We start from the raw sequence: 70,630 nt of genomic DNA on the forward strand, positions 1-70,630 counted from the left end.
TGCTACACGTTGTAGCAGGATTTTATTGGGACACGTATTCATGTGGTGTTCAAACACGGACATATGAGAACCTGAAATACTCTGCAACTTCACCAGGCTTGAGAGAACAGACACAGCATCCCCATTTGCTGGCTCTGGAACTGGCTGATAGTAAATCACAAGTCTGTTGCCTGAAAACACACCACAAATGAGAAGAGACTTCCTCTGCGCAGAATTTGCAGCCCATGTAGAAAGTGTCTGTGATATCTTTGCAATACAGGGAGAGGGGGCATCATGTTGTTGTTTTCAGCTATAAAAGTGCTCTCGCACTGTTTGTTCCAGTGGGTGAATTAGCAAATTGGATTTGCTCCCAGGAGTAAAATATTCATTTATCATTTCATGGAAAACATGACTGCTGTATAAGATGCGCTGTTCCCTGTTCCACATCTGTTTGCAGTGAGCTACAACGTGTACCTCAGGAAGCTTTTATCTCTGAAATAATGATGGACATACAAAAGCCACTGACCACGCAGACTGGCTCTTAGCTGGCCTTTGTAATCTGAGTGCCTTGGCATAGCTTCTGCCTTCTGTGAAATCTTGAACGTATACAAGTGCAAACCACAGTCAGAAAGGGACTTGTGGAGATACTGTTCTCCTGTGCAATTGTATAACAAACAACAAAGAATATTGTGGGCTGCCAGGTTTTTGGACAAGGAATGAAATATAAATAACAACCCGCTATTTTGCCTCCTGCAGCAAGCTGACAAGTGCCCTGCACTCCAGTGCGAGCTCAGGGTGCTTGGTGTCTTCTCAGATGAGACCTGTGTTGATAATGATGCTTAGTGATGACTGTAGTGGGATATGCCAATATGTTTCTTGCATGCTTTATCTGTCCTCTTACATACGTCCATGCTAAAATCCACACTTGTGATGTGCAAGTATTATAGCTGCATTCACCTCATTAGTGCTGGCAATGCAGGAGTGCAAACCAGAGGAAAGCCTGCAAAGGCAGCGGAGGCAAGCCATGCAGGAACTGCATCTCTGCGACGGACTGATTCTACCTCGAAATACTGTTGGTCTCAGCTACTAAATGTGTTGTTCTTGTGCGTTTGGGGCGAACTGTGATCTTGAGGCACCAGAGGGGAGAGTGGAGCCGCGCTGCCGCAGGGGAGCTTCAGCAGGGCGGTGCGTGCAGCGCTTGGCTGCCCGAGATTCATCAGCTGCACATGTTGCTGCTCTCTCTTCATGCAGGAGTAGAAAGGCTATCTGCCAGCTGCGTACATTATATCACGGCCTGCCCGTGTTTAAAAGCAGTTCCTGTATGTGATTTTTGTTAGCCAGGCACTAGGCTAGCTAAGCTGGAGCATTTCTCTGCTTCTGCTGGCACTGGGTTATACCCAGTGCTTTGTTTGCTGCTCTTTGCAAATATGGGCAATGCCAAACAATGCCAAAATCCCCAGGTACTGATCGTACTGCTTCCTTGTGTGCTCTTCTGCACTGTCTGAGCTGCTTGGCCCCTCTCTCTTCATTATTCAGCCTCCATATAACTAGTTAACCTGCTTCCCCTACTCCCCTCAGAGCTGGGATGTCCGCAGCTCAGCCACGGGCGAGGGGGGCATGGAGCCCAGCCCGTGCTGGTCCTTCCTCTCCCAGCGCAGTGCTGGGGCGGGGAGGACCAGCCTCTCACCTACGTTGGGTGAGCCCTTCGGGGTCACGGAGGCTGCGTGGCTGGGGCTGGGGTCCCCAACAGCTGTGGAGCGGGTGACTGTCCGGAGGCAGAAGGTTTCCAGCTTTGCCAGGGCTACTTTGCACTTCAGCTCTCACTAGGCAGGAGAGTTGTCCTCAGCCTGATCCTGGTGCCCTGAAAAATGCTGCAGAATTAATGAAGGACAGCAAGCTAATAACGCATGGCAGAAAGCCTTGACTCTGTTTCCACTCCACTCTTCATGCAGTGGCTTAGGTCCTTAAGTAAAATATTTTGAGAACCATTGCAGCCAAGTGCAAAACAGTAGCTGTTTTCCAACCTATTGACAACCAACAAATCCTATTTAACATCCATTAATATCTCTTCATTTGAATCATGAAAGTTTTTCTCCATCGTAAGGAATCCTGAAGAAAAAGATTTTACTTCAGATGAATGGAAAATATTCTTATTCTTTGGGCATCTTGTAGACTCCTCAGAATTTTTTTTCAGCTACATCTTCATTTGCTCAGCTCCTGTCCCTCCTGCCTTGGCCTCACACTGCAAATGTCACCACTTAACTACCTGGAGAGCTGGAGCTACACAATATGTGAACGATACAAAGATTGGGATCCTCAGCGGTGTCTCTCTGGAGTAGAGATGTTTAGCGAAGGTGTGGAATTTATTATGTAAATGAAGATGTCTAGAGCTTGTAAATCTGTATCACCCTGATCACTTTTCCTTTTAAAAAACATGCCAATGTGTGCATTGGTTTGCTTTCTCATTCTGCTGTTCTTTGGAGTTGGGGGATTTCCAGTCTCCGCCTGCTATTTGCTTTACTGTACAGAACTAGGCTTAACTTGGCCGGGAATGAAAAAAACCAGTTACAGTTACCTGACCGGCACAGCAGCAAGGTCCACAGTAAATCATCTTAAAAAGGCCATGCAAAACGCATGGACTCCTGGCAGAAACTTCTAGAGCACGGCTGGTTATGTGGGAATAACTGCGAATAACGAGGTCATGTGGGCTGACCCTTTGTTTTTAGAAGTTCTGAGAGCACACACAAGGTTTTAAGATACTTCACTCGCTTAAAAAACACTCTGCATTTGTCCTGTGAAATATTATGGTTAGTATTTCTTAATCCCTAGTCCTCTGCAAGCCCAGGATTTGCCTGCAGTCCGGTTGCCGCTCAGTGACTTGGGGAGCAAAACAGAAGCTCTGAGGTGCCCAACCCAGAGACTTGCACGCTGGAGGATGCACCGAGAAAAGCCCCCACAGTCGATGTCCTTTCTAACTGGAGCCTCAGCCCACCAGGCAGCCTTGGTGCGGTCCTGCTTTCCACCCTGCTGGGTGCCAGAGCGGCAGGGGGGCTCTGAGGGCCTCAGCGGGCGGCGGGGGCACCTCTGCGGGGCCAGGGGGAGGAGGAGGCTGGGGATGGGTCAGGGGGCGTGGGCTGGGAGCACAGCACGGCTGCCAGGGACCACCGGCAGCGAGGGGCGTGGGGCACGGCGTTGGGGAGTCAAACGTGGCCGTGGCACCGCGCCCCGGCAGCCCGGAGGGGCTGGGACACCCTCCCGCCCGCACCCGCCCAAGATGGCGGGGCTGAGGGCTCGCGGCAGACGCCCCGCCCCGCGCGGCGCTGCCCCGCCTCCGCCCCGCCCTCCGGCCGCCGGCGGTCCTCCCCGGGCGCGGCGCGGGCTGCTGCCGGCAGGGGGCGGCGCGGCGCGGCGCGGGGGCCGGCGGCGGCGCGGCCTCTCTTGGTGCGCCGCGCGGGCCCTGCCGAGGCGTCATATGACCGCGGCGCGGGGGCGAGCCGGGCCGTGTGGGAGCGCGCGGGTGCCCGACAGCCGCCGCCGCCGCCGGAGCCAGTCCCCGGGCCGAGCCTGCCAGTGCCCCCGGCCCGCCTGCCCGCCGCCGCCATGCTGGCGCTGCTCTCCCGGCTGCTGGACTGGTTCCGCTCGCTCTTCTGGAAGGAGGAGATGGAGCTCACCCTGGTGGGGCTGCAGTACTCGGGCAAGACCACCTTCGTCAACGTCATCGCGGTGAGCGGGCCGCGCCGGGCCGGGGGCAGGCCGCGGCGGGGGGCGGCGGGCCCTGGCGGGGCCCTGGCGGGGCCCTGGCGGCCGCGCGGTGCCGGGGGAGCGCCGCGGCCTGTGCAGGCCCGGCGGGAGGGGGCTGGCGCCGAGGCAGCGGCCGGGCCGGGCCGGGAGCGGCCTGGTGTCGGGCCTCGCTCCCAGCGGCCCGCGGCTGACGCCTGCCAGGGCTCCCCCCGTTCCAGGGTCGTGTCTCACACGCGTCGTAGGTAGAGCTGAGCTGCTGGGATGAAGCTGTTCTGCTGAGCTGCCTGGGATGGGAAGCAGGCATGTCTGCCCTTGCTGGGGAGGCTCGCAGGGGAGGTGGCTGAGCCGGCCGTGTGTAGCCTTGATAGCGTGCTGTGCCTCCATAAACCTTTGTGTGCTAACGGGACCCGTAAAGACACCGATAGCCGTATCGGAGCACAGCTCTACAGTGTGCTCTGCAGGCTTGTTTCAGTCAAAGTAGTACTATGCCTGGGCTCACGTTAGCGTAATGCGAAGAGTGTCTGCAGCTACTTTCTCCCATTTGACTCTTTTTCAGTGGTCCTCAGTAAGTGATTTATATGTTTCACACTCACGGGTCTTCTCTCAGATTTTTGCTTATCCTGATTGCTGAAACCTGTGTCAAATAATCTACTTTATCTTCAGGTATGCACTAAGAAGTAAAACTTCCAAGCCTGACAGCAGCAGACTGCTGAACTTGGGCCTACTTATCTGATGATCTGCCTGGAGCAGATGAAGGAAGGGTGTGGGAATCCTCCTACGTGAAGCTTTTCCATTGTTGAACAAGATAAAGAGTGGCTTGCTTAAACGGCTTATTCGGCTTCATCAGTATCCTGTTCTGTGGATGCACGTGGCAGAAAACATTCAAAGAGACGAGCTGGAGTTTGGAAGCCCTTGTAGGGAGACTGAAATGGGAAACTGGGTTTTGCAGGCAGCATGACTGACTTGAGTCCAGTACATCTCGAAGGAGAAAGCTGATGTCTTCAACCTTAGATTGAGCAGACCTTCGGCTTTTTTTTTTTGAGGTTGTCCCCTTAATATTACTGATTATTTTTATGACTATTTATTTAAGTGTCAGTTGAATGAGTTACTAGATAGGAAAAGGACTGTCATTCTCTTGCAGTTATACATAATCCTTGTTACACTGACTAGCTGTCAAAACGTAACCAAGCTCTTATGTAGTTGAAGATGTTAGCGTTCAGTGGGCTTCATGATAATCGCGTGAAATGGGTCCACCCTCGTAAAAAGTAACTCCTCCTCTGCCTAGTTATGTTAGGTGAAAGTTGCTGGACTAACCTGAGAATGCCAGAAGCCTTTTCTTTCCCACACAGTAGTGTCTGCCACTACCTCTGGGCTTGTGTTTCTAAAAATGGAACTCTGAAATGGTTGAACAACCTTAATCTGTGGCTGCTGAGCTGATACTGATCGGTGTGTTCATGCAACTTTGGGCACTGAGGTTACTCCGCAGGTCTTTTTGTCTTCTAGAGTCCTGGATGGTGATGGCACTTGACAAAGTACTGCTTCGCTGTTCTGTCTGTATAGTACCAGCAGCACATCTCCTTCGGGGAGTTATCTCTGAAACTGTGCTGCAGATATGTGGGGTGGTGCAGAATGGTTGTAGTAGTTGCATGTCAGTTTAGTCCATCTAAGTTGTCTCAAATGGTAAAGGTACTCCTAAGTAAAGCTGACATCTGTATCCAGCTTGCTTTGCTAGGGGTTGAATCTTGCAAGGTTTCAACCACATGTTAGGATCACACCCAGACATTTATTTGAGTAAGTGTCATTCAAATAGCCTTGCAAAACTGAGTGAAATAAGGAAGTTGTTATGTGTAATGACACAGCCTAGTTAGCTGGTTGAGGTTTGTAAGCAGCAAGTCACATTTCTGAAGTTTTTAATTAGGAGATCTAGTGACTCTTTACAAAAAACAATGAGGGGACTTGCTCAGGTTGTTATTATTGGTTTTAAAAAAATAATAGCATGAGCTTCGGTTATCGGCGCAATATTGCTTCTTACAGAAGGACTAGTGCTGTCCATGGCATGAAGAGCTAACTTCTTATTAGTTGCTTCCTTGACTGACTTTAATTCAGAGTGTGCATTTGGAAATGAGTGCCAGAAAAGAGTAACTGCTCTCTGCAGGCCAGTTAATGGTTTGCATGGATGTAGCTCTCAGGCATTGGGATTCCTTGAAACTAAAATGAAAGGAATGACACAGCAAGATGCTAGTTCTATAGAATAGCTCTAAAAGCTGGATTGCATACCAGGAACTTGGTATGGCTTATAAGGTTGCATTCTGTTTAAAAAAGGGCTGTTACCAGTCTCTTGACAACAGTGAGTTTAACCTAATATATATCTCTAATGTAATCAATGCCAATCAAATCAGGCATATGTAACTAGAGGGAAAACTCAAGCCAATAACACCGGAGGCTTGATACAAGGCCTGGCTGCCACTGAAGCAGAAAGGCTGTGAAAGGCAGACAATCCAGTTCTAGAATAATCATCTTCTAGGCTGGTAGCTGGTTTGGACCATATTTATTCCTCCAGTGTAAACAGGTACTTAGTTTGTAATCAGACCAAACTTAGTTTGACTAGGAAGTTTAAAAACCAACCTTAGCAGTGAAATCTAGTTATAGCTGGATACAACTAATGCAGCTTCTGCTTTGCTAAGGCTCCGTGTTAGTCACTGTCTCTAATTAGATATTAAGCATAAGTTTTCCGTGTGCGTGAGTAAACTTGCTCACAAGGGAGGATATCATTTCTTCCTGGTCCTGATTTCCATAATGTAGATGGCCTGTGGCTCTTATTCAGAGAAACTGCATGTCATCCCCGTATCACATCTTGAATTGTTAGCTGCTTATCTGAGGGCTTGAAGTGCCCATTATTTACTGGAGTCTGCAGTATCTTCTGTTGTTTGCATCTCTGCAGCGAGTGTCTGAACAGGCTTTCATCAGGCTTGCCATCAAAGCTGCGAGTCGCAGCCACGCTGGTGTGGGGAGGTACGAGAGGCACCCAAGCCCCACAGCCATGTGACGCAACTGAAACGTGACTCAAGTAAACTGACTCTGCTTCCAGGCTGCAGGCAGCGCATGCTGGTGAATAATGGGACACTTGCTCAGTTTCAAAGAAGTACTTCATGGAAGCATGGCGTTTCCTATTGTGAAGTCTTGCTTGAAGCCCGGTAGATTGATCCTTGATCCAGGCGTTTGGCACTGGAACACTGAAGCTCGATAGCCTGATCCTCAGCGGGCAGGAGAGGAGAACTGCAGGGGTGGGAGAGAGTGAGGCTTTCCCAATAACAGTTGTCAGGTTTAAGAGCTAAACTCAACCTGTTCTGTTTGTGGTGATAGGATAAATAAGATCCCTTTATAGGATTTGTGTCAAAGCCTGAATTAGTGTGGTTTGCCTTTTAACTTTGGAATGTCTGACAAACCTTTGAATGAGGCCTTGGTTTCTACAGAGAGGCAATTTTTGGAGCACCTCTCAACAAAAGATGCCTTTGGCTAGTTGGGAGCTGTGACTTCCTTCTGTCCTCACGACTATTATAAGTAACTTTGACTTAAAGAAGCCGCACTGGAGAAGTGTGGAAAAAGATTGCTCTAGAGAGCTTTGCTGCTGCTTTAGTGCCTTGTGAAACACTCAGGTAGGTCCCAAATAGCGTTATGTTGTCACTTCATACGCATGGTAGTTAAGTGAGAAGGTTGATATATTTCTTTAAGTGAAGTGTTTCTTAATCGCAGAGGTCTCTTGAAATGGATTGCCTCACTTCATTAGGTATTAAAGCTAAGATGAAGTGACTCATACTCCAGTTAATAGTCTTTCTTTGAGGTCCTGCTTGGTGTACTCCAGATGGTCTGAAACAGGTGACTGAAATCGGAATCTACTTTTTCCATCATAATCTTAAGTTCCTGCATAGCACTGTTTAAGCAATGGAAGAGCTTCGAGCAGTAACACCTGGAGAAAGATGCTTTCATGACTATCAGAGGCATGAAATGTCCTAAGCTCTTACATGACTGACTTCTAGATAGAAATATGCCTTTTTAGGTCTTGTTTCACTGCTGTGTCGTAGTTACATGATAAGCAGTCCATGTCTTTTTAAGTATTCCATTGAAGTCAGGGTTGGGAAAATAAAAATGCATTTTCTTGTCAGATACCGCTATTTTGCTTTCTGCAGCAATCATTCATAGAAGTGCTGTTGTAAAGCCTTTCAAGGGACTGTTAGAGCACAAGGATTGAAGCTTCTAAACTAGAGTTCAAGCTTCTGAATGTGATCACAACAAGTAGCTGAAACACTGAAGTATTTCAATAGGAAGCTAGATTACAGAAACTAGACTTGATTTGTCCATATACGATGCACTTCTTGGTTGAGGCTATGAATGCTGCAGAGGAGGCTTAGTGTAGGGGTAGCTTTATATAATGGTAAAATGACTCTGCTTTTTTTTAAAAAGAGATTTCTGAGACATGTGGCCTTTTTCTTAGAAAAGACAGAAATTTAGGGCTGAACAGCAGGGCTTAAGGTAGTATGCTAGTTCAGGTGGATTGGGAGTGTCCTGGCTAGAATCCATACTCCAATGATGTTGCCTCCTAGTTGGCTAAGCTTGTTTGTGATTTCTAGATGAATGAAAAGTATTATGACTAAAGATAAAAAAAAAATCTTTGTGTAGCAACAAAGTCTATATGAAGAAATTTGTCCTATAACAGTAATGAATCATGTTAGCTTTATGAGATGCAAGCTAAAGGCTGTCCTGACCTTTTCTGTTGATGTAAAGAATCTCCCTGTGCAAGCTGTGGAATCAAAATCTGGTAGCTGTGAGTTGGTGGTTGAGGACCATGTGGATGGACCATTGTAGGCAGTGTGCTCTGCAGTGCCAGCAGGAGAGAGCTGCTGCTCTAGCTGGAAAGAAAGAAGAGGGAACACTGGTTCTACTGCTGCAGTTTGAGTTCTGCCTTTAATGGTTCCTTTAATGTATTGAAATGAATTTTTAAGGAAGATATAGGAAGCGGGGATTCCAGTCTTACACTCAATTACTTGATCAAGCTGCTTAGGGCTTGGTGCTGACAGTCTGGTAAGCATAATTCCCTGGAAGTTGGCAGTCTTCTGGGTGTGGCTTATGGCTATGGAGAGGCAGATGAAGTATCACAGAATCATTAAGGTTGGAAAAGACCTGCAAGATCATCAAGTCCAACCATCAACCCAACCCCACCATGCCCACTAAACCATGTCCTGCCGTGCCACGTCTACATGTTTTTTGAACACCTCCAGGGATGGTGACTCCACCACCTCCCTGGGCAGCCTCTTCCAGTGCTTCACCACTCTCTCAGGGAAGGAATTTTTCCTGATATCCAGCCTAAACCTCCCCTGGTGCAACTTGAGGCCATTTCTTCTTGTCCTATCACTTGTCACTTGGGAGAAGAGACCAGCACCCACCTCCCCACAAGCCCCTTTCAGGTAATTGTAGAGAGCGATGAGGTCTCCCCTCAACCTCCTCTTCTCCAGACTGAACAACCCCAGCTCCCTCAGCCGCTCCTCATCAGACTTGTGTTCCAGACCCCTCACCAGCTTCATTGCCCTTCTCTGGACACGCCAGTATCTAGAGAAGTAGCCAGAGTGTGGTTTGTTTTAGTTTGGTTTTTTGACTCAAGACAACTGGAAATGGTAGGTTTAGTAAGCAGCTTGTTTTAATATTAACTAAGTATTAAAAAAGACTAAACTTGCATCCTTTGTACACTTCTGGAATGTTAGGTGATGGTAAGTTAAATGCTTGTCCAAAGCCACCTGATCCTACCCTGTGGGGAATGAACTGTACCTGTAACCAGCATGCTGCTGGCTCGTTGCTGATGCAAGACTTCTGTGCGTGCTGGCAGGCAAAGCTGCCCCTGGCCTGTTGGTGGGCTGAGGGAGAGGGTGCAGACCTGGAGAGGCAGTCTGCCAGGGCTACAGGTAAAAAGCAGTGCTCATGGATGTGGCTGTGCTTCGGCATGTACAGTAGTGTTTCAGAGCACACACCAAAGCTAATGTTGGCTGGTGTGTCACAGGTGGGCCAGACTTGGATCTGGTAGTGAGATGGAGAGTGCAATTCATAAATGCTACAGTCTGTGCAAGAGTTAGTGCTGATATTAGATAAAAGGTGAGCTGAACCCAAATGGATTCATGCAGGTAGGTGTCAGCCCTGTACTGGAATACAGTGCAGGGACTTAGTTCAGTCTGGAAACATAAGTATTCAGGCAGGTAAATGAGTTCATGTTGCACTGAAATCACATGCTTGGGTTCTCCAGGAGCTTGGAGTATTGAAAAGGGAGCCTCTCTTAAACCAGGAGGCTTAAAGACTAGTCCTGCAGGTTCTTTCTGCATGTGGTCTCTAAAATTCAGTCTGTTTAGTCTCCCTCTTTCTTATCTTTCACACAGGGGCTAGAGTTACCTTTGTTTTCTGACCTTCAGTGAACAGTTTGTATTAATGCTGCATGGTCTGTATGACCTCAGAGCTAATGGCTTAATTCATAATCACTTCCAGTACACAAGGCTGACCTTCCAGGAGGCCTGGATGAAGTACAGCGTCTGCCTGTTGGAATATTCACAAGTGCTGAAAACAGATGCTATTGCTAGATTTGTAAGCAACTACTCTTGCTGTCCTTGATGAGTGTTTGAGCAATGCTACTGTGTATGACAACAGCCAAGCACTTTCAGACTGGGAATTGAAAATGTTTCTGTGCTTATCAAACTTGTTTTAAAGCTGAGGCCTATTTTAGAAGGAGAAAGCATTGTATTGTGAACACACAGTGATAGGGCTGAGTAATCTGCTCTAGGGGCGACAGAGGGAAGTCTGATTCAAACAGAACTGCGTACTAATAAAAGCATATTCTTCTTGTTCTGCTGTGTGAGTAGCTTTTGCATATGAATACTCTAAGATGCAGCTGAATTCTTGGCTTTTTTCCTCTGTATAGGTAGTAAACAAAAGGTCTCTGAATTCTGGGTTTAGAGAACTGTTTCTGGGCTAAGACAGTTGGATACAATAGCAGAACCTGCCAAAGGAGATCACTGCCTGCTAGCAAAATCCATTACACTTGTTTTAACCATTTTTTGACCTGTCTTAAAAGGTAAGGTGACTGCCAGTAGCTTTCTTTAGGCACACTGACTGTGAACAGAGGAACACCCACACTTACATCAGAGTAAGGTCTTTCAAATGAAGATCTAAGTTGATCAATATGCTCAAAACCTGCAGACAGGTGTGCCCCTCAAAGCTATCAAGTGCCCACCTCACCTCAGAATTCACAGCCTCCAAACTTCCTATAGAGAGAAAGGGCGTGCGTATGTTTTGTAGGCAGCTCAGTGAAGGCACCTGCTACCCTTTCCTTCTGTTTCTGACAGTTCAGAAAGTATGTCAGATAGCGCTGGTTTGTCTCGCCTACAAAGCACAGTACAGAAAGCTGAAACTCAAGTTGTAACTGAGCGACTCCGTAGTGTAGGTTTTAAGCAAGTCAGAACAAGTTTATTTGCAATCTGGATGTGTAGCGTGGGTAGAGAGTACTTGGAAAGTAGAATAAGGTGCAGCAGCTTTTCTGAAGATTCTGTAAAAGCTTCCTTGTGGTGGATCACAGTAATTTCTTCAACATTGCATTAAATGTGTGGCAAATGAGGTGCTGCTCCCACCTGAAGGAATCTGTATCCTAAAAGAGCGGTGAGAGAGCATGGACTATTGATAGGAACAGCTCTCCAGTGAAGAATCTGGAAGCATCTGAGATGGAATAGCTTGACAGCGTATGGGGTAATATGAAGTAGTGCAAAGAGATGGAGGTTCAGGGAGTGCTTGGGAGATGTTTGGTTAGAAGATGTGGATGTAGGGTGTGACTGTAGAGGCAGGAATGCAGTGGTTCTTGAGCAACCATGGCAAACTGACCCTTCAAAGGCAAGATTGGCAGCGAATGCTTTATGAACTGAACTAAACAGCATCAGACATGGAACGCACGGTTAGCCGTCTCCTGCTGAGCTACACATAATCAAACTGGCTGAAATGGACAACTCATACACTGCGCTTTCAGGGCAGGAACAGGAAGCTAATGAACAGGCATTCAGGTTGTGCACCTACCTTGCTAAGTTAGTAGAAAGGTTAGAGTAGTTTCTGAAACGGTGTTGCATGAGATTGATATGTGCTCTTCTGTGTAGCTTAAACAGTTGAAACTTGTTTCAAACGAGAAGGCAGAATACCTGCCTAATGAGGTTTAAGCTGTCCATTTTTCAGGTCATCACTGTTTTTACTGTTGCATTCCTTGGATTCAAGGACTTAATTATTGTTTTACTCCTTTTAAAGACTGTTAGTCTGTATAGCCATGCATCTGGAAAGCAGATCTTAAATGTGAAAAATCACCACCTGTTCAGGGCACTGCTGGCTTCAAATCCAAGCTCTGGATGTATTTCTGTTTTGGAGGTCAACAGCAAGATCAGTGTGCCATTTAACTGAAGGACTTGGCCAAATAAGCCCAGTTGAGACTGCCATCATCTGTATGTTTTCAGCTGACTTCTAATGTTTATCAGCATTATATTGGAGTCTGTATTGTGTGAACCTTGCAGCTTTGGTTTGCTAGTGGAAGATCGCAGGGGATTTTTGGGGGGTGAGGTAGGGGGAACAAGCTGAAGAAAGTGTGGGCTTCTAGGCACAGAAGTGAATGACAAAGCATTGGTATTACAAGCTCATCATCTTCTGATTGCAAACTCTGAACAGCATGTACTCAAAGCATGTCAAGTCAGACTTACTACTTCCAGCTTGTGAGCAGTTGGGCCCTAACTGTATAGGGTGATGTGACATCTGCTTCATAGATCCTAAAAGGCTTTTAACTCAGGCTAGCTTCTCTGTGCAGCATCAGGGGAGAGAAGCAGACTTTCTGCTGCTACGATACTGAACCCTAATTAAACAACTGAATGCATTTGAGTCGACCTTTTTTCCATATCTTGTTGACTGTCTGGTGCTATTACACGTAATGGATGTAGTGAGAAACATAATGACCACTGTGGCTGAGATTCACCTTCTGCCAAATAGCCAAGGGGGCATGGGAGAAATCTGTACTACTGTTGATAACACTTGTTATGGCTCCTGGGTTAGCTACAGGAGATAGCTGTGAACTTGGCTTTCAAGCTGTTGCAGATAAAAGTGTAACAGATAGTAAAACATCTGCCACTAGAGAGCCTCTCTAATACAACACTGTTTTGCAGCAGTTATGTCAGAGCTTAAAGTGATGCTGAACTTCTGGTGGAAACAGGCTGAAATACTCTCCAGTTGCATTTCGATTGCCTCTTCCACTGCTCAACAAGTTGGACACTGTGTGGCCTAGCAGGAAGCAGACCTGTCAGGTCCTTCCACTTTCCAGCCTTTTAAAACTCCTCAGGGGGTTAACCCGTACCTGTGGGTTGGAGGCTTACTCCACAATAGTGATTTATTACTGTAAATGTTGTCCATAGAGTACCTATGGATATTTCTTCTGGATATTTCTAGTTTCTAGGTAAGTAGGAGATCCTGTCGTACAGAACTTGGCTCCAGCAGAAGTAGGTGAATGGCACTCTTCCTATACTTGCCCCATCTGTTAAGCTATGCAGAGCACTTCTCCCCAAGTAACTTTGCTCCCCTGATTGCCTCAACGCTTGAAAAAATTCTTTAAGTGCTTGTAAGAAATTACTTGACTGACTTCACACAAGCCTTAATACACATGAATATAACATCTACAACTTCTTGGCTATAAAGCCTTCAACTGGAAGGCAAATGGTTAGAAGCAGCTTATGGTATTTTACTGTAAAAACTAGCTGCATCAGATAAACACTAACTTCAACTTTCTTTTTTTCCAGTCAGGTCAATTCAGTGAAGATATGATTCCTACTGTGGGCTTCAACATGAGAAAAGTTACGAAGGGTAATGTTACAATAAAGGTATGTTACCATTGTTGACTGTCTCTTTCTAAACCTATGCAAAGTTGTCTTCAGCTTCTAGTTTAAAATTTGTATGTTTGCTCTGTTTTGCTCCTACTGTTGGGACAAATATAGGAAACTGAAGAGGCCCAGCTAAATTTGTCAAATAGCTTAAGAATATGCTTATGTCTGTTTATGGGGTTTCTTAAACAAGAATCTGTGTGTGATTTCCAGGTTCATGGACTAGTTAAAGCAATGTTACGATAATGCTGTCTGGCTTTAATGTGAGTTAATTTTCACATGTTTAGGGCCCAGAGATCCTAGTCTTCTGCTCATCAGTATTGCTTAAGGGAAGGCTTACATCAAAAGCAAAGTTTTAAGTCAATACATCGTATTTTATTTTCCCTGTATTACATGGTGTGAAAACTTGGTACACAGGTGCGTTCTTGCATCTGGTGTAAGATGCTGTAGTTTGCATCTTATGCTATTGGGCCTGCAAGCTTTGAGCAGCTGTACAAGGGATTATTTCTGTTCTAATATGTGAGAGGCCCTGCAGCTGGCCTATGGAGAAAGGAAAAACTATGTTTTGATTTCTTGTCTTATCTTTGCGTGGCATGTTTAAACATAGCACATGGTTAAATTGTCTTTTTCCCCTTGCCTTAAGATTTGGGATATAGGAGGGCAACCACGATTCCGAAGCATGTGGGAGCGATACTGCAGAGGAGTTAATGCTATTGTGTAAGTGTCGTCTTCCTTCAGCTAGTACTGAACTCCAGATTTGCTTCTCTTCTGCGTGTAGCCTTTCTAACAGTGCGTGCTTGACTCGGTAGTACTCATTTTAATTTTTAAACTGTACTGCAACCATATTGACCTTTTCTACCCTTAAGTTCAGGGCTCAGGATGGGTTATTTTCTTATCAGTGTATGGTCTGGAGTACTAACTACTTCCTGTCTGAACTGGGTGTCAGGGCTGTCTAACTGAAAGAATCTTTCATCTACTCTGATCTTAGAGAATTTTTTTGAAAGAACCAAACTCTTTGCTCAGAAGACCTAGCTTTGTTTAAAGCTGTGTTGAATGTGCTCAAAACTGACAGTGTAAGGGAAAGACTGCTGTTTCTGAAGTAGTTCAGTCTCACTGACCTAACCTTAAATTCTCTTTAAAGCTACATGGTAGATGCTGCAGATCGTGAAAAAATAGAAGCCTCTCGAAATGAGCTGCACAATCTTCTAGATAAGCCACAGTTACAAGGAATCCCTGTAAGTAATATTGCCTTTACACAGTATTAAACTTGCTTGAGGAATGTGCGTAACTTCAGCAACTCTGAATTCTGTCTTGAACTCTTAAGTCAAGCGTAAGGCCTAACCTTACTGTTACTATAAGCATGAACAATACCTGCTCCTAGTGCCTTAAATCAAATTGTTGACCTCAGTCAATCCTTCAGTGATCTTATTCTTGTTCAGCACCCACAAAAAAAAAAATCAGAACAGTAGCTTAGAGTAGAATATTCCACAGTATGAGGTTTGTACTCTTTTCTAGAGTCTACTATAGTACAGGGTAACCAGAGTGTAGTACAGAAGTATGGGGTAAGTTTGGGGAATCTCAGCTGAAAGTCTGCTGGGATTGTTCTCAGTTTTATCAGCTGTCATGTTCTCATGCTTGCTTTTTGCACATAACAGTTTATTTGGACCCCGTCTTCCCCTGTGACTAGGTCAATCTTCCTTCTTGATCTGGTTTAATAGTGAATGTCTCGTTCCGTTAGATTTAATAGCTTAGTGCAGACTGCTCGTCGGACTCCCCTGAAGTTGTCTTTTTAAAAAAACCCACAAAACTGCAACCATTTCCTTCTGCTCTGGATTTCAGGTTCTAGTACTTGGAAATAAGAGAGATCTTCCTAATGCTTTGGATGAGAAACAGCTAATTGAAAAGATGTAAGTCTAACCCTTCCTAAAAAAGGCCACTTTAACTCAATAAATGAATTCATGTACATAGGGATGTTAGATCAAGAACCTTGCAGTTTTAAGTAGAAAACCCAGCAACAGGAGGTAGCTGAAACATTGTACAGAAACAAGGTACGTGGAGAAGATGAAGGGGAACAGTTCAGATTCTCAGTTTAAGAGTCCTTGTTATAAGTGAAGTGTGTGTTGAAATGTTCTCTCTTCCATAGGAACCTTGCTGCTATTCAGGACAGAGAAATCTGCTGCTACTCAATTTCTTGCAAAGAGAAAGATAATATAGGTAACTATTAACCTAAAACGCTAAGCATTATGAAGAGCTGTCGGAGGATGGATTGGGGGATTGTAACTTCTTAAACACAAGCTTTCTGGCTTCAGAAAACTGGTAACAAATCAAAGAACAATGTGTAAGGCACTCCTGATGCCTTCTTGTGGCTGCCATGAGATTAACACTGGTTCCTTGGTGGGCTATCATGAGTTTACTGATGAGGGAAACTTCAGGCTGGTGGTCACAGGAACAAGCTATAGAGGATAGCAGAACTGCTTTATATTAAGGACTCAACTTCTTTCCAGGAAAAATGAACAGCCCGTGGAACTCTTCTGGCTTCTTATCCAAGAAGCTCCTGTCACCTTACCTTCAGTTAGAGGTTCAGACATGGTGGACAGGAGAAGCAGATACTCCTTTCTATCATATCTCCCACACAAAGCTCACAGCACAGCTGCGCATCACCGATGCTATAGGGAGGGTGCTGCTGGAAGCATTGGGCTGTTATGATGGTAGTGCATTTCACTTCCTTAGGAGACCCTCTTTCAAGCATGGAGGACCTTGATGCCTTGTACAGTAGGGCTAAACTAACTTTGTTCTCATCAGGTGAGGAGAGGCAGACTGGTTAAACAGAGCGATGTTGATCTAAAACTAACTATGCGAGCCATACCACGGTATCAGATTAAGGGATGTGTTTTTCCTAGAGGTGGAGTTGACTGAGGAACCAGCTTGTCTGGGGCAGTTCCCTTAAATGTTACTTAAAGGATGCTGGGCAGTTATAGGACTAAAGCACAGGCAGCAAGCATTCAAAAAAAGAAATCATTCTGTTGATCTGTCTTGGACCATCCTCTAGAGAAGGGCTGGATATTCCTGTCATGTATTTAAGGACACTGGCATAACAAAGCGATGCCAGTTATACAAATACAGATAGACACTTGAATATGGAACTTCTCTTCTCTTTCCCTTTAGATATCACGCTTCAGTGGCTTATTCAGCATTCAAAATCTAGAAGAAGCTGAAGTCTTCCTGGAATCTCCAGTACCAGTTGGCCATATTCTCAATTGTCCACTTCCCTCCATAATGAGATATTACCCAAAAATCCTGTATCAAGAATCTGCCTTTCACGGTTCATTTCTCATGTGCACTGCTGAAGACTTGTATTCCTATTCTGTCACAAAAAAACTAGAGTTGTCATGATAAAGTCAGCACAAATATTTATTTTACAACCATCTGTGGTGGGAGGGTTTTGGGGGGGGCTTTTTAAAAAAAAAATCTCTCTACCATGTTAACTATGATGGTACACTCTGTTCTGGTTTTTCAGGGCCAGGTTTTTATATGATTTTCAGCAAGTGTTTTATTTCTAGTGTTTAGTGGCTTGAAGATGCTGATGCTTGACAGCATTAAGATTCTGTAAGATGCCACATACAGTAGTTAGAAAACATTTAAGCGTGAGTTGTGGGATACCGATTTATCTCACAAATGCATGTGATGTGTGTATGTAAGCAGAGAAATGGAAACTGTTTGCAGAGGGGAGCACAAGGCATAGATCAGCATCACTAATCTACAGCTGAGATCTTATCCTGTCACTTGAAAAAGAAAACTCTCATGATGAATTAGAAAAGAGTCAACTGTTTAAAATCATTTTGTTGCTTATGTTTAACATTTGTGTGGGGGATGGGAAGGGACTGTTCTGTCAAGCTTTCAAAAATTGGAGTATTCCAGCATGAAAACAAATTGCTAGGAACATCAGACTTTGTTCAAATAAATTTTTCTATCTACAGATACTAGTGGTCTCTATCTGAAACCAGAACACACATTCTGAGCAGCTGCATGACACTTAAATTACTGATGTTTTTGTATAGAGTCAGTTGTTGACCTTTAGCACAGTATCTATGTAATTGTCTAGTGTCTCTCCTGCTCATGAAATGGCTGGGCACAGTTTCACCTGGTGCTATGGCATATCTAGGCTATTGTGACAACTCTAGACCTGCCTGCTTTCTTGATGTAACCATGTGCAAAGTCTGTAAGGTGCAAGATGAAATGTTCTACTGGGTCAAAGCACAAGAGAGCCAATGGATCGATCCTGTTTCTTGACTAGCTCCTGCCGTATAGGGAAGTATGTGTAAACTAAAGATTGTAATGTTTTTGTAGCTTTACTTTCTCAATGACTTCAGTATATTTAAAGGGACAGACTTGTTAAGACTGGTTTGTTCATACAGTAATGTCAGTGTAGCTTACTAGTGTATGCAAATACATGGTACACCTGCTTGTGTTGCCTCACACTGTGTGTGATTCTTCACCTAAATGTAGAGTTTGCATTACGTCGGAGTCTTTGATTGGAAACACTGTTAGTCCATATTGGTTAGGACAAGCCAGTTTTAATTTAGACTGCCATGGCCTTACTGTTCTGTACCAACTATCGCACTGTTGCACAGACACTACATGCTGCCTGCATTCAGTCTGAACTTGCATTTTAACTTTTTGTCCCCTTTCGGTTCTCTGAAGCATGATTTCAATTAATTCATACTCTGGTGCTGTAGAGGAGAGGATATATTAACTTGCTACTGTAGTCCCTAGTTCACCAGGAACTGCTACAGTTACTTTTATTTAGCAAACTTGCTTGTGCCTAAAATAAGGAAACTAAACTAGAATGTGTGAATCTTTGTGGGGGACCAGGTCACTGTTTAGTTAACTGGCCTATAGCTAAACTTGATGTGTTTGGTGTTTATATACTTCACTGCTTTCAGTGTTTATGGCATCCAAACACTACCAATTGTTAACCTGTGCATTACTCTCTGCATGTGAACAACTTATACGATTACTGAACTTTGTAAATACGTGAATTTTTTTTATTTAGGTGGATGCATATGTTGGTTTACTGCTCTTCAGCTTTACTCAATAAACTTATGTTTTGAGGGTTGTATTGACACTTAACTGACTGACTTGAGTTGATGTGGCTTAACTCATGGCAATGGGATGTCTGTCTTCTCTCCCACAAGATTACAGTGGGGGAAGAAGGCTCGGTAAATACCTGAGCTGCTTTACGTTTTGTGGTTCAAATGTTCAAGTGAAATGCTTGTAAAACTACTTTCAGGCCTGGGGCTTTCTCAGTTTACATGAGCAAGCTTAGTTAGTCAGTCTCAGCAGACTTCAGTGCTTTTGTATGTTAATGAAAAGCACCAGTCAGCTGAAGGGTCTTTAAGTAGGGGCAGCCTGTTTTCAGGAGAAAAATGCATGTGTTTACAAGCTTGTTTCTTCTCATCAAGTGTAGAGTAAAAGCTTTGCTTTTCTAGCACAAGTGTCGGATCTAGCAGTGCCTGATCATTCACTGCCAATTAAACCGTAAAGATTCTTATCTCATTGGGAAGTGAGGCTTTCATTGACTGAGGTCTTGAACAAAATCTGTCAGGATTTTAATCTGAAGTTACACTGACTATTCTTCCCAAATACTTCGTTGCATTAATTTCTCTTAGGTCACTGATTAACTTACAGTACCGTATGTCAACATCTTCCAAGTAATGGTAACAAATTGGATGTCTTCTATTCATGGCCTGCTGCCATGTAAGCTTTCAAACTTACTGAGCTGTAACAGGTTAGTTTTTCAGCCTGAGAACTCATCAGTTAGCATCCTTCACGTGTAACTCTGCTGTTGGGAAGGACTAATGAATTCTTGAGTGAAAGATCATGTGCATATTTCTTCAGTTGATGGGAGTTTCCTGCATGCAAAACAAGCTACCTGGAGTTAACATTCAAAGCAAAATGCCTCTAGATGCAAAATCTGAAAACAGTATTACTGCTGTGAGATTTGTCACCATGGTTGGTCTGATACCAGTACGAACCACTTAAATCAGCTGTGGTGTGAACTTGGCCAACAGCTGATTGCTTGAGGTTGTATTGAAGTAATAATTTCTAATTCTAAATGTAAATAGCAAGGAGAGCTACACTGGCCACCTATGATGTGCGTACCCTAAAAAGTACATTTGTTTTACTTCGTGAAATGACTCCACCTAGGTTTTCACAGCTGTTCTTGTACTGTTCTTCCAGATGCCTCTAGTCACTCACGTGGCAGAAACGTAGACCTTGAAGAGACTTTTAGAATCCAGTGCAGAGGATTACACTTTTTCTGTTTCAGGGCTTGATTAACTTGCCAGCTACCTTCATTTTGAAACAGAAGGGAAGTCTAGTAAGTCTTTCCAGAGAAAGTCTGTTCTCACCAGACTTTTCTTTTCCAGAAAAGACTGTTCTCACCACCTTTCAGCCTTGGCCTGAAAAAAAACCTCATCTGGCACAGTTAAGTCCAAGGTTAAACTTTTTCTATTCTAGTAAAGGTGTGGAGCCTAAGATAGGCATTGGCAGTGTTGTCTGCTGAACTTGGATGCTATAGCTGTGCTCTGCTTCTAGAAATCTGTTGGGCCAGTGTAATCTCTCATGATGATTACTTGTCTCAGGCTCTGTAGTGAGCCTGGACAGCAAAAAGTCTGATTAAACTTCCATTCTCTTAACAGAAGTTGCTTTTGGGGATGCATTTTAGTAACAGAAATTATTGTACTTAACATCAACAGCCGTAGACCTGAAACTCTTCTGATGTATCTGCAGTAGGCCTTGACTGTTAGCATATTAAGAAAACTGGGTCTTATGAAAAGGCAAATACTGAGCCAGAGAGTCATGAATATGCATGCGAGTTAGACACCAGTCATATCTTTATGACCTCATGACATGTTGGTATTGTATGGTGTCCTGAGGATTTAAAATAGCCGTCAACTCTAAATAGTTGTTGGTTTTGTTCAGTACAAGTGATCACTCTTACTGATCATAGAGCAGCATGTCTCTAGACTAGACTGGGAAGAAATGTTTGTGTGTGCCCCCACCGTGCCAGGCTGTGTGAAAGTTTTCCTTGGAGTGTTAATGCCCTATCAACTTTAGGGTGGATGGTGGTTTCTTTAAGTGCAATTACAGTGCAGCATAATTCTCATCATCACCCCAAGTACAGCTGAGTGTTTTAGCAGTAGCACAGAGCAATTCTGTCCTACCAGTTGGCAACATGAAAAATGCACAAATGTGGAGCTGTTTCATGATCTGTGGAACTAATAATCTAGTGTCTTATCGATTTGTGTTTTCTCTTTGGATCTTTCTGAAAACAGGTTGGAAAGACGGTCCTTTTTGGATGCTGACATAGAAAACCACATAATCTTCACTTTCTGGTAGAAGAAAGGAGGCCAAAGAAAATGCCTTAAACAGTGTCTCTGGTTAAATTAATATAGTAATGTTGTGCAGGGATCTATAATAACTTGAAGTATGACTTAGCTGGATTATCAAGCTTTTAACTTTTCTAAGGTTTAATTTTATAGTTACTGTGGCTGTGCAATGGCATGTCATGATTTGCTTTGTGCGTGTTTACTGAATGTGAAGGAAATGCGCTTCCTCCCGGTAGCATGCCCCAGCACTGCTCCCGGCTGGCTTGCTTTTGCACTGACCCTGACTAGAGCAAGCTGTGTGAATTCTAAATAGCGGCGTGTAAATCGGGTTATTTAAGCTACCTTGCTAAGAGCGGTGTATTGCCGGTTAGACAAACAGCAAAGCAATGAATCGTGTTAAAGGAGAAGTAATGCGTGAATGCCTGAGACTGGTATGTGCTTCAGGACTTTTATTCCCAAAACGTGAGTGTAGAATGACTTGTCTCACTAAATCATAAACCTTCAATGCGTAGTCTATTGCTTTAGGACTACAGAAGCTGAACGTTTAAGTATGCCTTGGTGAAACATCGGGGAATTTCTTTTACGTGTCACTTAAATGACAAACACGGAATGGCACTCAAAGGGGGTATGCACATACTCTTTTAAAGGAGAAGTATAATATTTGATGTTTTTATTTCCGTCACAGTGGAAGGTGGGTAAGTAGACCTTTGTGCCAGGATTAGTGCCTTTTAATTATGACATTACAGGTTTTGTTCTGTTAAAGGCAACATCTATCATTGTGATCATTTTGAAGTGCTTCAATAAAGTGTTGTTGAAAACCATTCTTTTGCATATTCATCTGTAGTAGTACAGCTGCTTTTATTATTGTTAGAAATATATAAGAAGCCCTCATTACCAAATTGTGGGAAACATTGTTAAACTCAAGCTAAACTAAACACATCTCTGCTAAAATTTAGTTCTTTAGATCATTTGTGAAAGGAGCAAACAGGTTGACTCCTTGAAGCTCTCTTCTAACAATGAAGGGAGTAGGTGGTATCACTTACATGTAGGCAGATACATTCAAGTAGTAAATTCAAGAAATCTTTCCTGGCCTAATTAGGAAACTTCACATTTTGAACAGTAATAAAGCGGTGATCTTGAGTATATGAATGAGGCTAATTCTAAATGGTTCTAAATTTCATGTTTTCATTTAAAAAAAAAAAAAGCTGAATGTTGTTGCCTGGTTGATGCTTAGTCAGTGTGTGCTGTGTGTTAGCAGAGTGGTTTCTGTGGAAACCCGTAGGAGCGTTAACGATTAACTTCATCTTGAGAGAGTGGCCGTAAGCCTTGTGTTCAGTGGGGGGCAACTTTCTGAATAGTCGGTCTGTGAATCTATAATTTCTGATTACGGCTTTGCTTTACATGCTGAAAACACTTGTTGGTCTCATTTGTGTTTCTCTCTGGAAAGACCTATTGGGTAGAAGTTCATAAACCATATTACTCAAGAAACAAAGGAAATACGTGAGTAGAGAAAGAAAAAGCTGTTGTGTGAAATTTAAAGCTAAACTTGATTCTCATAAGAGTCTCAGAATGAAGTAAACTAAGTTGCTTCTATATAATGGTGTTACCTTGGGATGTGGAAAGGTATTTCCGTCTTTTCAACAATGAGGAATTCTCATTTTTTTTAGAGGCAATAAATGAATCCCCTTCTTGGTGAGAATAACAGTATTTCTGGTGCATAACGGGAAAAACATTTAAAAGATACATGAATTCCACAGTTTGAGGAAAGGAATTGGAAGAGCAACCTGAGGCTGCTGTGTTTGAACAGGCTAGAGGACTTTAACAGGGGTCAGCATACAGAAGTCTTGATGGATTGCTGAATTGTGATTTTTTTTTTTTTATTTTTTCTTAATTCTATTGTTTCTGTTGCAAAGAATGGAAAACAAAGAGCAAGATCTGACTTCTGAAAGTATAAAAGACAGGCTGAAGACAAATCATTGTCTGGTTGTCTGCCTATGTATGATAACAGTCTTTTTTTTTTTTCCCTGCATAGGGATTTTTCATATTATTTCTATCAGATTTCTTCGTAACAGGTCATGGACTTTCTTGGTAAAAGGATGCAATGCTAGAGTGAACACTAGTCCTTAGTTCAGCGATAAAGCAGTCACGCTTACAACCACAGTTACCAGTGATGCTGTTAAGGTTTCTGGGGTAGCTCAGGGATGTGTGTCTCCTCTTTACCTCCCCCAGCTGTAGTTTCTTCACCGACTTTCTGTTCTTTTCACTCTCTTTGAGGGGTTTTGTTTTTACCAGGGGTTTTGTTTTTACCAGTGCTGCCTGACTCTACTGTCACTTTCATATCTACAATTTGCAAGTGGCATTTGTCAGCTTTTCTATTTATGCTGCTTTCTCAAAACTCCCGCTGCCTTGGAGCTTGTTCCTTGCTCTCTTCCAGTGCCGCATCCAAGGCTGGCTCGCCATGTGCTCGGCGCTGCTGTAGTCCTGCCCTGCATCCATCTTGCCCTGCTTTCATGGCCCAAGAGCACGGCCTGGCTTCCTCTGGGCGGCTGCCTTCTCTCCTGCCCTCTCTCTCCCTCAGGCCGGGAGGAAGGCTCGTCCTCCCCTCAGCAGGGAGGATTGCTCCCCGCCGGTGTTTGGTCACAGCGAGGGTCTCCTGACGCCGTCTGTGGGGTAAGTGGGCCTGGGCTGTGCTAGCAGCTGGAGGAATTGATCACAAACTTGACTGGAATTGTTGTTTTGTTTTTTTTTTTTTGTTTGGAAAAACTCTCGTTTCCCATTCTTCACCTTATCCCTGAAGGCGGCGAGGCGCCCCGCCGGGCAGCGCTGTGGTGGGTTCTCCGCCTCCCCTGAGGGGTGCCCGGTGAGCCCGCGGGTGCCAGGCCCGGGTTAGACCCGGCCCAGCCCTGACCCCTTCGCCCGGGCGGGGCCGCCGCCGCCTCTCGGCGTCCCGCCCGCGGGCCGTGCCACGACAGCCCCGGGCGCCCACCTCGCCCCGGCCCTTTAAGGCTCGGCGGGCCTCGGCCCGTGAGTGACGCCGCTGCGCGGCCAATGACCGAAGACTGGTCCCGCCTGCGGATCGCCTCGCCCAATAGGAGCGGGGCGGGGCGGGGCCTGTGCCGGCCGCAGCCCGTGTTTCCCTTCCGCTGTTAAAGGAGTCGCGTCGCGGAGGAGCGCGGCGGGGGCTGCCGGGCGGGCGGGGGAGCGGGCGGCCCCTTTAAACTATGCGCGCGGCGCGCGGGCGACCATGCAATGGCGGTCGCTGGTGCTGGGGCTGCTGCTGCTGAGGCTGGGGCTGCAGGCGCTGCTGGCGCTGCTGCCCGCGCTGGCGCCCGGCCTCTGCCTGCGCCGCCCCTTCCCCTTCCCCTTCCCGCCGCCGCCCGCCGCCTTCGGCCCGCCGGGCGCCGCCGCCGGCCCCGGCTCCTCGCACTGGGGCTCGCTGCTGCGGCGGGGCGGCGGCGGCGGGGCGGCGGGGGGTGACGAGTACGAGCGGCGGTACAGCGGCGCCTTCCCGCCGCAGCTGCGGGCCCGGCTGCGCGACGCCGCCCGCGGGATGTTCGTCTTCGGCTACGACAGCTACATGCAGCACGCCTTCCCGCGGGACGAGCTCGACCCCCTCCACTGCCGCGGCCGCGGCCCCGACCGCCACGACCCGTGAGTCGCCGGGCGGGGTGTGGCCGGGCCCGGGCGCGGCGGGGCCTGACGCTCGGCTCTTCTCTTCCAGCTCCAACCTCAACATCAACGACGTCCTGGGAAACTACTCGCTGACGCTGATCGACGCGCTGGACACGCTGGCGGTGAGTCCCGGGGGGGCGCCCCCGCAGCCGGCCCTGGCCGGGCGCTGCCCGGCAGCTCTTAGCGAGGCTTCGCGCCGGCGGCCCCGAGGGAAGGCCTCGGTCCGCCCAGCTGCCGTGGCCCTGCCTTGCTGCACGGGAAGGCTCCGGGGCTGCTGCCTCGCCCCGTTAAATGTACTCAGGGGGGAATCACGGGATCACTAAGGTTGGAAAAGACCTGTCAGACCATCAAGCCCAACCATCACCCCAACCCCACCATGCCCACTAAACCGTGTCCCGCAGTGCCTCGTCCTCACCTTCCTTGAGCACCTAGTGCTGGAGGTTCCTGCCAGCAGCTGGAGAGGGCAAACCCAGTGTTGCATATTAGTTTAAAGGTACATTAGCGTAGCTGGGGTGCGTTGCCAAAGAGTAATTCTTCTGCTAATTAAACTCTGAAGGCAGTGCCTTAGCAGGATATGGATATTAATGCCTGAAAGGCCGAAGTTGGTTGATGAGAGGCTTTGAGAGATGAGAAGCCCCAGATGCTGCTGAACACGCATGCGTCTCGCTTGTTCCGTTCTGTTAGCCCCCAAACGGGTGCCTGTTGCGGTTCACCAGGTGGTTTATTCCCAGCCCTGGTGTCCCACCCAAACTGGGGGTCAAAGCTTGCTCTCGGGCACGGAGCTTTGTTTAGAAGGGCTGTGAAACTGCACGTCTCGGTCATGGGGTGGTTGGGGTGAGGTGGGAGCGTGTTGTGGGCTGTCACCTCGACAGCAGGCAGCGTGCTGGAGCGGACCTTGGGGAAGGAGTTAAAGGGGAAAATGCGGATGTAGTACAGCGTCAATTTATTCAGTGGTCTCTTGAAGATGGGTCTTGCTAGGTTCATCTGCCTGGGTACTGAACAACACCAGTATTGTCCCTTGCTCTGAGGTTGAATTTACAACCACAGTAGATCTGGTATCTTGAATCAGCTCCACGTTTTAAAAAAAGGAAAAAGTTAGTGGAGCTGAAGAAGGGGAGTACTTCGTAGAGAAACTTGGTGAAAAGTTGAAAGAAGATGGCAACAGAAAGTTTCAAAGTAGAGGGAGTTAACTCCATGGTGTTTTCCAAGGACCTGCCATGGGACCAATGCTGTGTAGTCTTTGTGTGTTAACGTTGTTAATGCAGAAAGTGCTGATGTTACATGCAGAGCCGCTGATAGAAATAGAGATCAATTCTTAACATGAAGAGCAGGTCAGATGACATCGTGAGGAACCAATTAAAATTGTAATGAACTCGGCAATATGCAGCACAAGGTCTAACAGTTTGTAAGTGAGAGGTTGTTAAATCCTTCACTTCTGAGGAGAAGGTGGTGCTGGGTGTATATCAGCATGCGGGGAAGGATAAGAGTACATGGGGATGTATCAGGAGAGATTTCCAGAAGAGATGGAGGACATTTTGGAGATCTTCGCTATGGCTCAGGTGAGATCTCTTTTGGAATACTGCCATGCTCTGGTGTTCAGGAGGGGTGGATTTGAGCTGGAATCTGCATGGGTTGTTGAGAGATACGTCAGGAGGAGAGTTCATCTTGTTCAAGACGACTGAAAGAGCTCTGATTATTTTGCTTGGCAGAGAGGGCCTGACTGACATGTAAGTCTGTATGAAGAATGGTGAAAGGAAGGAGGGGAAAAGCTGTACAGCTGCTTCTCGCCTGCTAAAATAGACCATCGTATGCATTTCTGATAAAATTTGAAGGTAATGCGAGAATCAACTTAGTGTTATGTTGGTAGTACCAGTAGCATGGTATCATGGAGAAGAGCCCCTTCCTTGAACTCCTTATGCATATTTAGTAACCTCCTTATGTTTCATAGTCTCATTTTTGCAGCCAGGGCAGATTCTTGGCCTTCTGGCATGCGGTCAGGGCCCATTGATGCACAGGATCCATAGTGTGTTTCTTCTTGTGGAGAAGGTAGCGTGTGCAAGTACTATACGTGCGCTTCGGGTTGTAGAATACTTCCGAATGGTACAACGGAATTGCAGCTCTGCGCTGAGGAGGTTTCAGCTCTTTAACTGAACGTGGCAGGAATGAACAGAACTGAAAGCAGGAAGTGAGGAAAACGTTGGTTTTAACTGAAACAGCAGTTAGGGATCCGGGCTACGTGGCTGATGGTGTGTTGGCTAAACAGTTGCCTTCCTGTCCTTGTTCACCACTGGCTCAGTGTCCTATCCATACCTTTTGGGTAGGATATAACTTTTTTTTCTCAAATACAAAACTTCTGGTTCTTAGAGTCTGTTGTGTTTCGGAAGCTTCTGTGTGGAGAAAGCCTGTTTTGCTCTTCATCTGCTCAGATCAAGCATGTGAATGCTTTCCCACTAGGTCTGGGTAATGGAAAGAGCAGGCTGGCTGGCACGTGGTGCTTTGACGGTTAAAGAGCTAGGTACGTTCCCTGTACACCCAGCCTTGTCATGAACTTAGGCAAGTGGGAACCTGTGTTTTCCTTCCACGCTCCTGCTTTCTTGAAGCTGGGGCTGAATTTACATCTGTCTCTGGATATAGTGGAAATCAATTGCTAGGGTTATATAGAAAACTGGCATGAAGGCGCTCTTGGGCATGGCATGGCATGCGGTGTTGAGTCAAAGGCCCAAAGGTTGGACTCCCCATGTCAAATAAAGGTCAAATCGGACTTCATTGTTCTGCAAGTTGTGTTACCTTTTAAGCTAAACCTAACTCTTAAACTGATGGTTTAAGCTGTTAAAAACACTCAGTGTGCTAGATCTTAAGAGTTTTTAGACTGCTGCTCTAAGAGATCACCCACAATGCTGATGTTGGGGGTGAAAGAGTACATGAGTGCATAGATTAGTAAAATGGACAAAAAAAATCTTTGTGGATTTCTCCGTTTTAACATACTTTTTAAAAAAATGCACTTCTGTGTGTCACTAGAATGGGTAACTTTCTGGAAAGTCTTTTTAGCAGGAGCTTTAAGTACTCTGTTCTGTATCTAGTTAATATGACTGTTGGTCTAAAATGTGAACTTGATGTTCTCTTCCCCAACCCTCTTCTGAAGCAACAATTGGATAAAATAGCTTTGTTTTTATGTAAAAGGTAATGGGAAACTCCTCAGAATTCCAGAAGGCAGTGAAGTTGGTGATTGACACGGTTTCATTTGATAAAGACTCAACGGTCCAAGTTTTTGAGGCAACAATCAGGTAAGTCGCTCTAAGTTTCTGTCTTTAACACAGTAACAAGGTTAAAGACTTGGTGTGCGTATACGGGAGAACCAAAGTAAAAACATTGATAAGGGTGTCTTTGGTAGGCTTTATTCCATAATTGTTCCTTGAGTAAGTTGTTTTTTAACCTTTTATGAAAATATTCCATCCTTTCATAATTAAAACAATTTTAATGAGTCACATGTGACTTAAAGCGGTGATACAACGGTAGTCTCAGCTGTCTTTGGCTTGCAGACTCCTACTTCTTTGTTGTTGCTCTTGCAGCGGAGACTCAGATCTGTGCACAACCAACCCTGCTGACAGGTTTTCCCTGTTTTGGTTTTCTTCCATGGACCTTCTGCATGCTTTCACTTTCATTTTAGATGAAAACCAGGCCTGTCTGTCTTAGAGATGAGTTTAAGATACTGTCTGATTTTAAATGGCTTCATTTTCTGAATATCTTAAACCGTGTTTATTCAATTGCTGCTTAACTTGGCTAGGCTTTCTTTTTTCTGAATACTAAGTTTGCATAACAACCTTACTACTGTTTGCAGGGGCAAGGAGGTCTTCACTCATAAATAGACTTGATGTGTTGTAAGGAGCTACTGGGTTAGGTAAATTTTGCAGAACTGGATTTTGGGATAACTGTGGGTGACAAGCAACATGACTTCTAGATGTTTTCACTACTGGTGGGGAAAAAAGCAGATCTCTTTCTGTAGTGCCTGTAAGGTGCACAAAATAATACTTCTGTTAAACATGATACTGGTAAGGGTTTAGCTGAAGAACTAGGTCCAGATCAGATTTAAAAACTTAAGACCTTTTCCTTTTCCCACAGGGTTTTGGGAAGCCTGCTTTCTGCCCACATAATAATTACAGATACCAAACAGCCTTTTGGTGATATGACCATTAAGGATTATGACAATGAACTGTTGCATATGGCTCGTGACCTAGCAGTGAGACTACTTCCAGCCTTTGAGAACACCAAAACTGGAATCCCATATCCTCGTGTAAGTGAGTGCATCAGTACAGTGGGGAAATAATCTAAAAGAGGTAATACACCTGTCCTACAGCTCGAATTCTATGCCCTGTGTGTGCCTTTATAGCTGCACTTGGGGTATTGAACCTGCTTTAAGTTACATTAAAATGGCGTGGGGGGGAAACTGTACTAAGTTATGGTGACGTGGACGATACTTAAGTTGCTCCTTATGTCCAGTAAATGTTTTCTTTATGCTGTTTCTTCATTCTATTTATATTATTGTGTATGGGTCAGTAGTAATTTTTTTTCCGTGCTGTTTGGCTGGAACATGCCCTGCGCTTTCTTCCTGTATATCATCCAGCAACAAACAATGCTGTCATCAAGAAGGTTAAGAAGAAACACTGTAAAGGCAAATAGCCTAGGAAAGTGACTTTATTGGTGACTTGGTACTGAGATAATTGTGATAAAATAAAACTGTTGTACTGGGCTTGGAATTTGTAATTTTCTCAAATACTGCTCAGCGAGTACTCCAGAGTACTGCAGTATTCTTGAATACTGCATCCTCTTGTTTTGAGCAGGTGCAGGTCGCAAGGAGAAGGATACCAGTTCTAGTGGAACAACTCTAAACTGTAAAACTAATTAGCACTTGCCTGACTGCTTTTGATTTCTGGGGACAGCAGCACTGCTTTTCCTCCAGACCTGTCAGGCTGTAGAAACATGAACTTTCACTTCTGTTCAGAGTCTGGTAAAGCAGCTGAGGGTGGTGTAACTTCCCTTCAGCATTTTGTTCCGTGGGGAAGTTGAGGAGCATTCACTGAGGAAACTCTTGGCTTCAAGAGCACTAAATGAGGGGAACAGTATTTGCATCACCGTTGGAAGAATCCGAATGTTTAGTAGAAATGATGAAAAAGCGGACTGAAATTTGGAAGGATTAGCAAGTATAAGAGTAGCAAAATTAGGATTGCCTGCCTTGAGCATGATGTTATAAAGTTGGAAGATGAATTTCAGGAATTCTTCAGGAAAGCTTTCTGACCAAGCGGTGATATGCTGGCTTTCTAACTGCATGCTACATATTGCGAAAACTAATAAAAAGGCTTTATAATAAATATACGACTGCATATGAGAGCACAGCTGTATGAGGTGCAGCCTACTTTCTTGCTGTTAGCACTTTCTCTGCCTGCTTCACAGGTCAATCTGAAGAAGGGGGTACCTCCAGACAGCAATAATGAAACTTGTACTGCGGGAGCCGGTTCCTTGCTGGTGGAGTTTGGAATCCTTAGCAGGCTGCTTGGCGATTCCACATTTGAATGGGTGGCCAGGAGAGCTGTCAAAGCACTCTGGAGTCTCAGGAGCAATAACACCGGACTGCTAGGTAATCTCCTCTGAGGAGATGCTATATTGACTGGCTCTGTGTTTTAACCTACCTCAGTCTCCCGTAGCAGAACACCGTTATGCTACAGGTTTCTTTCACATATTGTAAACTTCGTTGATCTGCTTCCTCTCTGGCTGTTAAGTCATGCTCTCCTTGTGTACGCGCGGTTTGTGTTGACCAAATGGCACTTTGTAATTTCGTAAGAAAAATGGAGTATCTGCATGACTTCTTAGGGCACAGGTTTCCAAAGACAAATTTTTCATGAAACTGGGAAATGAAACTGAAGTTCTTGCATTTGTATCCCCATTAATGTAATTTAGATTGGCAGATGACTAAAAGTACTTAAAACAAGTGCATGTGTGTGCTAGTTCCTTGGATAAGTGCACTGTAACACTTTATTTTGATAGTAATCTTTGATCATTCCTCCTTAAGACTTTGTGAAGATGTAGTATTTCTAAGTTCTGGTTCTTGATTATTTTTCTCTGATGTACTTGGCAACTTTAGACTAAACTTCTTGTCTGTTCTGAAAGGAAATGTTGTGAATATTCAAACTGGTCATTGGGTTGGAAAGCAAAGTGGATTGGGAGCAGGGTCGGATTCATTCTATGAATACCTTCTGAAGTCTTACATCCTCTTTGGAGAAAAGGAAGACTTGGAGATGTTCAATGATGCTTATCGGAACATTCAGAACCACTTAAGAAGAGGGTATGTTATTTCATATGAGTATCAATTCCTTAAGCAATGAATACTCCAGCAAGGTATGAGAGATTGTATAGTGTTTTGTGTCATACTCTAAAAAAACCTGTGTTCTCTTTTTTCCTTTAAAAAACAAAATCTTATTTCTGTGGTAGTCACTGTGGAAATAAATTTTAACTCTCCCTTTGCTCCTTAGTCAGCTGATCTGTACAGCGTTATTGGTGCAAAGAAGCTAATCTGGTTACCGTCCAAGTTAGTAAATGTTAGGCTGAGAGAAGGCTGTAGAGCTGCAAAGGAAATGTATTAAATTGGCTGGTTTAGTACTTAAGGCCTGATCTTACCTAGAATGACTTTTTAGTAGAGATTCTGCTGACATAACTTTAGGATATGATGTACATAACCTTATGAATAAATTTTTCGAGAGCATGACTGATGTTTTGGTTCTTTTCAAAATCACTTTGAGCCTAGCATGACAAATCTGTGGTTCATTCTCTTTGCTGGTGGCAGTGCTGTGAAATGAAACGTGCATTGTGTTCTTCTAAAAAAATGAATATTTTACACATGTTTATTGTTACTTGGCAGTCGAGAAGCTTGCAATGAAGGTGAAGGTGACCCTCCTCTGTACGTTAATGTAAACATGTTCACAGGACAGCTGATGAACACATGGATTGACTCTTTGCAAGCCTTTTTTCCTGGACTACAGGTAAACTTCCATTCTGTTAAAGAGCAAACAACACAGCAGAGGGGTGTCAGAAAGGCTCATTCTAATCCTAGGCTGTGAATGAGTCTAAGCATCTCTTCTGAGATGAGCTTCAACCCGTGGCTTTACATCTGGCCGCTCTGATAAGAGAGTCTTAGGGCTGTTTGGCTTCTGCATCAGCATAACAATATTGGAAGGCCTGGCCTGCTCTCTGCTAGATTTGAGATACTTTTAACTTTTCTCATTTAACCTCAGCATTTGTATACCGTGCTGTGAGGCTGAGCTCCACTAAAGCTTTTAGTGCGAAGGAATTAATGCATTGGCTTCTTTTTTTTTTTTTGTTGGGTTGGGTTATTTTTTTGTCTCCCCTATGAGGGGAGTGTTTTATTATATGGCACGTTCTTATAGAGAGCGGGAAGCAATTTGCTGGCTTGCAGTATTAAGCATGCATGTTTACGGCTGTTGTTATGCCTAGGTATTGATAGGAGATGTGGAAGATGCAATTTGTCTCCATGCTTTTTATTATGCCATATGGAAACGATACGGAGCTCTCCCAGAAAGATACAACTGGCAACTGCAAGCACCCGATGTTCCCTTTTATCCACTGAGGCCAGAGTTAGTGGAATCCACATATCTTCTTTATCAGGTACTTGACTTTTCTGAGCTTACAGCTCATGTTTTGGCAAAAAATGGTTTTGTTCAGAAAGTCACTTTTTCTGCCCCTAGCCTCTGGCCTGCTAAAATTTGCTGTTCTTATACGGAGGTCTCTGTTTAGGCACTAGGTTGGTATGCAATGTAGTTGCTATGTCATTTGCTTAAAAAGTAGCCTTTTTTATAAGACTAAAAATGAGACTAAATAACTTTTTCAAAAAATAGTTGGCCGATTTTCACAAGGTAGAGACTTGTGACTTCTTGTCACAAGAAATTGTTGAAGTAAATGCACCGCAGCTTTCCTCGCTATATTGTCTAGGCACAGCCTCCAGCTGGCAGAAGATAAAGTAAACGAAAATAACTCTGGCTGCAAGAAAGCTATCAAAGAGTTTGAATTTACTACAAGTTTTATTAGGATTTGCACCAAAGCAAATGTGAGAAGCTTGCACAGAGAAATCTAAGTCATGTTCCTATAAAGATAAGTTTACTGTAATACATGAGAATCTGATACTACTAGGCCTTTGTTGTAAGTGTTATTTTTACAAGATTTTGAAATTGCTGACTGTAACTCTTGTCTATCTTCCTTATTTAGGCCACAAAGAACCCATTTTACCTTCATGTGGGAATGGATATTCTGCAGAGTTTGGAAAAATATACAAAAGCAAAGTCAGTCTTCAATGTTTTTTGTCTTCTCTCACTGCTATATACATACATTCTATTACATGAATATTATATAGAATCCAATCTGCCAGATGTAGGTAAACCAGCAAACCCAACCCTCCGTGAAAGCCGCAAGTGATGATTTATTTATCGAGCAGTTCTTTCTTTCTCATCTGAAAATGAAATCATAGTCCAGTGATGACTTTATGCCTTCAGAATTTTATAACTACCTACTACTAACCATAGGACAGTATAAACCAGCACCATTCTGTGGTTAATTGGGATTCATATGCTGTGTAGGGGGTTGACTGAAAGAATTACAAGTGCATTGTGTGACAGCTTGCAGCTTCATCATTTAAGTGTTGGTGGGAAGGAAGAGTAGGTAGCTTGGGAAGAAACCTTTCCATGAGATCAGGCTTCCAGACCTGGGTTTCTCACGTGCTCAGTATGGGGAAATTGCCTGTTCTGTGTGGAGTGCCTTGTGAGAATCTTCCTTCTTTGAGAGACTCTTAATAAATCTGCACGATGGAATAGGTGAACCGCAGGGTCAATGGTTACAGTCTCATCAGAATACCAGAAACCAAAAATCAGTGCTTACTTGTAAAAGAGACTTGTTCCATTTTAACTTCACCCCTAGCGACAATGGAAATGATCTGACATTAAGGAATCTCCTTATTGCTCTCTACAACTACCTGAAAGGAGGTTGTAGAGAGGTGGGTGCTGGTCTCTTCTCCCAAGCGATAGGACAAGAGGAAATGGCCTCAAGTTGCGCCAGGGGAGGTTTAGGCTGGCTATTAGGAAAAACTTCTTCACTGAAAGGGCTGTCAGACACTGGAACAGGCTGCCCAGGGAGGTGGTTGGGTCACCATCCCTGGAGGTATTTAAAAGACATGTGGATGAGGTGCTTAGGGACATAGTTTAGTGGTGGACTTGGCAGGGTTAGGTTAACAGTTGGACTTGATGATCTTAAAGGTCTTTTCCAACCTAAATGATTCTATGATTCTAAGATCAGAATGCATGGGAGCTAAACCCAAACTAATCTTAAATCTTGCAGGTGCGGCTATGCCACATTACACCACGTTGTAGAGAAGACAAAGGAAGATCGAATGGAGAGCTTTTTTCTCAGTGAAACATGTAAATATTTGTACCTGGTATGTATATGTTCTTCACTTCAGAGATACTGTCTTGCATGCGCTATGCACAAACATGGCACAGCGAGGAGACAGGACACTGTTAATTAGAAACTGTGCTGTGCTCTGGGGAAGAGAGGGGTTTAGGTATCCGAGTATAACAGAGAATGCTCTGTTCTTCTTTCTTTGACCCTACCCTGCTCTTGGAGGTTTGGACAGCTGCTGGCTGGAGAGCTGGCAGCTCTTTTGGCGGGGAGCTGGAAAGGAGAGGAAGCAAGACTGAAGGAAGCTACTGCTCAGCTCTAAGCTAAATCACTGCTTGCAGCCATTTTGCTTGCCTCGCAGCAGCCTCTGATTTCTCCCCGTCAGGCTTTGGCAGTCACAGGAGAAAGTATTTGAGCCAACACTGCTTAAGCTGCTGTTCTCAATCTCCTTTAGCATAGAAAACCAAATAAATCTGTGACTGAATGGAAACAGTGGGTGCCAGCCTAGGAATGCCTGCATAGTGGAGCTTAGAAAAGTAAAGGCAGTTTAAGTTGTGTGAGAAGTTTTTCTTTTGCTTTCCCCTTTTAACTGTTAAAATAAATCCCTTGCATTAAGACTATTTATTTCCATTTGCTCTAACAGTACTTACTCATTTAGCACTAAAAGGTATGCTTTTTGTGTGATCCTTCAAATGCATTTGTGCGTTTTAACTTGATGTGAAGAATGTTGCAGACGTACTATAGCTGTCTCCCATCTCTTGTTTAGTTGTTTGATGAAGAGAATCCACTGCATAAATCTGGAAATAAGTACATGTTTACTACTGAGGGACATATTGTGTCTGTGGATGAACGTTTTCGTAACTCACTGTGGCAAGACATCCTCCCGGGAGAAGAGGACAGCGCAGAGAAAATTAAAACTAACGAATTAAAGGCAGTCAACTTCAGTTCTAACGTAAGGAATACACAGAGTGTTCCTGGTTGTGTGGCTGGAGGGGAGGGATGTATGTTGAACTGGGTTAGGCAGTAGAAAAAGAGCCATTTGGAAGTGTTACTTTAGGGCTCTGCAGTGTTTCCTTTATAAAATGTCAAGTATCTTGGAAGCTCCCTTGTAAAAAACACTTTCAGTAGTGGAATGAATGGATTAGGATAATGTGAGAGTGATTATGTTGAAGGTGAAACCTGTCCCCTTTTAAGTATTTTGCAGTGATTAGGTTGTTCTTTGTTAATCTTCCCCTTTTCTTTGCCCTTAAAATCTTCCAGTGTTGCTGTGATGGGGAAAGAGAAAAGCAGAGGGTCATTTAAATAGAGCTTTTTCTCCTCAGAATGATTTTGAGGCATGTAAAGGTGACCTTTCTTAGCTAGGCATCAGTGGAGTACAGGGCTGTGGATCCAGTGCCTATCACCAACCAAAACAGATATGTTTTTAATACAGCATGATTTTTAAAAATCTCTGCTAGTAGGTTCTAGCCTGGTTCCTTTCCTCCTCCCCCCAGTCCTGCAGAAAAAGAGCATTATTTTAAAAAACATTCACAGTTGTCATAGTGAAGGAAGTCTCAGTTGAATAACAAGCTGCAGTAGTTTGATGTGTATTGGGAAGCTTGCAGGCTGCACTAAGGAAACACTTGCTGTTCATTTATGTGCTTTGTGCTGTAAGTTTGCAAAGAGCGAGGGAGGGTTGGGACCAAAAGCGCTATTGCGTAAAATTTACTGTACTGGGAGGAAATCTGGATTACAGAGGGTATGGGATTGCCTGTTTTCGTATTTGAGTTCTTAAAAATATTCTCATTTTGTTAACAGTGTAACAGAGTTCCCGATGAGAGGAGATACTTACTGCCATTGAAGAGTAACTACATGAGACAGATTGATCGAATGGTGGGCTTGATCTGAACGGTTCTTCAGAGTAACTTTTATCGTATGTCAGGAGGAGCATGGGATTTGGCTGTAGACGTTCCTCTCCTCTTCAGCTACCCACCTGCATATGCTGAGTCACTTGGGTATCCCCCATGCTTGCTAGTTTTCAATTACGGACATGGAGGGAGATCGAGTTCTCTTACGAGTTCCGTCTTCTGAACTGTGGTAACTCCATGTGCCACCTGAATAGAGATTTCTTGTTTTAAGACTTCCTATGAAAAATGTTGTTGCAAATGAAGGCTGAATATACCTTAAAAAAAAAAAAAAAACACAAAAGGAAATTGGCATGTGCCACTTAGCTACCTCTTTGTAGCTGTATTACAAATGTCCCTTTAGAAAAGGGTCTAGTATTTAATTTGAAATGATCTTGGGATTGGGGAAGGAATGGGAAAGTGCAATTTCTTACACCAAGTTTAATCATTGAATTATTCAGACTAGCAATACACAACCTTAAGTACTACTCAGGTAGGAACCCACTGGTAGTGGGTTTTGCTGAAACAAAAATGCTGTATCTAGAATAGTATCTTGCAAAGATAACTCCTGATCATGTAAGAAGCTACCAGTATAGTCATGATATCCCTCATATACACAGTTGTATAGAACTGCACAGTCGCAAGAGCCTGTGGCTACAGAAACCAGTAATAAAACAAATCAGGTGCCTTTTTTTGTAAGGGAAAGGGCGGGAGGGAAGGGGAATTGCAAAGCCACTCAGCTGTCCAAGCAGCTAACTTTATATAGCTTAGCTGAGCAGAAGTTCCAAAAGTTTCATTGTTTGCCATGTATCTAGTGCCTTTTCAGGAGAGATGCTGCTAAGAACTGGTGTAACAGTACATGAAGAACAAACTATTTCACATTCCTGACAGCATTAATATGTTAGTGCCTTAAGTTTTCTTCACTAGCAGGAAAAACTGATCTTGCTTGGGGAGGTGGATAAAGTATTTCTGATTAGCTGGTTACAAAATACAGTGGATCCCAAAGTAACTTAAAAAGGAACTTATGTCTGAGATGACTTTTCCATTTTTTTCTTTTTTTCTCCCTAAGATACTGGAAGAGTATCAACTGCTGTGCTCATCCCAAAGAATACTTGTGGGCTGGATTTGTTCTCAGTGTCAGTTTAGTTAGTAACGGGGCTGCCTCTGTTTCACCCTGGGGATGGAGTCAGTAAGAGGTCTGAGCCTGCAGTATGCGAGCTTCCCTCTGCCACAAGGCACTTTGGTACGTGCCATCGTAACAGGGCCGTGGCTGCAGCAGCTATCGATGCTGGCTGTGGTGCTGTGCTGTACCTGTGAACTGTGCCTTTTGGTTCCAGTGAGGAATGGTGAAAAAATGCTGTTGCTTCATCCCACCATCTTGAAATACAGCTCAGATATGTTTGAGGAATAACTGTGAACTTTCAGGAAAAACGCAGTTCAGGCAGGGCTGAATTTAAGCTGAGGGATGCAAACTAACTGAGGCCAAAACAACTTATTCTAAATATAACACCTTTTTTTTTTTTTTTTATATTTAGTGGCTCCCCATTGCTTACATGGTTTTTACCTTTGACCACAGTTTAAGTAGTTGAATGTTACTGTTGGGAAAATTATTTTTAAATTAAGGTTTAAATATAAGGGCAAACTTGATCTGCTGTATTTTCGCCTTCTTATAACAACATCGGTTTTCATAAACCATATGTTGCAACTCAAAACATTTCTAATAAATATGAAGTTAGTGCTGAAGAGGTTATTGTTTGAATCTTCTAGTATACAGATGCATCTCAGGGACTTCACTGTAGAATCTTCTATTCCATGATAGTTGGATCTTGTGTTCAGGCAAAAAAAAAAAAAATAATCCTGTCTTCTTAGTCTTATTGTGTGTGTTTTAAGTGGGGAGAGGATTGGAGGGAGGAGAGGGAAATATGTTAAGATTTCCCAAAACATTGCAATGGAATTGGTTGCCTTGATATTTGAGGCAGCTGGCAATTCCAGCCCCTGAAGAATTCGCTTTGCAAACCTATTACAGGAATGTTTTAGTTGCCTATTTCAAAGCAAAACATAAATTACAAGGTGTTACGATCCAAAGAGGTATTGGCGGAGGTTCAAGGTATAGCTTCTTCACCAGTAAACGTTGCTTGGACATGCAGGTTTGCTTCAGTTTGTAAACATGTAAAGAAGCACAGGAGGATGCGTAAAGGGAGTGCTTTGTTCTGACCGAGGGAGGCAGAAAGCAAAAATGTCTGGGCTTTCGGAAATGCTGCTGGTGGGCCGGATCTTCTAATTGTAGCTCTGAGATGAGAAGTGCTTGGTAGTGTGAAAGCCAAACGCAGCATTCCCCAAGAGGCCATTTAAAATCATGGCGTAGAGGATGCCGGGATGGACATTGCCCTAGGTGTGTTGGTGGCTGCTTCTGGAAATGACTTTTCCCTGAGTCGCAAGCTTAGCTCTCTGAATGTGCGTTATATACCTTGCAATTGCCTCTCAGTGGTTTTTTTTTGTGCCTTCTGAAGCTCCTGAACCCTGGTAAGGGTTCCAGCCTAGTGTTATGCACAGAGATCTGTTTCAGAGTTTTCTTCAGAGAATGACACGACTGTAAGGAAGCTGCGCAACTGTTCTGCCACCGTGCTTTTCCCTCGTTGATTGCCAGAAATAGAGTGCGAGGTAGCTGTAGAATGGGAACAGTACGGGCAGGTATTGCAGCCTTTCAGCCCTTAGTGACTTGGACCATCAGTTACAGTGCCAAATAGTGTATGGTCAGCTTCTCATTAGAAACTGCATTGAAATTTGCGTTGCCGAGGTGATCTGACAGTCATCTTTCCATAGGAATGGGTTTTGTCTACAAGGAGACTGGTGCTGACTGCATGGTGAAAGGCTTTGTATTCTTTAAGGAGCCAATTTTTCTTCCTCTTTGTTTTAAAAATGCTTTGATACGTTTTTACTCCGTAGTGACAGGGCAGATGTTATGCACTAAAATTAACACTTTTGTATAAGTCAATGATATCAAAATGAAATTGATAACACTGCTGGAATAACTTGCTGAAACAGACTTTTGTATTTCTTGGTATAATGTGCAATATCAATTTTTCCTAATTAAAAATGCAATGTATGCTTAATTATTGTTTTTCCATGAAGTATTTAATTGGGGATGGGAAGTTTTTAAGAGGACCAAATGCTCTTTCAAGAAATGTCCTAAATTTTCAAAACTGAGCTTAAATTTTACGAATCTGCATTAAAAAACGGCGTATTTGACAACTTTTATGTGTGTTTTTCTTATCGTGTAGTTCTTATAAGGCCGTCACGAAGCTTGCACGTCATGTCCCAAACACAGGGAAAAGATGAATTTGAGTGTGTATACCTGATCTTTGCCATTCACCAGACAGGAGAACTTCAGCAGTTGAGGGTGACCTGGGAGTAGGGGTGAGTAAAGGAAAACATATCTGAAGTCTGTGTTCAAGCAGATTTGTGGCTCTCCTTTAAGTTCTCCGTAAGTTGGCCCATCGGAAGAGCTGAAGACCTCGGACTTCCATAACAAAATTCCCCGATCAGTTCTCTAGTTCTGTTGTAGGCGTCTGTGGCAGTCTTGTGTGTGGAGAATGTAGGTCTCTGACTGGGTGCCCCAAAGAGGGTAGACTGGGAATTCAGTTTTTTTATGAACGACCTTAGTCATGAGCTGTTGCTGCTAAGAGCATTGCTGTCTGTTACAGCAAATACCGTGTTACTGCTCTTTCTTAGAGGTTGGGCATGCTGCTTGGGTATTTTGGGGAGGAAGGAGAAGACTGCGTCAACCAGAACTTAACAGTTCTTTGTCTCCAAGGATAACTTGGCTCCCTCTTTGCCTTAGACCTGATTAGCTGGGAAACGCATAATTGAGGTGCGCAAGAGATCGCTTTTATTTTCCCTGGGGGAAATGAGACTTCTCAAACATATCCTTGCAATAGCACACAAAATAAGTTAATGATTTGGAGAAGCGGTTAGTCTCCGGTGAAGGCTTTCTTGCCAGCTTCATCTGCCTTGGTTACTAGACATGAGATGCCTTCTTATGTGTGCTGGATTTTCATCTAATTAGAACAAGGGATGGCTACTTATTGCAGGAAAATAAAAAAAACCACCGCACCTCCAAAACAAAAAGCTGCTTTTTCTCCCTCCGTCGCCCTTTCATTTTCCCTGCATAATGATTCGAGGGGTAGCCTGTGCTGAAAGCAGTGATTTGATGTGGAATGAAGAAATGAAGTGTGGTGGCATCAAGCTGCTGGCCTCACGAGCGGGTAGCTGAGTCTGAGTAAGTACTAACCTACTTGCTGGTGTTTCCTAATACTGCTTTCTCCAAGTTGGTCCATGAAGAACCTAGTGCAGGTGAGAATTCTGCACCGAGAAACTTGCTGGGCTTTTTCTGGTCTATGCGTAACTGTACCCTGGGAAATAGCTCATGCTGTGTTTAAAACAGAGGAATGTGGAAACAAGCTATCTGACCATCACTTGGATATTTTTTTTTTTTTCCCCCCTGGATGCATTTTCTCTTTGATTCACATTATCTCTTCTGTTGTTTTCTGTTTTGTAGTCCTGATTCAAAGGCTGTTGAAGCTGACAGGGCACTTTCTGTTGCCTGTCTTGATCAAACTCCAAGTTACAAGGAAATTACTACTGAACATGAGTGACTGGATTTTTGTAATGTTTTTAAAGTTCTTCTGAATTTTTGGATGATGAGATTTTTGCCCATCTAATGCTCCTTTTGCTGGGTTCAGACTTCTAAGTCTCAATTCTGAAGTAAGCGTGAGTGGGCTGAAACCCTGATTTTGGGAAAGAACCAGAGCTCTAATGTTTTCACTGTGCTTGCGTATTTACTAGTGGTATTACTGCCCTGAGCTACTATTTGCTGTCTTTCCTTATCTTGCTTCCTTATCTGCTGTCAGACGGTTGGTCAGTGAGTTACAGCTCTGAAGTGAGACCGAGTGTTTTGATTGTAGTTTCTCTTAACTCCACATTTAAGAAAATACCCCAGAAAAGCCACTCTTCCCATTCTTGGTTTTCTGGCAGATTTGTGTACAGTAAGATCGTATGTGATAAAAGAGCTGAAGTCTGAAAATGTGCATAAGAACTTGGTTTTTTAGGCTGTATTGCATCAGGCTAACCTAGTATTAACGGCTCAAAAGAAGTGATTTCTGGTAGCGGTGGACAAAGGTCTTTGGCTTGGGTTCCTCTGCGTTTGGTGGCAATGTTGTAGATCTGATCTGCTTCCACCAGAGACCACTCTTGTGCCACTGTTTGAAGATTTCTGTCTGTTGTATAGCAGCAAGACAACAGTAATATCTTGAAGGTGGAGTGCTGGAAAATGTAGTTTTATAGCTTTGTGGAACACCGCTTCTCCTTTGGGGGGAGCTGCAAAGCATTAAGGAAAGATGAGTGTGAAAAGCAAAGATGCGTTGTGCTGCCAGCAGCCCGTCCCAGCCGCACCGCTCCCTCACTGTGCTTCTCCCCGTGAGCGCAGAAACCACTTACATTGTTTACTCACCTAAAAGATCAGCGAGTGTTTGCTGAAAGCTGCGTTGTACTACTTTTGCCTTATTTGTCCCCTACTTAACTCATACTGATGAGAAGGCCATTTGATTGGAAAGATTATATTGAAAAACATCTTTTTTTTTTTTTCCCCTCCCCAAAGATAATGCACTTTCTGTTGCCTTAAATTCTGCACGGCTATAGAAGATGACAGCTTGGGAGAGCTGCTCTAGCCTTATCAGCACAACTTGGCATTCCAGTGATGAGAGTTGGTTGCTCCTGTTTTCCAGGAGGACATGGCAGGTTTGATTCTTAAAATAGTAACTCTATGAAGTTCTGTAAAGACATTTTTTATTTAGGTATTGCTAATAAGGGTGAAAAAGGAACCTGTATGTCCCAGCCCATAACCGGTGAAGATGCACCGACCTCTTGTGAGCTGCGCAAGTCACAGGCAGGAGCATTACTGATGGCACTGCGTGACAGACCCAGGGTAGGAGCTGCCGTGGTGGCTGGGTGGACTGGGACAGCTGGGACGAGCAACGGTCCGTGCTTTTTGATCAGGTGTGGATTTACTGGGTCAGGGAAGGAGCTGGAGGAGGTTCAGACCTTTCTCGCCCCCTGCCCATCTCTCTTCCCCCCTGGAGAGGCAGCTCTTCGCAGCTCAGTGTAAGCATTCATCAAGTGGATACTTAAATTATTTCACCCACCGTTTCAAATGAAAAATACGTGTAAAGAAGCTTCCTGAGCGTGCTGCTGCTCACCAGTGTATTTCAGCCTCCATGAAGAGCCATTAGTGGGGGTGGGAGTGCCCCAGCCACCTCCCCTGCCCCTGGGGAGAGCGGAGATCGTACTGCCGGCTCCCTTGGCAAACTTCGCCTTGGAGGACGTTGTTGGACGTTTTTAGAGGCAGATCACAAAATGCAGTGGCATTTGCAGACTTGAGGCAGGTGCTCCAAAAACATGAAAAAAAGGATTGGAAAAATGGAGGGGGGAAAAAAAAGAAAAAAAAAAAGAAAGACTTTATTAATATTTTTGAATAATTGAATTTACTTGCCTTGTAAGGCCCAGAGGCTTTTTCAATAATGGCAATCTGCATGCTATTAATTTTTTATAATGTTCATTTGGTGGAATAAGTAATTCTTAACATTAATAGCTCTTGAAAAGTACCATGAATCAATTATCTTCATCATGTAACGGTAGTGCTAGCAATCTGGCATTACATGTTTTTGTCAAGGAGCTGTGTTTTGTTAACTTCAGATGAAATACAAAACTCTGTTTTGAAAAAATACTGCTTTTTCCTCCTCTTTCACGGAGGAGATTGATTTTTAAAGCAGCCTTCAGGAGGAAAAATTAACTCTAAAAGGAGTTTTTAAATAAGCATTTTTAATAGAACAAATATCCCCTTGCTCTCGGATGCTGTTAATGAAAAAACAAATTATGCAGTAGTTAGAGATTTTTTTTTTTTTTGTAAGTGATTACTCCTCCTTTCCTTTTGCTTCCATCCCCGCAGCTGAGTGCAGCACAGACACACCACAGCAGAGCCTGGATCTGCATTTTAGGCACATCAGTAGGCTTTTTGCCATTTTAATGTGCTGTCATTAAGCACTATGGTACTTTGCGGAGTGTAATAAGAATAATTAATCCATAATTCAGTGAAAGAAAAATCAGATCCAACAGAGTTGGGGTTCTGGGGTTTGGGGTTTTTTTTGCTAGCTTTTTTTTCTTTTTTCCAATTTTTTTCCTCTCTTTTTCCCTCCTCTATAAGCCCCAGCCAGTGCATTTTGCACCCGATTGCACAATGATTGGAGACTGAACAGGCTGCAGTCCCTTGCTGCGCGCCAGGGCAGAGCAGGTTGCGTGACATTATGCAAAGCTGCGATCATAGCCAGTGATGCTCTGATGGCAGTTTTATGCTCGCCGGGTCACTGAGGTTGGGCGGCCGCTCTCCCAGATAGCAAGCGGTGGAGATCCCGGCTGGGGCATGCTGGAAACGAGAGGCTTTGGTATTGCCACCTGCGGGGTGTGTGGCGGTGTCCCCGTCCTGTCCCCCGCGGCTCAGCCAGAGAAGCTCCGGACGTTTCACGGGCTGTGCGGGAGCTGATCACTGCTTGCTGCCGCTGCAGCCACCAGCCAGAGCCGGTGGGCACTGACCTGCAAAAAACCCAGAGAAAAGCTCCTTAAGGAACTGGAATTGATGCTTTTCATTCCAGATGGGTAAAATTCCTGAAAGTAGTTGAATTATGGCAAGGATGCTATTGTGCCTTGGAGTAGGTGGAAGGTTCTCTCTGCTGCTTCTATTACAGCTTGGCTTTCAGCTTCCTCATCTTTGTCTGCAGGGGAGCTGGAAGGGCAGCCTTCCCAAAACCTCTCCTCAGATTTCGGCAGCTGCCAAACCCATGTGGAGCTCAAACAATAGCAGCATCCCAATCTTCAACTAGAAGAAACCTTGAATAAAACCTGTTCGGTACAACCCTTCGTACCTGTGATCGCCTGGTGGGAGCAGGACGCGGGGCGCCTTGATCAGACACTGGCAGATGGGCTGGAAACGCTCTGTTCATGCTCAACCCGTCGATGGGAAAAAATCCTGATCATTAGAAAATTCGGGTGAGTGCATGTCCCTTTTCCTCGTCTCATGCTCCTGAGAGGACACTGCAAATGAAGATCTAAAATCCGGTGTGTGCAGCTGGGAGGTCCCAGGGGGCCTTGCCTCCCAGTGCAAATTGGTGGGATGAGTTAAGTCAGTTCTTTGCATGGGTGCTTTGCACCTTCCTCCTCCTCTTTGAACACTGGCGCAGGTTGCCCAAAGAGGCGGTGGGGTCTCCATTCGTGGGGACACTCAGAAGCATTTGGACATGGTCCTGGGCACCCGGCGCTGGGTGGCCCTGCTTGAGCTGGGGGGTTGGACCAGGAGTCCCCAGAGGTGCCTCCAGCCTCAACCAGCCTGGGATCTTCACTGTGACCACGGAGGCTGCAGTGAGTGGTGCTGACTGTACAGGAGGGATGGGATCTGAACCTGATGTTCTCCTCGGGGCAGCCCCAGGCACTGTGGCAGGACTGCAGCCGTCCGAATCCTTCAAAATCCACTTTAATCACAAACATCGGCGTAATGAGTGTTGTGGCTCTGCAGCTGCTGTGAAGCAGCTGCTAATGGGGGATGCTGTGATAAGGTTAATGACTCCTCAGCTCCTGAGATGGCTCTCGTCTTAAAACAGCCTGAAATCTCAGCATCTGGTGCTGGCTGAAAATGTGCGATAAGGAGAAGGAAAGGAGGTCAGATGTTAAATTTTGAGATTCATCGAAGTTCAGGCAGTTCATGTATGAATGGAGATCACGGTCATTTAAAAAAAATATAGGGTCCCCTGCGTGTTTCAGTATGGTCTTGGCTGCCTTCATCCTGGGAATGTGTTTGCGTTGAGACATAACCCACAGGGGCAAAGCAAGGATGGGACTGTGGAAAGGGGTTTAAGGTGATACATTTAAAACTTCAGAAATGAAAACGCTATTAAAAATGTATTATTCATAATGTGAAGAATGTAGCCTTTCACTTCTGTTGACACACAATTATTAGGTTTGGAGGATTACTGCACCTGAATTTGTTTTGCTACTGACACAACACCAATGAACACCAGAACCTTTTGAACCAGGGAAGCAACTTGGTAATGAGCACGATGGTAAAGAAAAACAAATAGACCTTGTCTGTTAGCATGCACTAGCCCTAAAAATATACAGTAGTAATTTCATGGCTGACCTGTGCTGTAATGTGATCCCGACGATCCCCAACTGAATGCGTATTTATATTTTGGTTGCCTGCTTGTTAGCAAAACAAGCGCATGACTTTTGCAGGGTTGATGCGTGGGAATGCCACGGCGAACTGGAGGAGATGTGTCGGTGCTCGGCAGGAGCTGTCACGCCCTTTTTACCTGCCCGTGTGTCTGCCTGCAGGATCGTGTTTCCTTGCTGATCACAAAAGCCCTGGAGACTCTAAAACAATAAAACTCTGAAGTTCGGCTGTTGTCAGCGGGGCTGGCCATCTTCATCCGCTGTGGGTGATGCTAGACCTGTGTGGAATGGCAGGGGCGTGATGTCACACGCGCGTCGCAGCCCACGTCACTGGTCCCGCTCACTGGCAGGGTTGCAGCTTTGCCTTCACCTCCCAGCTTCCCCCAAACCACGTTTTGGGGAAAAAAACATGCTCAGCCCATCCTTACCCTTCCGTTTTCAGTGTTCTCTCTAGCTTAACACCGGAAAGATTTCTCTTCAGCGAGTGAGGGATGTTTCAGTTTGGTGATTAATTAGTATTGCTATTAATACAAGATGCGATTCCACTAGATTAATCTGTCTTATTGGTCAGGCTTTAATTAATTAGGTAATAAAAGCAACCCTAAAAAAAATATCTTGAACACTGGTTAATGAAACCCATGGATCCACTTATTAAGAATTAAAACCTTTCTCCCTTTAATATTTTTCTGCATTATTAAACCCTGCTCGGTTTCTTTGTATGGTTTGTCCCATCAATAATGAGAGTCTTATTTCAGAACTGCTTTGTGTGAGCCAAGAAATCTAATATTATCTAATTAGAGACAACTCTTCCTGCATAATAAATACAGGAGCAGCAAAATCAATTTATTCCAGGCATTTTGCATTACTATTAAAAAAACCCAGTCTGATACACTGCGTACCAGTTTTCATAGAAAAAAAAAAATCTCTGTAAATGAAGCGCTGGTCCCGTCCCTGGGGCTGGACAGCCCGGCTTGGGGCGGCGGGGGGCTCGGGTGGGGACTACACCTGCCGCCATCCCAAAGGTGTTCTTCAAAAAAGACGTAGTTTTGAAGAATTTGCGCATTCTGAATGCATCCGTCCCCTCCCTGCCCCCATGTTTCCTGGTGCGTAATTATTTTGGTCCCGACAGGTTTTGAACAGGTTAGTGCTGGATGGAGTGGTGCCGCCGCGTGCGTTACAGGAGGGGTGTGATAAATAAGGCTCTGCTTTGTTTTCCAGTGTATTGCCTTAGCCTCTTCTTCCTCCTGCCCAGGGCCAGGGATTTCACTGGGATTTGCTGCGATAAAAGTTCAGCGAATTCATTGCAGGAGCAGTGTTGAGGCTTTAATACTGAAAGAATCCAGAGGATCTCTTTTTATGTATTTCACCCTCTCGTGTCATAACGTTTATGATTATAGCTCGAAAGCGTGGAGGGGTTTTGGAGATGAGCTTGGGCAGCTGCCGCCGGAGCCACCCCGGGGACCGAGCGCTGCATGCCGGCTCCCGGCTGAAAGCAGGAGCTTGTTTTCCCTGGGGACAGAGGCGACTGGGCAGGCGAGCGCGGCAGCGGAGTCCTTAGGTTAGGCCCGTGGTTTGGCTGACTTCTGGTGCAACAGCTTGCGGCTGAGTTAGTTTTGAGGAACGGGAGACTCTAGTCTCTGGTTAAAAGATATTTATCAGTGGATGCAACATGAAAACAAAAATTAGACAAGTACAAACAACAAAAGGCAGAGAAAAATAAGAGGTGTTAAGTAGCGTTCCAGCCCCAGGGGAAGTCAAAAATGGTTCCAATGGCAATTCATAGTGGAAAAATGCCATTAATCATGCGATTAATGGCAGCAATCACGGGCAGACGCAGGTTCCCTCCTTGTCCCGTAGCTTCTGCCGAATGTCACCAGCAAGTGACAGCAGGGCTGGTACAAACCAAAAGTGGTGCAGGCGTAGACAGATGTTTCAAACCTTGGAGCTCAGGTAGGGATGCTCTGAGAGGGGGGTTCTGTGTAATTTATCACTGCTCCTTCAAGAGGGAGATCACTTTTCTGAGCAACAAGAAAAGATTTATTATCCTTTAGTGCCACAGTTTGTCAGATGGTGGTCCGAGGAAAATAATCCTGATGACACTGTGCATAAAGTCTTACAAACTGCAGCCGTCTTTGCTGTCAGCGGGTGTTTTTGCTATTGACTTTACTGGGTCCTGGGCTTGGCTATGTGAAGGGAAAACATTGTGGGGAAATAAAAAATAATAATAAAGTCATTAGGCAGCTTGACATTTCTTTCTGAGTGACTGGCTTTGGTGATAGTCTTAGTTTTAAATAAAGGTAAGTGACTGTAAAATAACAATTAAACCCCTTAAAGTTGTATATATTATTGTAATTGTGTTGCCAGTTATCACAGAACCTCAAAACAAGAGATGTTATTGCTGGATCAGCTGCTCTGTAGTATAAAAAATTCCATAGTAATGCTACAACTCTCAGATCGTTATCATCACAGAACTGACGTTTTTTTCCTAAGAAATCCTGATTCATTAAGAAATGGATTAAAAGACAGATAAATAACAGATGGACATTTAAGGCTTCTGAAAACCGTGATTTGCCCCGTAGTTGTGCTGAGGGAAAGGTCCTTACACCAGTTCATCTTCTAGGATAGCACTTATTTCAGACTGGGTGGTTGCTGCCCGTCGTCACTGCTTGGGAGAATGAAGTGTTGGTGCCTTCACTGCACGGGCGTCTGTAAATGTAAAGAATTTCTGATATAACGACAACAAAGGAATTTTTATCTGCTGTTTCTGCTCTTGAGGACACGGCTGCAGCAGCGTCAACTGCTGAACATCACTTTCAGCTCGTGAATCTCGGCAGTGTGCCCAGGTGGCCAAGAAGGCCAACGGCATCCTGGCCTGTATCAGAAGCAGTGTGGGCAGCAGGAGTAGGGAAGGGATCGTGCCCCTGTACTTGGTGCTGGTGAGGCCACACCTCGAATGCTGTGTTCAGTGTTGGGCCCCTCACTCCAAGAAGGACATTGAGGTGCTGGAGCGTGTCCAGAGAAGGGCGACGGAGCTGGTGAGGGGTCTGGAGCACAAGTCTGATGAGGAGCGGCTGAGGGAGCTGGGGTTGTTCAGTCTGGAGAAGAGGAGGCTGAGGGGAGACCTCATCGCTCTCTACAACTACCTGAAAGGGGGTTGTGGGGAGGTGGGTGTTGGTCTCTTCTCCCAAGTGACTAGCGTCAGGACAAGAGGAAATGGCCTCAGGTTGCGCCAGGGGAGGTTCAGGCTGGATATTAGGAAAAATGTCTTTCCCGAGAGAGTGGTAAAGCACTGGAAGAGGCTGCCCAGGGAGGTGGTGGAGTCTCCATCACTGGAGTTGTTCAAGGAACGTGTGGCCGTGGCACCGCGGGACATGGTTTAGTGGGCATGGTGGGGTTGGGGTGATGGTTGGACTTGATGATCTTACAGGTCTTTTCCAACCTCAGTGATTCTGTGGTTCTGTAACGGGTGTGTGTGAACTGACGGCATGTGGAAACGCTCCCGAGTCACTTGGTCTGTCATGTACCTGCAGTTGGACCCCAAAGGAGGAGTGTGGGTTTGGAGGGACTTTGGTCAGAAGGGCAGGAGCATGGTACTCCCCATAACCTTTTATAATTAGCAGCTAAAAAATTTGCTCTTTGGTGAGAGCTCAAAGCAGCGTAAACGCAGAAGTGCACCTCAGGGGCAGGAAAATGCGGGTTTTGTCACTTGGAAATGGGGGAATGAACTGAGGCAGAGCCCAGAAGAAAAATGTCACGCCTGTAGAGATACTGCATTAGCTTTTATAATGTAGCAGTAACAGACACAATGAATTAGCAGTACCCTGGAATTAAAATTTCCTATTCAGGAAGTTTGAGGCTTGTGCTGCTGAAAACTGGATCGTGAAGCAATTACCTGGTGATAAAGCTGTGGGGTTTTAATCAATACTGCAGGTTGTGTATACTTGCCTTTTTAATTTAGAGGTTATGATTTTTAAACACTATTTTAGACCTTACTGTCAGATTAAGGACTTCTTTGAGGTCTGTGCTGTGAGGTCTTCTTACTGATACTTCTCTTGGTCAAAAATATAATGTTATTTTATACTTCCAGCTACAGTCATTGAGCAGAAAGGAGGAATAGAGAGCCCCTGCGGAAACCTGCGTCGCTCTGAGAGTCCGGGTGGCTTCCTGCTCCTCCGGCCGCTTTGGCAGCCCTTGGTCCCTGGAAGCAGGTGTCATTCCCAGCTCTGCAGCCACTTGTCCTTCCTGAATTGCACCAGTTATTACACACTTTGGATTCTTGGGCCTTTTATCGTTTCCGTTCCAAATATCAACAACAGCTTAAAAGCAGGAGTTTCTTGGGAGGTAAGTGAAGAGGCTTCAGGGATAAGCTTATGCCTCTGTACACGTAAAAGCGCTTCTGTTGCTTTCACGCTGCTGGTGCTGATGGGGAAATGCTGGTTTCAGAGGAGGTCTGCTGGTCTTGGTACTAGTGGGCATGCCACAACCAGGGGAATTCGGAGAAAACGTCAGCGTGACCCATTATGTTTCACTCAAACCTTGGAAAAAGAACATAAAACCTGATGACTAGGAATTTGTTTCAGCTGCACTGAATGACATTATATACAAACAGATGAGAATGGCCCTCGGAGCAAATACTCGACAGCAATTTAATCTTAAATCCCTTCATGTGTCCCTTTTTGAACAGGGAGACAAACTGCAATCCTTCGCAGTGCGATGCTCTGACTCCTGTTGAACCACAGTCACGTTGTTGTTTCTGTTTTCTTAACAGGGAGGCTTTGGGGTCTGGTCTCACTTTCTTTGGCTACCAGCAGCACTAACCCGTGCCTGTTTTATAGCTTCCCTGTTGCAACTTCAGGCTATCGTAGCTGTGAGCTTGCCACTATAATTATAATGTGTAATTTATCTTTGGTTCTCAGATTCTCCAGCGTAATTTCCTGGAGGGATAACTCAAATGATAATGAATGCATGGTTATGAAAGTTGCATTGCCTTGTAAAAATGAAAGGTAAATTAAACAAAAACATATTAGGGCACATTATGCTGAAACAGAGCAGTATTAGCCTCTGGTTTGGCTGCAGTTTGGGGTGAGCTCCTGTTGTGGAAACACAGGTGCCCTGGTCTGCTGGAGCAGCCAGGTCGGTGGAGCTTTTCCCCTCCGAAAGCCCAGCTCCTGCGGCTCCTGCGGCTGCGGGCCTCAGTGACTGCCCTGGAAATCGGGATAGCTTTGGGACCTGTGGAGGGAGAGGTAATCCTGGGGTTGGAACTCAATATGGGTGATGTGTGCGGGATGTATTTTTATAAAATGATGTTTTATCGGTAAGGCAGCAATCGATACGGCTACTCTAACCCTAGATTCTTGCGGTTTGTAAGGATCATACGGTTGAACTCAATGAACGCAATCCTAATCAGCCGTGCTGCAAGCCCTGAGTGGGGTCTGTAAGAGCTTCTGAACCTGGATTTATAAAAGCTTTGAAAAATTAAAATCGCTCAAGAGAAGAGAGAGAGAAAAAGGAAAGAAAGAAGAGAAGGAGGGGGTGGAACGGAGCTCCCCCGTGGCGGCTGCCCCTGCGGCGGTGCTGCTGCTGGGTGTCCCAGGGCAGCTGCTGTGGGCAGAGGGGGAGAGAGTGCGCTGCACTGGTAGGAGAGAAGTCACAACATGTTTTATTGATGTAAAATAGTGAGTTAAGAGAAGTTTAACAAAGTTTGATGATAAACGCGACAGTGGTTTAGCAAGATTTGATGGCAAGGTACGCTTGGACTATTTACTGCATGGAGGACAGGGTCAGACAAAACTGTCAGGGAGACCCTCCCGTTGAGTCGTGAGGTTCAGGCAGGACCCCCCTGCGTTCTAAACACCTTCTCAGAGAGGAGTCCGGGTGTGCCTGGATCCAAACCTAGTCCCAGACTTGGTCAACGGTTTATGTCTAAAGGATTATATATGCGCAATCAATCCTTTATATCACTTAGCTAAGGTTTCAAAGTTTGGCATGCTCTCAGTCACGTACCGAGAATCTGTTGCAGCGAGGAATCTCTCAACCTCGAGGAGTAACCTTGAGGGGCGTCCCTACTCAAGGGGAGATCCTGGCGTGCAGCCCGTTGCCGTGCAGGAGAGCTCAATGGGCCCTGGGCTGTCCACTATTTATAGAGTAAGATGATGGATTTATAGTCGTATTTGCATACCAACGAGACATCCGGTCGCTGCTCCAGGCAGCCTTTGGCTACTGTGTTCCCAGCCGCCTCCTCCAAGGTCCGACTCAAGCTGGATGCAGCCATCGCAACCCCCACTGCAGCTATGGCTCAAGCAAGGCGTGGGGCAGGGGGACCCCACCGCCGCAGCAGTGCGGTGCTGCGCCCTGTCCCGCTGTCACCCCGCCGTCACCCACCGCCTGGTGTGTCCGCAGAGGGCAGTGCCCTAACGCAGGGGCTGGAGCCGCCTTGGCTCCGAGCAGGGCACGGGCTGCGGCTCTGACCGATCATCTGGGAGGCTCCTGTTTCTCCGAGGAGTTGGCTAGGCTGCTTCTCACTTTAAATGGTGCGTATAACCGTTATAAACCCATGCATTGCCGTGCAAGGGCAGCTGTTGGGGAAACGTGGTGCCGTATAAGCCCGTAAGCGTACTTATAGGGAGCAGCTTTCCCTGCTACGGCCAGAGCATCGCATCGCCCTGCACAGCCTGATCCCTGGAGGGGAAGGGAGCTGAGCCCCAGGTGCTATTTCAAAGCAAATAATAACAACTTTTGCTTTATAAATAAGGATAAATCAGATGATATCAAAAGGATATCTTCCTTTTGCCTAAAGGAGTGGTGAACTCTGCATAATAGTGACTTTAAAACTTTTTTTTAATTGAGCATAAATAAGTATCTGCTATTATTTTTTGGTTTATTCCTCTGGTTTTGTTCTGGTCATGCGTAAAAACCCCAAACAGGGTTGAGACCATAATGACCAACATGCCCTAATGTTCTCTGCCATTAAAGATCATGAAGAAATGTGGCGATTCATATGAAAGATGGGATTTCTGCCCTGCTGTTCCCCTATCTCTACGCACGGATTTAATCCCAGTCTACCGAAAGAAAAACTCCTGTCAGTCATGTTTCCTGCAAGTTGAAGGTATTAAGAAATCCTGGGATTATAGGTCAGCGCAACGCTGGACTTGCCATGTGGGATGTCTCCATGCGAACAATGGTGAAACAAAGTGGCTCCCACCAGGTCCTTGGAAATGTTTCCTGATAGAAGTCAGTGCAATTAACTTACACACCGCCATAGCTTCACGTCTGAAAGATAAGATCTACAGTGCTGTAAATCACAGCGGAAATTTCACACTGTGCTTCCTAAGCAGAGTGTGTGCAGTATATAACTGTCATTTAACTATCATTAAAATTAAGCGCTGGCTGGAATCGGTGGTATGTGAAGGGAGACCTTGTCATTAAGATTGAACTGGAACCTCGGTGCTTTATACAAATTAATCGAGCTGAGAGCCCTCAAAGGAAACAAAGACGTAATTAACAACTTCTGTGTCAGTTCTAATAGCTTAAAAAGAAAACTAAAATGGGATGCTTTTTAGGCATAGCATCCCTCCGCAAAGTTTCCTTGCCATCCTTGCCCTTCCTTTGCTGCCTGCCTTACCGGCAGTCAAGGCTCGGTGCTGGCAGGCTACTGCCGGGTTAAAAGGAAAGCACTTCGGTTTCAGCTGCCACTTTGGGCTGTATTTAACGCGAAGGTCGTGCTTCGGTGAGCAGGCTTGTACGGGGCCCTGCGGGCTGGGCGGTGCCGGCGGTCCAAGCCCTGGAGCAGAATTTCCAAGGGTTGCTGACAGGGTGTTGGTCTGTCTGCGGGGACTCCGCAAGGACAGATGGAGTGTTCCTCTTTAAGTGACGTTTTCATGTTACAGATATTGAAGAATTGAGTCCAATCAGACCTTAAATGCTGTTCTCCAGCCCCGGCAGAGAGCCCTGCCACCACCGGTCAAAGGCATCCTCCCTGAAGGAAGATTCAGAGACTTTGTGGTGGAAAATTACAGCATAAGCTTTAGGAAAAGGGGAATAAAAGCCTGAGATAGGATACGTTTTGAAGTTAGGGCTTTGCACAAAGTCCTCTGATATGGACAAAAGCAGTCCCTGTGCATTTTTGAGGCATTGGATCCCCAAGGCCATCTCCCTGGTGTTGGTGTGCAGAGCGTTTGTAGATGGAGAGGTGTCTGCTCTGCACGGGGCCCCAGAGCCTCAAGCTCATTCCAGGATCTTCATTAATTTTAGTAATCTTGCATGTATTTAACTTCTCTAACTTCTGAAGACATCAATGGGTTTAACAACTTTTCTCACTGCTGGGTCCCGAGCCCTCCCTCCCAGGGACGCGGGAGGTCAGAAGTCACCTTCTGAGAGCCACCGCGCCTCGCCGGCATCACTGGAAAATCGGCAAGTGCTGTGCGGTAAGGTCATACCTATCGAAAGTTGTCTTCTGCTTGGCAAGATCTGTTTCTCTTGATGACTTACATGGCAAAGAAAACAACCTTGACTTTGATATTTTCTACTGTGCTGTTAAAGAACGGGGTACGTTCCAGACTGTGTCCTGGCCCTGCTGAGTGCTACTGGTGTAAATCACTTCAGCTCTCTGAGCCTGGCTCTTCATTGCTTTTCTAGTTTATTTACTCTGTAAACCCAGAGTTAAAATGCTGTTTTGCCTATTAGGACAGATGGCAACAGAAGGTGGAGGAAAGCTTCTTTAAGAAATAACGAATTTGGAGAAAGCCAAGGAGATACAAAATTATTCTCAAGATCTAATTATTCCAGGGATTGAAAAAATAGGCTTCTTGAACTTACCTTCTCAGGGTGATATTAATGTGAAGCATTTAATCACTGGGGAGATGAAATTAGTTCACCTAGATTGATCTCTAAGCTGAACTGGAAAGTCGGACAAAATAATGATTTCATAAACTTCCTTAGAATAATAATTTTCCTGAACAGTTATGTTGAAGGACATTAGTTAGTAACCTTGTGGGGCGCTGATACCCGCTTATGCTGCATCTGAGAAGAAAGATGAAAAAGCGTTGCTGTTGTTTTTCAGAAACAAGAGGGGGGATGTTCTGTCTCCGGTGCGCATGTGCACAGCTGTGGATGCGGAGGTGGGTCTCAGACCTCATGGGAAGGTCTCCAAGATCTTCAATGTTTCTGCCTTTTTTTTTTTTTAATGGAAATGTTTGGTTTGTGAATGTTTAAGGAACGTGTCTTTCCTCCCAGTTTTTAATTTCCAGGAAGGAATTGTGATTTTAGCAGCTCCTCTTCAGTTTTCAGTCCTGGGTGCAGACAAGTAAAACTGTCAGAATTTGAGTGAAGGGTGGAAAAACCCAGAATAACAATTGAAGAAAAATGTTGCAGGTTGTTACAATGATATCATAAAAAACAGGGGGAATGCGATGACCAACCAACCATCGGAGGGGCTTCGCAGGTGGTCAGGACCTACACTTCTAGCTTCTCTTCTCTTCAAGGGACTTTGCTGTTAGTAAAACGCTGGGGAGATGTTCCTCAGCAGTAAGGGTTTGAAGCTGCAGGTGAAACGTGCTCTGATTTATGCCCAGGGGCGTGAGGGCATTGCACGAGTTGAAATGAAAGGCCTTGACCCCAACTCTGCCATCGGGCTGGATTAGACCAAATGCATTCTCGTTTCTATAAAACCTTTCCAGGTCAGAGGATGAGAAGATGTGGTATACCTGCAAATCATCACTGCTGCTTATTCTTATCTGTGTGATATCAGTGGGGGGGGTTGGGGTCTGTTCTTCCCCCACCTGAAGTTTACAGGGTGTTGGTCTGAGCATGGTGGGGTTTCAGCGAACGATTTGCCTTCTGCTGGCTTTAGCGTTTGGAATTAGAAGCAGTATTGTCCATGAGCCAAATCTGGTGGCTGTGAAGCAGGGTACAGAGCCTCGCGGGCAAGGAAACGGAGCCTAATTCAGGATTTACCTAACCTACGTGCAGTGTGGGTTGGTAGGGGACTTCCAGCCTGAACTGGGAGCCAACCAATTTGATAGTTGTCCATTAAGGGCACAGCCAGTTGGTTACCCGAGTTATTTTCATTAAGTGCTTTCAAACTTTTCAAATGGGGAGAAGACCTTCTCTTTTTCATGAAAGTTTAGTATAAGAAAAAAAATTATTTATAACTTAAAAAATGACTGTAGGAGAATCCAAACTGCTGCCTGAAAATACCGGAGGCTGTTGTTACCTGTACGTCCTTTCAGTAGTGAAGATCAGCTGCGTAATCTGCAGCAACAGCTTAAAAACATATCCCAAGTGACATTCTGAAGTAGGTGTACTGCCAGAATTAGCAAGGGACCAGGGAAAAACAGTACGTTTTATAGCTGAACTGCCTGCAGAAGGGGCCAGGCACCGGCGTCTGGAGGAGACAGCCCCAGCGAGCGTTTCGGGGGATGTACTTGCAGTAGAGCTTTCTGGAGGAAACAAAACCAGTCTGTAGCTGGCTATTGCCAGATGACTCAGAATAATGACAGTGTTAGCAGTAAACAGTTTTAATTTATACAGGTGACATTTAAAATGCAAATCAGACCTTAAGATAATTGCTGGAAATAAGGAAGCCTCTGTTGGTTTAGGGGATATTTCCAGTTTCTATGGAAATTATTTATAATGCAGTGAGATCAATGAAGAAGCTCATGTCTTAGAAGACTTGGCTGGATTCGCTCCTCTGTGGACTCAAAAGACTTGTTTAAAGTGAATGCATGGGGACAGGAGCTTGCGGTTAAGGTAATACGCTGGGAATAAAGCACTCAAATCTGTTGAAAAAGATAATTTTTCTCTTGACATAGCAAATGCAGATGGACCAAAAGTAGATGGTGTTACCACAGATGTGTGTGCCTAACTCTGCTCTCTTAATGAACTTGAAGTTGCACATCTGCTTTCAAATTTAGGGATTATTTTTAATTTTTATGCGTCTTTTACACATACTATTGTAGGAGAGAGGGCTAAAGACTGAAATTGCATTTTGTTGACCAGTACAGGGGTACTGGTGACCAGTACCCAGCAGGTTCACTGCTTGTTTTTGCAGGGTCCATGAAATATGGCTTTAGGAAAATACACTTTTTTGGGGGGGTTGCATGCAGTTGATAAGAAACGATGCTGTGGGAGGACTGTGGGGCTCCGCCAGGCAGACCAGGTCCCAGCTGCAGTTCTCCAGCACTGACATAACACAGATGGTCGTAAAACTACCTGCTGGGGTGGACTTTTCACAGAATCACTAAGGTTGGACAAGACCTGTAAGACCACCAAGTCCAACCATCAACCCAACCCCACCATGCCCACTAAACCATGTCCCGCAGTGCCACGTCCACACCTTCCTTGAACACCTCCAGGGATGGTGACTCCACCACCTCCCTGGGCAGCCTGTTCCACTCATTCACTACTTTTCCAGTGGGTCCACGGGGTGCTGTGCTTCCCCTTGCTCATGTCGGCAGGAGGGGGCTGGAGGGAAGCAGTGGGAGGGGTGCTGCTCACTCCGGTGACCTTGCATTTCATCTCCTGCAGCGACCTGTGTCTTCCCTCTTCTGAAGCCTGGGTGTGCAAATGAAACGCGGGCTCACCTGGGCTGATGGTGCTTCACTTTTTAATGCGGGTTATATTGTTAATGGGCTTTTGAATGCTCTGCATTGACCTCCTCCAAAGCAGTTATTTCCCCCTTGCTATAGGTGAACACTACCAGAGAGTGTCCTCCTGGGGACCTCAGCGTCTTTATCTGATTTATAACAGATTTCTCCACTTTTTACAACCACCAATCTTGTTTTCTGCTTTGATTTCATCTTCCTCTACTGAAGCTGGACTTCTAGCTGGAGGCTTTGTGGATTTTTTTGATGGTAATTGTCTGAGTGGTTTTTTTTCCAATCAGCCTCCTGCAAACCCTTTAATTTACTTGATATTCACCCTTCTTTGTATCTTGCTTCTAGATTTATTATTCCAGGTTTCAGCACACCATGCCATTTACCCAGTTAGCTATAAGGTAAAATCTCATTGTTTCCATCTGAATGGTTTCTCATTAGTTCACGTGGGTGGGAGCGTGTAACACGCACGTCTGTGTGTGCTCCCACCACTGTGTGTATAAAAATGTATCTTTTGGCTAGAGAAAATGAATAAAAAAATGCAATTATGAGTAGAAAAAGGACAGTTTACATGATTTTTGCTTGCAGTTTGCATATGCGTTCAATGCATTTGTAAAGTGTAAGGCGTGACTGGCAGCCGTGAGTGTGCACGGTGCAGATAGAGCAGTTACACGGGCACATTTAGAGGGCTGGCTATTCAGCAGGTGACAGGGATTAGCTCTGTTGGCTTCCACCAAGAGATGCTGACTGATGCCAGCCTTGGTCTTGCTTCTTCTGATAAACCCTTGCTCCCAGCCGGTTGCTCCTGTGTTGCTGGATTCACTCTGAACAGAGCTCCATCCCTGCTCCGTCGGCCGGCGATGCCATGGGCACAAAGAAAAGGCGAGGCCGTGTCTGCCTCCTGAACCTGAGAAGGTGTTGTACTGGGTGAGCCCAGCCGCGGCGGGGAGAGGAACCGAGCCGGTCTCTGATGTTGCCCGTGCTGGCGTTCCCACGTGCCTCTTGGTGCTGCAGCTGCATCATCCGTGACAGCACGCCTCCCCGTGCTCTGCCAGCGGGGCTGTGGGACACGGCGCTGCCTTAAATGCAGCCTTTGTGGCTATATTTTCAGTTTAAAAGTACTCCTTTCCCTACCCAGGTGCTGTTGTATAAGGAAAGAGGAATTGGTCCTTTTACCCCGCTATTGTACTTGTATTCTTGTCCGTAGCCACTTACACAACCAGTTCCCCGCTCCGGCTGTCACCCCCCCGGCTGTCACCCCCCTGTAGCTCTTCCCGCCTCGAAGATTCATTCCAGCTCCCACCCGAGGCTCTGCCTGACCTTATAACTTCCCACACAGCTCATTCATCTACCCCAGCACTCCATGGCCGTGAGACCAGGCGTGTGAAGTTATTTGCATCTGTCTGGGGCCAAACCCCTTGCAAAGGTGTAAATTGATGCATTTCAGTAGATTTAATTTGGCAGCCTACCAGTGTGAGCTTGGAATCTGGCATATGCAAGAGGTTGCTAATATATTATTCATTTTAATGTTATCTTTCAATTCCTTATTCTTTGAATCACCTATGCTGAAAATACAGTGACATGCTGTTATGTCTTCTCTATCTCTAATTGGACCTTCTTATAAGGTTTAAATACGTTTTCATATTCAGGTTAATAACTTGCAGTTGCACTTCACATTAATGTTTTTATTAAATGATCAGTTGTTTTTGCAAGTTAGAGAACTCAGCAAATCTGTAAGCTATTTATAATAAAAGCTGTAACCACTTGATAGCTATTACAAACTGTTTAAAATGAATGCTATTCACGTTTGCCGATACTTATAACAGCTCTACAATCTTAACCACTTATAAATAATGTATAAAAAGCAGTGTAATAAGCATAGCAATGTCTGTATCCACCCTTCACAGCAACCTGTGCTGAGGGCTGCGGACCAAGGTGAAGTTGAGTGTGAGAAATTCTCTCCTTCCCCTCACTGCCCGTGACGGTGGTGGCCGGTGTCCCCGTCACCGACGTGGAACGACACAGCGGCTGCGGACCCTGCTTAGCAGCCTCAGGATTAATCACCCTTTGGCACGACACACGCATCTTGCCTTTGCTTTAATGCTGAAGGCGAGGTAGGGCTGGGCAGGTAGGACCTGGCAGCAGTAGTCAGTGTTTTCCTGCAGCTGGGACTCTTAACGGAGCCTGTGCTGAACCCCCAGCCCCCACTGAATGAAATTTTGAACAGAAGCAGCCTCTTGTCAAAACGAGCGTTAAGACCAGCCGGCGTGTTGCTTTCTCTCCATACAGGGAAATAGGTGTTTCTATCCTAGGAGAAAAAAGGATGCTTCTACGCCCTCTGCAAAGAAATTGCTTTGGGACTGACAACCCTGTTAGGTCTCAGAGAAGTCACCATCAGGTATGTAGTAAGGATGCTGCTCTGTACTCCGTAACTAAAGGAAACTCTTAATGGGCTCAACTGGGATGAGGTCCAGAAGGTTTTAATGTTGTTCAAAGCTCTGCGGTCACTCCTGGGCTGGTCCAGCTCTCTCTGCAGGCAAAGCAGAGACCATAGGTCTTCGGGCTGGCTGTTTAACTTGGGAGATTTGGTCAATGAAAACCAAGTTTTGGAATAAGCTGAGTAATTCATATCACCAGTGATTTATGACGAGTCTCGGGAGAACGTGTGGTGTGAAGGAAGTGCTGCTGGGGTGGGTGCGATCCCGCTTACCCCAACGGGGAGAGGATGTTTCCTCCAGGACGAACAGTTCCTTGCTACGTATCTGCTCTCGTGCAAATGATCAATAGGAATAACAGATTAAAAATAATGACCTTCTTGCAGCTGCTTCACCCTTTAAAAAGGATAGCAGTAGGCAATTTTTAAAAGGTTATTCAAACCGCAGCTCTATTACTGTAAAGCTGTTGTGAGCTGTCAGGTACAGAGCTGTAATCTTCACCAGTTATTGTTGTACTTATGAATTCAATAGGAATTGCATGAACTAAAGCACATTGATTAGAGGGCTGACTTCCATATGAAGCCAATTCATCTAATTTTTACACTGCTGGCTCAACAAGTATTAGCTAATCATCAGCATGAATGGTTTCAAAATACCACTTTGCTACAGCCAGCCGGCAAAGGGCCATTGACAGATCATTTAGGGGTGAAAAACCACCAGGCTACCGCTTACACTGCAGCGGCACTTACAGCCCCAAGCGGGGTTGGGGCCTCACTGTGCCGGGTGCCGTGCAAGTGCATGAGAAGCCTGTCCTGCAAACGACGGGGGATGCGCACAAGGACAAACGAGGCGGAGGGATTAAACAAGGGAAGGGTGAGAGACAGGATTTAGAGTCACCCGTGGGAGGGATTTCCATTTTAGAGCCTGTACACAAATGGTGACATGCAAATGCAAACAGCTTTTGGCGAGATGCTTGCTTTGCTCATAAGAAATGGATATAGTGATAAAATCTGTTTTTGGGGGGAGCTTTAATCTAAATTAATTTTTTCCCCCTGTAAATAATGACTTGCTGTTCTGGAGGTGCAGTAGAGTTTATATGTCTAAATTAGTCAGCATGCCCAGAGACACCTGGGATAATGACAGTGGGAAATCCAGCTTTTTAGCTGAGACTGGGGGAGAATTACGCTGCCAGGTTCACGGTGGGACTCTGCCTGTCGCTGCGGAAGCAGCAGAGGAGTCGATCTGCCCACTGGAGCCATTTTGTGTGGCTCTGAAACCGGTGGTGTTTTGGCAGGAATTTGTTGGTTAATTAATTATTTTTTTTTATTTCAAGTATGCTGATATTGTGGAAGAAACAGGACAAATTGTGTAGCATTGTCTTTGAAAATGTGCATTTTGAGAAAACAGAAATTTTTCCTTCAAGCGAAGCAGTCGGGAAGCACCATGCAGTTATAAATCAGGAGTGGGCATGGAAAGCTTTGAGGTACGAGTGGCCTCATACAGCCATGGCTATTTGCCTGGCTGTGCCTCCGGTCTCTCTGTTCTCCCCTGCGAGCCGGGAGCTGGTGGCATGAGCTGGGAGCTCCCAGCCCTCCCCATCACCGAGGCTCTCCAGGCATCACTTGGTGCAGTTGGGATGGTGGGATGGACCCAGTGATGCTTTCAGGAGCGTCGTGCTGCTTCCAGCGCTTGTTCTCGGGGTTGGAGAGGAAACCAGAGGCCTCTCTGCGTACAGCATAAAACGTCTGTGACTCCAACTCGCTGCAGTTTCGGAGCAGTGTAGTGAGAGCTGTCTGTCCTTGTGTGCTGTTAACACTGTTCAGCGTTTTCCAAACAAGGCTAATGAATAGGAACATGTTGGCTTTGTGTTTGCTTCTGGCAATCAGGGACTCTTCAGGGGTATCAAGTCAAAATCTCCTGGTATGTTTTGTAATTTTAACCTGTATTTCAAAAACAAATGATCGTGGTTAGCTGGAGGCTTATACTGGCATTTCTGTGTAATAATTACAGAATCACAGAATCGCTAAGGTTGGAAAAGACCTGTAAGATCATCAAGTCCAACCACCAACCCAACCCCACCATGCCCACTAAACCATGTCCTGCAGTGCCACGTCCAGATGTTCACCTCCAGGGATGGTGACTCCACCACCTCCCTGGGCAGCCTCTTCCAGTGCTTCACCGCTCTCTCAGGAAAGACATTTTTCCTAATATCCAGCCTGAACCTCCCCTGGTGCAACTTGAGGCCATTTCCTCTTGTCCTAAATTCTAGTTATTCAGTACAGTTTGGAAAGAGGATATCTGCAAAAGATCAAGAGAAATGGTTGAGTCCCCATCCCTGGAGGTATTTAAAAGATGTGTAGATGTGGCATTTAGGGACGTGGTTCAGTGGTGGAGTTGGCAGTGCTAGGTTTATAGTTGGACTCGATGGTTTTAAAGGTCTTTTCCAACCTAAATGATTGCATGATTCTAAGATGCAGCTTTCAACTGATGGAGTGAAGCGCAGTGACTGTGATCCCTGGAGCTGGTGCCCTGCATCCCAGGAAAGGGATGACCAGTCTATGTTTGATTAGTAAATAACTCCCTATTTGTATGTTAATTGAATCGTGGGTGTTGGCCTCTTCTCCCAAGTGACGAGTGACAGGACAAGAGGAAATGGCCTCAAATTGCGCCAGGGGAGGTTTAGGCTGGATATTAGGAAAAATGTCTTTCCTGAGAGAGCGGTGAAGCACTGGAAGAGGCTGCCCAGGGAGGTGGTGGAGTCCCCATCCCTGGAGGTGTTCAAGGAACGTGTGGACGTGGCACTGCAGGACATGGTTTAGTGGTCATGGTGGGGTTGGGGTGATGGTTGGACTTGATGATCTTACAGGTCTTTTCCAACCTTAATGATTCTGTGATTCTGTGATTCTGTAAACTCTCACTGGGCAAACAGTAGAGTTATAAAACATAACTGCAAGTGCTTAATAAACAATCCATAGGTGTTACAAACACATTACCAAGTGTGCTACGTGCTACAGAGGGATGTGAGGGCACCAACAGGACGCCTGCTCACCTATTAGCATCATCTATAAGCAGCCAGCCAGCCTATAACTATCGATTTTCTACTCATTAAAACCTTAGACAATGATTTATCAAGTCTTCCTAAAGTAAACCTTTTTTGTAAAACCTGATGTCTTTGGTTTTCCATCAAGTAAGCACCTGTCCCTGTGCCTGCGGGTGCTAGATAAGCCCTAATTCATAGGTTTCTCTGGGAGCTATCTGTATCGTTGAACAAAACTTTCCCTGCAAGCAATGTGGCTTGTTTTTCCTGATAGAGAGCATCTGGCTGTTTTTAAGAAAAATATTTGTTTTCTGAGCAAAAATGAGTGGCTTCAGATATCACTCTCAAATTAGATTAAAAATTTTCTTTCATAAGCAAAGACGGCTGATGGGTGCAGCTGCTGGTCCTCCTCTAAACACCTCTCACTGGATGTATGTTTTGGGTTTTTTTCCCCACCTGAGCAAAGTCTGCATTAAATTTAAGTCCTAGGAATGGAGTGGGAAACGCAGCTGTCCTGGCTGGGATTTGGTGGCTCTGGCACAAGTGACTGCACCGGTGAGCGGCTGTTGGGAGCAGAAAGTGAAGACTACGGTATGTATCTGCAAGTGGCGAGGGGCGTAGGCATGCGGGGATGTGATCGCCTGAACCGCAGCGAGAGGTGAAGACCCCTCCTCCTGCAAGAGCTGCCAGTGGAGTATTAATGACCACGGGCTGCCGAGACCTCCATTTTACATATCATCTGAGTACACAGAGTTCAAAAGTAATTTAATTCAGGCATCACAATTAAGGAAACAATTATCTCTCGTGTCTTGGGCTGATCTCCAGGTCATCTTAGCATTATCCCTTTTGATCTCATTACGAATTTAAAATATGCAATAAATTGGCTCTTAATTCTATAGAAAAGGTCAAGCTTGCTTTCTGCGGGAGACAGGGGTGTGTTTAATGGAAAGATCTCAAGGACAAGGGAAACATTTGTTAATGACTACGGGAATGAGTGCCAACCCACCTCCTGGGGACCACTGTGCAGGACTTCTGCACTTGCACAACCTTTCCATGGGCAAATCCTGCCTGAAGACACTGTCCCAAGGGGTAAATTCTGACCAAGGTAGCAATTAAATGTTCCTGTTTCATCACAAGTTATTCTTGGGTGATCCAGCAATGGGGGAAGCCTTGTTGTGCCAAAGGAGCGTAGGGGTGCCTTGAGACTCGGGGAAGTTCAGCACTTCATTCCCACAGAGATTTTTGACAACCTGCTTGAGAAAGTGGGTTAGCAGGTCACTCTGTGGTTAACAGGTCATTGTAAGGTTAACAATAGCCTTGCAAGTGGAGTACAATTAATTGCACTAAGCTGAGCTGTGTTGACTTACCCCTGTTAAGTTCTGGTTTATGTATTTTTTGCTCTTTTTTTAATAAGAATTGTTACATGTTTATACCATTACGTAAAAATAAAAGCATCCATTCAAAGAAAGCTTAGTGTAAGCAAGAAGCACCTATATAACTTTGGTTTATTTTCTCAGATATATAATTACAGCAAAACTGTAGAGTGCTAACTATGCTGGGCACGAATGCTGATCGCTCTGTCACCGCTGGTGACATCTGCAACCCCGGCCCGGCAGCAGGACCACTGTGTGTAAAGCAGGTGAGACAGACTTGCTTCCCCGCACTGGAGTCTCTCTTCCCTGAGAGAGTGGTGAAGCACTGGAAGAGGCTGCCCAGGGAGGTGGTGGAGTCCCCATCCCTGGAGGTGTTCAAGGAACGTGTGGACGTGGCACTGTGGGACATGGTTTAGTGGGCATGGTGGGGTTGGGTTGATGGTTGGACTTGGTGATCTTACAGGTCTTTTCCAACCTCAATGATTCTGTGATTCTGTGAATTTATCTTCCCCGCTTCTCTAACGTGCACCTACAAGGACTTGCAGACCCGGAGCGGTTTGCCCCATCTTCCGACTGGCACGTCCATTCTGACACAGGTGGATAAACTCTTACCACTATCACTCATTCAAGTGCATTTTTTCTAAATATCCCTTTTTAAATGCTACTTGTTTTTCAAAGGATCGGGATGTTCCTGTTGATCTGCAAGAGAGAGAGACAGGCAGTTTCGAACGCTCTTTCTGTAAAGCCATGGACCGTTTCTGTGCGGCGGCTACTGGTGCATCACATGGAAGCTCTGGTTATTCCCTATGAATGTTGAAGCCCAAACCGCTGCACAAGCTGGGTGCAATTCCCCACGGAGTTAGCCAAGTTGTGCGCGGAGAGCGCGGTGGATGTTGTGTGCTTGGTAATTTTAGCAATTGTGTTTCTCAGGGTGGGATGTGGGGACGAGGGTGTTACAAGTGCAGGCTCAGTCAAAGCTCTGCGAGTCTGATAAAATGAACTATAGGGCTTGGTGACTGATGGTTACCCTTCCTCTGCCTGCCAAATGGAAAACATATTATAAAGAAAAACTCACTAAAATGAAGATTGCTGTATCTCTCGATTGTTCCTGCAAATGGAATTAGTTAAATAATAAATCCCACTGATCAAGGTTTTAATATAAACATAGAAATCCTTTGAAGTGTAAAACGTGCTGCTAAAATGGTGCATTTGTGTAACTTAGGTAAACTTCAATTTAAAAGAAAGACGACGAGAATTTTTATCTTTTCTTGGTTATTCTATTCACTTCTATTTTTTATGCTTTTCAGAAGGCAAAAAAATAAATCGAAACCGGATTTACTGCAGGATTCTCTATTCAAACATTTTAATATACATTGCCTGGCAGTGCAAAGGACAGATAATGATGTAGGCCTATCTTTTCTGCAGAAATGGATTATTTGGGTCCATGTTTCAAAAAGCACTGAGCATACAAAGCCCTGGTTGTGGTGTGAGGAGCTGGAAGCAGCCGTCCCCTCCCGGCGCGGCTCCTGGTCCAGCATCTGCCGGGGTCCGGCTGGCCCCCGCTCTCCGCGGCAGCAGTTCGGAGCAGAGCTCACCAATGACGGTGCCAAGCTGCAGGCTTTGGTAAAACTGATGTTTTAGTAAAACCGGCCTAATCAGACTGCAGTGAGTGATTCCTGGTGATGTGGGTAACGCATTCAGGGTCTGGCCCGTAACATCCATCACCAGCCATAGCTGGGGCACGCTGGTGGGACAGAGGCTTCCCCTCTCACCCGGGAGGCATCTGCCCCTCTCTATCATACAATTTTGCCAAAATATCTTAGTTAAGCTGGGACAATTTTCAAAGCCCTGGTGCCTAAGTAACTTCAAGAACATGGCTGATTTATTAACATCCATGGTAGATGGTTTAACTCGCCTAAATGAATGCGTTTCTGAAAGACATTTGGATGTGTGTCTCATCGTAGGACCGTACCCTTTTCTCTCGCAGCCTTTGAATTGTGAGTGCAATTTCGTGTTTACTGATTTTTCCTTTTGTGCTGTGTTTTGTCTAGCTTTGCATACAAAATGGCAGCTGGTTGCAGAAGCGAATGAATTCAAGGTGGGAACGCAGACTTCCATGGTGTGAATCTTGTCCTTTGATTCCCTAGGAAGGTAAGGAGAGAGAGGAGAAAGCTCGGTGCAGGTTTAAATCCTTAGCCATGCATACCCTTCATCCACTACCACTGTGAAAAGTGAAGTAACGTACCAGACAGCTATCACAGCGGTTGCACGGTAGCCACGAACGCCTGGTCGGGCGAGGTTTGTATGCCATGGGCTGCCGGCAGCGGTGGGTGACGGCTTCGGGGCAGCCGGGTCTAAGCACCTGGGCTGGGAACTTAGGGAGGGCGAGTATGGGAATCCTGCTTGGATGTGCGACTTGCTCAGATTCCTTTGAAGATTATACCTTTACTTCACTCCCGTGCTCAGAGCTCCGTGGTGCGGCTCTGCACGAAGTAGCAAGCTCCCAGGGCAAAGCATCCTCCTGATTTACAGCTGCCCGACCTTTGGGGGTACCCAGGGGACTCCCCTGGGGAGGTTGTGCAGCTTCTGTGCCCGGCGATGCTTGAAGTGATGGATAGGCATGTAAAAAGCATGTAGAAATGAATCATGAATTGCATTGATGCATCATTTATGAATACCATACAAGCGAAACTTGAGTTTTCCCCGCTGTATTAGAGGTGAACTAAATCAATCATTTATAAGGCTGAGAATAGAGACACCTCAGACAATCTGCTTGACCTGTTGGGTGCTGGGGATTACAAAGCCATTTCAGTGTGGGACCCAGCACTTGCCTGGCATTCACACTGCAGTTTTAGGAAGGCAAGTACAATGAAAGGGGTGAGGAAACCTGCTTTCCGTGGGTCCTGGGAGTTTTCTATCCCCAACACAAGGCTAATGTCCTAGGAAACATTTCTGAAGACAAAATGGATATGAATACGGTTACTTTTATGCTCTCTGTGTTTCAATGACTCTTTCTGTAGACAAACTGCTTTAAAGTAGTTAAAAAATAAGCCACAACTTTTTTAAAAGGTTCCCTTCTCACCCTCTTTTACAATAAATACTTGATGCATTTGCCAAAAGATTGGGGATGAGCAATCAGCCTTTGTCCTTCACTTGGTGAAAGCAGGTTGGATCACTAACGCAGCCATCTACCTGAGAGATCTGAAAGGCAAATCACCTTATGAATAAAAACCATTGTGGTTCAAACTGCTTCTGAACCTTAATAAATAGAAAAGATATGTATTATCTCCCCAGCATAAAACCAGCTAATCTTCCTCTCCACTGAGGCTGCTTGAAAGGAGGTTCAAAGCTGAGGTGAGGCAGAGGCTCACATCTGATGGTGTCTACGTGATACCGGACATGGGACGCTTTCCCTTCACAACTTCTTTAAGAGTTTGTAGCTCCCACGCGTTTCTAGACAGGACCGAGGGGTTTTGGTTTCACGCCTTCCAGCCCTGCGGAACTGAGCCCGTCTGCACCGTCCCCACGATCCCTGCCCCTCCCCAGCTCCCTCGCGGGGCAGGAGGAGACCCGGTCCCACTCTGCAGCATCTAACCTCCACAAGCCATAAAATACCCGCTGCTTTCGTTCCTGACATACCGGCAAAGTAAGGGTTTGTGCTGAGCCGGCACAAAGCGGGCTGTGAAATCGGCTGCCCGGCGCCACGCACGGCGCTGCTGGTGGCCTTGACCTCAGGTCCACCATGGTCACCCTGGCCAGCCCAGCAGAGAACGGGCAGGCGGGAATTTGGGGATGAGTATGATAAACCTGTAGTTACATTAACCACTTCTTTGCCAGGATAGAGCCCGTGCCTGAGGACAGGTCCCAGAAAGAACTGGGAGCTCTCTTGTCTGTACTAGCGTGTATGTCCACAGCCCTCTTTTCATAAATTATTTTGAATCCTAATAATAATGAACAAGCTTATTCAGGAGATGTTTCACAAACTTGAAAGCAAGGAAAAGCGAAGGGGGGTGTGCGCATTTTCCTACAGTGAGCGAGCCTTAGAAAAAAACCCTGCAGAGACCCTCGGATTTTTATTTTTTAGGCTTTTTCAAAAAAATCTAGATTCCTAACAAGCTGCAGAGATGAAGATCTTTCAACATCCTTATATTTATCTGGAGAAATATTCTGTGAAAGAAATGAAATGGAACAGACTGATAGACTCATTTAGCATTTTTAAACTGATAAATACATTTATTGGCCATGCCTGTTAGGGGTGTGTAATACCTATTCTTTCTACAGATGGCTCATTGGATTTCTTCCCTAGCACTTAGCTCTATAATGATGTTAGACTGCTAATACCAAACTGTCTTGACAATGTTTGTATTTTACCTCTCAGCCTCTGGCTGTTTCGAAGATGAGGTGGTTTGGGGGTCTGGGTTGTCGCTGGAAATTTGCTGTAATGAAAGCCAGCGAAGCGAGGAGGTGGCTGCGTGCCTCAGCGGGGGCTGTTGCGGCTGCGGCAGTGGTGCTGTACATAGCACCATTAAAAAACGTTGAGCATCCTCCCGCGAGGTGCAGCTGCTGAGCCCGCCTGTGCCGAGACCCCCTCGCCGGTAGCTCCCCGGGCGCTGGGGTGGGTAAAGCCTGCACAGCCACGCCTGGAAAAAATATGTAAAATCCGCGATGTTCTCTTTGCTTTGTTCCAAGGCGAAAAGCAAGCGGGCTCCCTACCTCCTGTTCGGGTACGGCACAGGAACTGGGCATTGCCACGGTGGTGGAAAGTGGGTTGAGAAGACCAGCCGAAGCCTGGTTTGCTTTTCGATTAGCAAGAAGGTTCTGCACCCCCCGCGCACCCCAGCCCCGCGGGAGCGGGGACCTTGCGCTGAAGGTGCCGGGGCTCGGCCCCAGGGAGGCAGCTGGGAGCTCCAGCCGCTCCGGTGCTTCTCCGGTGCTGTGGAAATTAGAAAGCAGATGCTTGTTACTGTTCTAAAATAGAGGATAAAAAAGGTTAGCTTACTCAGACCTCCACGGGGTCCTCTAGGGTGAGGTTTTGTTTATGTCAACACAGTAAAATATACTCATAGTTCTAATAATTAAAATAATTTAGATGTATTTTAGGTTTAGATGTCAAAGCATGCTTTTAAAAGTTGGGGTTTTTTTATACCTGAGGATATGAACTTACTTAATTTCTAGAGAATGTCTTTCTTCTCATTTTGAGCAAAATTAATTTTTTTTTTTTGCTGTTTTTGTTGCCTCATTCTTACTTTCAAGCACTTGCAACTCCAGCCCAGCATCCTGGCGGGTGTGTTTCTCAGGTGAATTTAGTGCTGTGTTTGTGTTGTAAATGCCACCACCTTCATTTCCTTCCCTCTCCAGTAAAAAAATAAAAAGTTAGCAGCGGAGAAGGCGAGAGCATGCTGAAGTTTGGCCGTAAAACCCCTGTTGTTGTTTATAGCCATGGCCCTGCGCTGAAATGCCACAGGAAAATGAGAGGAATAGCGAGTAACAAATATTAGATCACTCTGACAGGGGAGAAGTTTCCTATCAGAGACATGCGTCTGCGTCTCCGCTCTATCAGCCGCAGTTACTTTTTAAGAAATCAGGCTCTACAAACCCACCGCAGGCCTCCGCAGGACAGGCGTGATTTAATGTGCTCCTTTTTGTTGTTTCACAACACACCTTTTGCTTCCCCGGCACGCTGTGCTCGCTGCGGATCATAATTCTGCAGCACCGGGGTGCAGCGGGCATGGCTAAGGGGTTTTTTTTAATAGCTTTGTAGTTCTCCTTAGTTATTCACCCATTAAACATGATTTAAGTCACACCTTTGTCCCACAAAATTGAGTAATGTAGAGAGGACGTTGCCGTTAATTAAACCAGACTGTGGTGTCTCTCGGTGGTGCCTGATTTTTTGCAATCCGTGGTTTCTGGCTGGGCTCCACCTGCAAAATGGGAAGTTCAGTCTTCTGGTGCTGAGCCTGCCAGCAGCCCTGGGCACCAACAATGAGGAACTGGGCTGTGAAGCAACACTTCAGAGACGGCTTTTTTTTATACCGCCTGTTTTTCTTGCTATGCTGGCAAGTGCTGTGCTACGGGCTTGGCAGAGAAGGGCAGCGAGGAGCATCAAGACCCAGCTTTGTGATGACGTGGTGCCTTGCTGGCATAATTCCAGGTGTTTCAGACCATTTTTGGGTGGTTTCGTGGCTCCCACAGGTGTAACGTGTTGCTGGGTTATCTGCCCCCTCCTTGTGGGTCCCGGTCCCCTGCCGGTGTGGAGGGTCCCTACCGAAGCCGCGGCACCTTCCACAGGTGGTAGCAACCAGGAGAGGTCCAGGTAATTTCTGTGCTGCTCTTAAATGTTCTTAAACAATGTCCCATCTGTTTTTAACAAAGGCAAACATGAAGAATCCCTGCAAAGGCTTTTTCTGTTGGATCTGTGGGGCTCTGTTTGCCCAGGGTCGGTGCTGGCTGTGCTTGGTCACTTGATGGCTGGTGCCACCTCCATAAAACCCCACGCTGCTCCACTCCCGCAATTACTTCCCACTCCTCTGAGCTGCGGCTCTCCCCTTGTCTCCTTTGGATTGGTCCTGGGGGTGTTTCTGGAGGGTTACCCCAGCTGTTTCCATTTGGATTTGGGTCACAAGCCGGTGAAGCTCCCATCTCGTCTCCGATACCAATACAATTCTTAATGTCTAAAACTGAACTCTTCTTCGCTATATAGCCCGTGTCTAGCGTGACCTGCCCCGCTAGGCACTAATTAAGACTACCTGTGTAGCAATTTGGCAACGTACCCTTGATGGACACCTACTTAGTAAAGACCTCAACCGCTTTATTAACATTGATGAATGATGGTAGACTTTTTTTGCCCTTTTTACAAAGGTCATGCTCAAATCATCA

The 70,630-nt window shown here is 45.3% G+C and overlaps 2 protein-coding genes across 2 annotated transcripts; both read left to right on the plus strand.

Annotated features, from left to right (window-relative positions):
- Nucleotides 1-3,549: 3,549 nt before the first annotated feature.
- On the plus strand, nucleotides 3,550-18,111 carry ARL8B (ADP ribosylation factor like GTPase 8B). Its single transcript, XM_059823061.1, has 7 exons — nucleotides 3,550-3,702; nucleotides 13,566-13,646; nucleotides 14,290-14,363; nucleotides 14,788-14,881; nucleotides 15,486-15,553; nucleotides 15,790-15,860; nucleotides 16,812-18,111. Exons 1-7 carry the CDS (start codon nucleotides 3,580-3,582, stop codon nucleotides 16,859-16,861), a joined length of 561 nt encoding a protein of 186 aa, XP_059679044.1. The 5' UTR covers nucleotides 3,550-3,579; the 3' UTR covers nucleotides 16,862-18,111.
- A 6,170-nt stretch (nucleotides 18,112-24,281) lies between these two features.
- On the plus strand, nucleotides 24,282-36,743 carry EDEM1 (ER degradation enhancing alpha-mannosidase like protein 1). Its single transcript, XM_059823141.1, has 12 exons — nucleotides 24,282-24,688; nucleotides 24,759-24,831; nucleotides 27,890-27,993; nucleotides 28,829-29,000; nucleotides 30,158-30,341; nucleotides 30,872-31,046; nucleotides 31,620-31,740; nucleotides 32,213-32,383; nucleotides 32,981-33,054; nucleotides 34,103-34,199; nucleotides 34,929-35,114; nucleotides 35,960-36,743. The coding sequence occupies exons 1-12, from the start codon at nucleotides 24,282-24,284 to the stop codon at nucleotides 36,047-36,049; spliced, it is 1,854 nt and encodes a 617-aa protein (XP_059679124.1). The 3' UTR covers nucleotides 36,050-36,743.
- The last annotated feature ends 33,887 nt before the right edge of the window (nucleotides 36,744-70,630 follow it).

The sequence above is a fragment of the Gavia stellata genome, chromosome 12, assembly GCF_030936135.1.
Source record: "Gavia stellata isolate bGavSte3 chromosome 12, bGavSte3.hap2, whole genome shotgun sequence".
Taxonomy (NCBI): domain Eukaryota; kingdom Metazoa; phylum Chordata; class Aves; order Gaviiformes; family Gaviidae; genus Gavia; species Gavia stellata.

Excerpts from the sequence above, each read along its gene's own strand:
- ARL8B (XM_059823061.1), top strand. The coding sequence starts at position 3,580 with ATGCTGGCGCTGCTCTCCCGGCTGCTGGACTGGTTCCGCTCGCTCTTC. Across the intron at positions 13,647-14,289 it reads AGGGTAATGTTACAATAAAG|ATTTGGGATATAGGAGGGCA; the intron begins GTATGTTACCAT and ends CCTTGCCTTAAG. Across the intron at positions 14,882-15,485 it reads CACAGTTACAAGGAATCCCT|GTTCTAGTACTTGGAAATAA; the intron begins GTAAGTAATATT and ends TCTGGATTTCAG.
- EDEM1 (XM_059823141.1), top strand. The coding sequence starts at position 24,282 with ATGCAATGGCGGTCGCTGGTGCTGGGGCTGCTGCTGCTGAGGCTGGGG. Across the intron at positions 31,047-31,619 it reads CAGAACCACTTAAGAAGAGG|TCGAGAAGCTTGCAATGAAG; the intron begins GTATGTTATTTC and ends GTTACTTGGCAG. Across the intron at positions 34,200-34,928 it reads CATGTAAATATTTGTACCTG|TTGTTTGATGAAGAGAATCC; the intron begins GTATGTATATGT and ends TCTCTTGTTTAG.